General features: G+C 42.2%; 3 protein-coding genes and 1 non-coding gene across 4 annotated transcripts; 1 reads left to right on the forward strand and 3 right to left on the reverse strand.

Annotated features, from left to right (window-relative positions):
* Nucleotides 1–18,779: 18,779 nt before the first annotated feature.
* On the reverse strand, nucleotides 18,780–19,826 carry LOC124655153 (putative cyclin-dependent kinase F-2). Its single transcript, XM_047194105.1, has one exon. It carries the CDS (start codon nucleotides 19,824–19,826, stop codon nucleotides 18,780–18,782), a length of 1,047 nt encoding a protein of 348 aa, XP_047050061.1.
* Nucleotides 19,827–21,635: 1,809 nt separating this feature from the next.
* TRNAP-AGG lies at nucleotides 21,636–21,707 on the reverse strand. The gene has a single exon. It is a non-coding gene; the product is annotated as a tRNA-Pro (tRNA).
* A 121-nt stretch (nucleotides 21,708–21,828) lies between these two features.
* LOC124652766 (translation initiation factor eIF-2B subunit alpha-like) lies at nucleotides 21,829–25,905 on the forward strand. Its single transcript, XM_047191809.1, has 5 exons — nucleotides 21,829–22,182; nucleotides 23,869–24,021; nucleotides 24,102–24,243; nucleotides 24,633–24,874; nucleotides 25,632–25,905. Exons 1-5 carry the CDS (start codon nucleotides 21,829–21,831, stop codon nucleotides 25,836–25,838), a joined length of 1,098 nt encoding a protein of 365 aa, XP_047047765.1. The 3' UTR covers nucleotides 25,839–25,905.
* A 1,269-nt stretch (nucleotides 25,906–27,174) lies between these two features.
* On the reverse strand, nucleotides 27,175–30,682 carry LOC124658036 (DNA repair protein RAD51 homolog B-like). Its single transcript, XM_047196481.1, is given in 10 exon segments — nucleotides 27,175–27,298; nucleotides 27,394–27,515; nucleotides 27,714–27,779; nucleotides 27,782–27,845; nucleotides 28,449–28,562; nucleotides 28,694–28,788; nucleotides 29,016–29,107; nucleotides 29,200–29,310; nucleotides 29,422–29,566; nucleotides 30,584–30,682. Coding segments are annotated over 10 exon segments (1,032 nt in total).
* Between the last annotated feature and the right edge of the window lie 41,407 nt (nucleotides 30,683–72,089).

Here is a 72,089-nt window from a genome sequence, read left to right on the forward strand (position 1 = left end):
AGGAACCCATATGATGTATTATATGTTGGAATTTCGAAGATGAGGGGGGAAATATGTCCCACCGGGCGTGCCAGAATCTGATGACGGGAAAATGGCGGCGACAAAAATAACTAATGCGCGTCCACGTCATAGAGACAGATAGTATATAAATTTAAAGTTGCGCGAATATAAATGACAAATCAAGAATTGCGAGTACTTTATTTCCAGAACTCTTACATATGCATAAAAGAACTGTTAATTACATCTCCGAAGAGAAAACCCCTGATTAAGAATTCCAACATATCTATTACAAAGGATTGCATCTTATGACTATTACAAAATATAAAAGTAGAAAATCTAAGTCCTCCTCGCTGTCGTCGACGCCGCCGTGCTTGGGGAGCATTTAATCTTCTTTGAATTATCATATGATTTCATATTGTTTATTTGGCGACATATGTGTCATATTTTTACTTGCACTAATATTAGAAGTACAATGAATATGCATGCATCAGATACAATTTTATTTAATCGGCTTATATGGAATATATTGTTCAGTTATTTGTAAGGTCATTTGCCTCTTAGTTAGCCGACTAAAGTTGTATCTAACATTGTGTGTGCAGGTTTGGCCATAGAATACACACGGCACACTTTTTTATATGCATGAAGTGAGAGCTATATGCAGCTAGATTTCCATATTTGTTTAATACTACTGAATGTAGTACTAACTGAATTTGCATGTCGTAGCCTATTTTAGCATGGGCAGTATAAGCTAATGGTCATATATTAAATTAGCCTACATACGTTTTGTTTGATTGTTTGCCATGCCTACATGTTAAGGCATGTGCCAGGGGATTTCAATATGGGTTGCCGATTGATTTTGGAGGCAGATTTATGGCAACGTATGGATTTTCAGACCTGATCTGTTCGAGCGGTACAACTCGCGTAGAGGGTTTTCTATCATTTTGTTCTAGACTAGATCCATCTATTTCAGAGACTTAGCTAGCCAGACTGTGTGGTACATTTTAGATTGTACCAAGATTTAATATTTGGTAGTTTAATTTATTGGACGATATATGGGATTTTAAAGCTCTTTAGCTTGTGTCAATATGACCAAACTAAAGGCGTAATTTAGTAGTATTTTAATTTAAAGCACCTTGGCTTGTGTCAATGTGACCAAACCAAGAGCATGTTTCTTTTATTGTATATATGGTAGATTTATAGCACCTTGGTTTGTGTCAATGTGACCAAACCAAGAGCCAATATACATTTATTTTAGATGGTATTGATTTACAGCTACTTGGTTCATGTCAATGTGACCAAACCAATCACTTAATTTTACCAATATTTGATTTTTTAGCAACTTGTTTTGTGTCAATGTGACCAAAACAAGAGCATGATTTTAGTAACATTTGCATTTTGAGCGACTTGGTTTGTGTCAATGTAACCAAACCAAGAGGTATTTGTTTTAGTGATATGTATATTTTATAGCAACTTGGTTTGTGTCGATATGACCAAAACAAGAGGCGAATTTTATTATCATGTGGGTATGGATGATTATATTGATTTGAAGCAACTTGATTTGTGTCAATATGACCAAACTAAAGGCGTAATTTAGTAGTATGTATTTTTAGAGCAACTTGTTCTGTGTCAATGTGACCAAAACAAGAGCCAATTATTTCATGATTATATGGATTTAAAGCAACTTGGATTGTGTCAATGTGACCAAAACAAGAGCATGATTTTGGTAACATATGTATTTTGAGCAACTTGGTTTGTGTCAATGTAACCAAACCAAGAGCCATTTGTTTCATGATTATATGGATTTAAAGCAACTTGGATTGTGTCAATGTGACCAAACCAAGAGCAGCGATTTAGTAGTATGTGTTTTCAGAGCAACTTGTTTTGTGTCAATGTGACCAAAACAAGAGCCAATAGTTTTAGGATCATAGAAAGAATGCAATATGAGAGGTAGCAATTTAGGAAGAGAAATCCGTAGTTTGTGTCAATGTGACCAAACTAGAGATTAGGAGGAGAAACTCCATGGCGTGTGTCAATGTGACCAGCCAAGGAGCAAGAAAAGGATCATATTCTCACCTTCAAGTTGATATCCTCCGAGTCTTCTCCTTGCGTGTACAAGGGCAGCGGCCGGCCGGCGGCGGCGTACAGCAGCGGCTACGCGCGCGTATGTGGGCAAGCGTGTGCAGATGGAAGCGGATGCTATGGACGATGGATGGTTCCAGCGATGAGCGATTGAGCAGGGGGGGAATATGAAGGCTGTGCCGGGGTCGAGCGATGGATGCGTATCTGGTATTTATAGAGGTTGGGGGGTTCGTCGCTTGCCGCGAGGAGTTGCGTCGCTGCGTGCGATCGTGCAGATCGTGGGAGCGATCGCGGGAGGACGTGGCCAGGCAATTCTCGATGGAGTGTTTAACTGCTGCGTGACCTCTTCATGTATATGGGCCATGGGCTGAATGACTATTCATTATTATATTGTTAATCATGCACTGGTGCCGTCTAATCCATGCAACGATTGTGGAGATGCACGTATAGTTTGTTTATGGCCCAATAACTAGCTAGCTTGTTACGTGTTGGCTTACATGGCTATTGTAAATTGATTTCTACATATGTTCCAAAATTTCCTTTTTGGTGTAATACTTTGCATACATGATTCACTATTTATTTAATTCAACGCAACTATATTTTATAGCGTTGTCATGACAAAACGGATTTTTTATCACTCGTACGGTCGGACAGCTTAGAAATTCAGCGTCGCTCCGGGAGTTCGAATTTGGTTTAGAAATTCAGCGTCGCTCGCGGAGTTTTGAATTTAGGTTAATATTAAAATACCACCATCCATGGCAACATCACTTATATTGTGTTTTTTTTATATATAGGAAAAACCATATTTTGTTTAGAATTTACTTATTTAATTATTTAGTATGTCATATTTCATAACCATCGGCTACCTGTTATTACATAAGACAAAATCGGTGTCAACACTAATCCTTTGGGTTTGATTATCATGAACAACACAAGATTCTAAGATGGTGATTCTCTATTTAATTCCACCCAGAGATTTATCAAGTTTATCAGTGCTATCAAGTAATGCTCCCAAAGTAGTATCAATACTTGGAAGGTTTTGCTCTATGGTTTCCAACTTTCTCATGAAATCTTCAAGAGAGGTGATACGTCTCCAACGTATCGATAATTTCTTATGTTCCATGCCACATTATTGATGTTATCTACATGTTTTATGCACACTTTATGTCATATTCGTGCATTTTCTGGAACTAACCTATTAACAAGATGCCGAAGTGCCAGTTGCTTCGTTTTCTGCTGTTTTTGGTTTCAGAAATCCTAGTAAGGAAATATTCTCGGAATTGGACGAAATCAAAGCCCGGGGGCCTATTTTCTCACGAAGCTTCCGGAAGTCCGAAGGAGAGACGAAGAGGGGCCACGGAGGGGCCACACTATAGGGCGGCGCGGCCCCCCTTGGCCGCGCGGCCCTGTGGTGTGGGGCCCCCGTGCCGCCTCTTGACCTGCCCTTCCGCCTACAAATAGCCTCCGTGACGAAACCCCCGGTACCGAGAACCACGATACGGAAAACCTTCCAGAGACGCCGCCGCCGCCGATCCCATCTCGGGGGATCCAGGAGATCGCCTCCGGCACCCTGCCGGAGAGGGGAATCATCTCCCGGAGGACTCTACGCCGCCATGGTCGCCTCCGGTGTGATGTGTGAGTAGTCTACCCCTGGACTATGGGTCCATAGCAGTAGCTAGATGGTTGTCTTCTCCCCATTGTGCTATCATTGTCGGATCTTGTGAGCTGCCTAACATGATCAAGATCATCTATCTGTAATTCTATATGTTGCGTTTGTTGGGATCCGATGAATAGAGAATACTTGTTATGTTGATTATCGAAGTTATGCTTATGTGTTGTTTATGATCTTGCATGCTTTCCGTTACTAGTAGATGCTCTGGCCAAGTAGATGCTTGTAACTCCAAGAGGGAGTACTTATGCTCGATAGTGGGTTCATGCCTGCATTGACACCTGGACGAGTGACGAGAAAGTTCTAAGGTTGTGTTGTGCTTGTTGCCACTAGGGATAAAACATTGATGCTATGTCTAAGGATGTAGTTGTTGATTACATTACGCACCATACTTAATGCAATTGTCCGTTGCTTTGCAACTTAATACTGGAGGGGTTCGGATGATAACCTCGAAGGTGGACTTTTTAGGCATAGATGCAGTTGGATGGCGGTCTATGTACTTTGTCGTAATGCCCAATTAAATCTCACTATACTCATCATGATATGTATGTGCATTGTCATGCTCTCTTTATTTGTCAATTGCCCAACTGTAATTTGTTCACCCAACATGCTGTTCGTCTTATGGGAGAGACACCTCTAGTGAACTGTGGACCCCGGTCCAATTCTCTTTACTCGAAATACAATCTACTGCAATACTTGTTCTACTTGTTTTCTGCAAACAATCATCTTCCACACAATACGGTTAATCCTTTGTTACAGCAAGCCGGTGAGATTGACAACCTCACTGTTTCGTTGGGGCAAAGTACTTTGGTTGTGTTGTGCAGGTTCCACGTTGGCGCCGGAATCCCTGGTGTTGCGCCGCACTACATCCCGCCGCCATCAACCTTCAACGTGCTTCTTGGCTCCTCCTGGTTCGATAAACCTTGGTTTCTTTCTGAGGGAAAACTTGCTGCTGTGCGCATCATACCTTCCTCTTGGGGTTGCCCAACGAACGTGTGAAATACACGCCATCAAGCTCTTTTTCTGGCGCCGTTGCCGGGGACCTGAAGAAAAGTTACACCACAAAGATTTCTATCTCCCACGTCAACTGCACGCCAGCAGCTCTTTTTCTGGCGCCGTTGCCGGGGAGTTCAAGACACGCTGCAAGGGGAGTCTCCACTTCTCAATCTCTTTACTTTGTTTTTGTCTTGCTTAGTTTTATTTACTACTTTGTTTGCTGCACTAAATCAAAATACAAAAAAATTAGTTGCTAGTTTTACTTTACTTGCTATCTTGTTTGCTATATCGAAAACACAAAAAAATTAGTTTACTTGCATTTACTTTATCTAGTTTGCTTTATTTACTCGTTGCTAAAATGGCCAACGCTGAAAATACTAAGTTGTGTGACTTCACAACCACAAATAATAATGATTTCTTATGCACACCTATTGCTCCACCTGCTACTACAGCAGAATTCTTTGAGATTAAACCTCGCTTTCTTGAATCTTGTTATGAAAGATCAATTTTCCGGAATTAGTTCCGATGATGCTTGCTGCCCATCTTAATAATTTTGTTGAACTATGTGAAATGCAAAAATATAAAGATGTAGATGGTGATATTATTAAACTAAAATTGTTCCCTTTCTCATTAAGAGGAAGAGCTAAAGATTGGTTGCTATCTCTGCCTAAGAATAGTATTGATTCATGGACTAAATGCAAGGATGCTTTTATTGGTAGATATTATCCCCCTGCTAAAATTATATCTTTAAGGAGTAGCATAATGAATTTTAAACAATTAGATACTGAACATGTTGCTCAAGCTTGGGAAAGAATGAAATCTCTGGTTAAAAATTGCCCAACCCATGGATCGACTACTTGGATGATCATCCAAACCTTCTATGCAGGACTAAATTTTTCTTCACGGAATTTATTGGATTCAGCTGCTGGAGGTACCTTTATGTCCATCACTCTTGGTGAAGCAACAAAGCTTCTTGATAATATGATGATCAATTACTCTGAATGGCACACGGAAAGAGCTCCACAAGGTAAGAAGGTAAATTCGTCGAAGAAACCTCTTCCTTGAGTGATAAGATTGATGCTATTATGTCTATGCTTGTGAATGATAGGACTAATATTGATCCTAATAATGTTCCATTAGCTTCATTGGTTGCACAAGAAGAACATGTTGATGTAAACTTCATTAAAAATAATAATTTCAACAACAATGCTTACCGGAACAATTCTAGTAACAACTATAGGCCATATCCTTATAATAATGGCAACGGCTATGGTAATTCTTATGGAAATTCTTACAACAATAATAGGAATTCACCCCCTGGACTTGAAGCCATGCTTAAAGAATTTATTAGTACACAAACTGCTTTTAACAAATCTGTTGAAGAAAAGCTTGGGAAAATTGATATACTTGCTTCTAAAGTTGATAGTCTTGCTGCTGATGTTGATCTTTTGAAATCAAAAGTTTTGCCTAATGAGAATCATCATAATAAAATTACTACTACAGCAAATGCCATTCAAGTTAGAATTAATGAGAATATAAGATTAATGGCTGAACTGCGTGCTAGGTGGGATAGAGAAGAAAATGAAAAACTAGCTAAAGAAAAGAATATAGCTAAAGTTTGGACTATTACCACCACTAGTAATGCTAATGCTACACATGTTGCTGCACCTCCTACTCATACTAATAAAAGAATTGGTGTTAGCAATGTTTCCACTTCTAATGCAAAGCGCGAAAAACTGCTCGAAAGCTGCTAAAACTGCTGAAACTGCTCGTGATAAAGTCTGCTGAAATTTTTTCCAACATTGGGGATGATGATCCCATTGCTTTAGATTATAATGGTTTGAATTTTGATGATTGCCACATCTCTGAAGTTATAAAGTTCTTGCAAAAACTTGCTAAAAGCCCTAATGCTAGTGCTATAAATTTGGCTTTCACGCATCATATTACAAATGCTCTCATAAAAGCTAGAGAAGAGAAACTAGAGCGTGAAGCCTCTATTCCTAAAAAGTTAGAGGATGGTTGGGAGCCCATCATTAAGATGAAAGTTAAAGATTTTGATTGTAATGCTTTATGTGATCTTGGTGCAAGTATTTACGTTATGCCTAAGAAAATTTATAATATGCTTGACTTGCCACCGCTGAAAAATTGTTACTTGGATGTTAATCTTGCTGATCATTCTACAAAGAAACCTTTGGGTAAAGTTGATAATGTTCACATTACCGTTAACAATAACCTGGTTCCCGTTGATTTTATTGTCTTGGATATTGAATGCAATGCATCTTGTCCCATTATATTGGGAAGACCTTTTCTTCAAACTGTTGGTGCTATCATTGATATGAAGGAAGGTAATATAAAATATCAATTTCCTCTCAAGAAAGGTACGGAACACTTCCCTAGAAAGAGAATGAAGATACCTTTTGACTCTATTATGAGAACAAATTATGATGTTGATACTTCATCTCTTGATAATACTTGATACACACTTTCTGCGCCTAGCTGAAAGGCGTTAAAGAAAAGCGCTTATGGGAGACAACCCATGTTTTTACCTACAGTAATTTGTTTTTATTTTGTGTCTTGGAAGTTGTTTACTACTGTAGCAACCTCTCCTTATCTTAGTTTTGTGTTTTGTTGTGCCAAGTTAAGCCGTTGATAGAAAAGTAAGTACTAGATTTGGATTACTGCACGGTTCCAGATTTCTTTGCTGTCACGAATCTGGGTCTAATTCTCTGTAGGTAACTCAGAAAATTAAGCCAATTTACGTGAGTGATCCTCAGATATGTACGCAACTTTCATTCAATTTGAGCATTTTCATTTGAGCAAGTCTGGTGCCATTTTAAAATTCGTCAATACGAACTGTTCTGTTTTGACAGATTCTGCCTTTTATTTCGCATTGCCTCTTTTGCTATGTTGGATGAATTTCTTTGATCCACTAATGTCCAGTAGCATTATGCAATGTCCAGAAGTGTTAAGAATGATTGTGTCACCTCTGAATATGTCAATTTATATTGTGCACTAACCCTCTAATGAGTTGTTTCGAGTTTGGTGTGGAGGAAGTTTTCAAGGATCAAGAGAGGAGTATGATGCAACATGATCAAGGAGAGTGAAAGCTCTAAGCTTGGGGATGCACCCGGTGGTTCACCCCTGCATATATCAAGAAGACTCAAGCGTCTAAGCTTGGGGATGCCCAAGGCATCCCCTTCTTCATCGACAACATTATCGGGTTCCTCCCCTGAAACTATATTTTTATTCCATCACATCTTATGTGCTTTTTCTTGGAGCGTCGGTTTGTTTTTGTTTTTGTTTTGTTTGAATAAAATGGATCCTAGCATTCACTTTATGGGAGAGATACACGCTCCGCTGTAGCATATGGACAAATATGTCCTTGGTTTCTACTCATAGTATTCATGGCGAAGTTTCTCCTTCGTTAAATAGTTATATGGTTGGAATTGGAAAATGATACATGTAGTAATTGCTATAAATGTCTTGGGTAATGTGATACTTGGCAATTGTTGTGCTCATGTTTAAGCTCTTGCATCATATACTTTGCACCCATTAATGAAGAAATACATAGAGCATGCTAAAATTTGGTTTGCATATTTGGTTTCTCTAAGGTCTAGATAATTTCTAGTATTGAGTTTGAACAACAAGGAAGATGGTGTAGAGTCTTATAATGTTTTCAATATGTCTTTTATGTGAGTTTTGCTGCACCAGTTCATCCTTGTGTTTGTTTCAAATAAGCCTTGCTAGCCTAAACCATTGTATCGAGAGGGAATACTTCTCATGCATCCAAAATACTTGAGCCAACCACTATGCCATTTGTGTCCACCATACCTACCTACTACATGGTATTTTTCAGCCATTCCAAAGTATATTGCTTGAGTGCTACCTTTAAAATTCCATCATTCACCTTTGCAATATATAGCTCATGGGACAAATAGCTTAAAAACTATTGTGGTATTGAATATGTAATTATGCACTTTATCTCTTATTAAGTTGCTTGTTGTGCGATAACCATGTTTACTGGGGACGCCATCAACTTTTCATTGTTGAATTTCATGTGAGTTGCTATGCATGTTCGTCTTGTCTGAAGTAAGAGAGATCTACCACCATGTGGGTTAAGCATGCATATGTTAGAGAAGAACATCGGGCCGCTAACTTAAGCCATGTTCCATGGTGGAAGTTTCAGTTTTGGACATATATCCTCAATCTCAAATGAGAAAATTATTAATTGTTGCTACATGCTTATGCATAAAAGAGGAGTCCATTATCTGTTGTCTATGTTGTCCCGGTATGGATGTCTAAGTTGAAGAATAATCAATAGCGAGAAATCCAATGCGAGCTTTCTCCTTAGACCTTTGTACAGGCGGCATAGAGGTACCCCTTTGTGACACTTGGTAAAAACAATGCATGTGATGATCCAGGTAGTCCAAGCTAATTAGGACAAGGTGCGGGCACTATTAGTACACTATGCATGAGGCTTGCAACTTATAAGATATAATTTACATGATGCATATGCTTTATTACTACCGTTGACAAAATTGTTCCATGTTTTCAAAATCAAAGCTCTAGCACAAATATAGCAATCGATGCTTTTCCTCTATGAGGACCATTCTTTTACTTTCAATGTTGAGTCAGTTCACCTATTTCTCTCCACCTCAAGAAGCAAACACTTGTGTGAACTATGCATTGATTCCTACATACTTGCTTATTGCACTTATTATATTACTCTATGTTGACAATATCTATGAGATATACATGTTACAAGTTGAAAGCAACCGCTGAAACTTAATCTTCTTTTGTGTTGCTTCAATACCTTTACTTTGAATTATTGCTTTATGAGTTAACTCTTATGCAAGACTTATTGATGCTTGTCTTGAAGTGCTATTCATGAAAAGTCTTTGCTATATGATTCACTTGTTTACTCATGTCATACACATTGTTTTGATCGCTGCATTCACTACATATGCTTTACAAATAGTATGATCAAGATTATGATGGCATGTCACTCCAGAAATTATATGTGTTATCGTTTTACCTGCTCGGGACGAGCAGAACTAAGCTTGGGGATGCTGATACGTCTCCAACGTATCGATAATTTCTTATATTCCATGCCACATTATTGATGTTATCTACATGTTTTATGCACACTTTATGTCATATTCGTGCATTTTCTGGAACTAACCTATTAACAAGATGCCGAAGTGCCGATTCTTTGTTTTCTGCTGTTTTTGGTTTCAGAAATCCTAGTAAGGAAATATTCTCGGAATTGGACGAAATCAAAGCCCGGGGGCCTATTTTCTCACGAAGCTTCCGGAAGTCCGAAGGAGAGACGAAGAGGGGCCACGGAGGGGCCACACTATAGGGCGGCGCGGCCCCCCTTGGCCGCGCGGCCCCGTGGTGTGGGGCCCCGTGCCGCCTCTTGACCTGCCCTTCCGCCTACAAATAGCCTCCGTGACGAAACCCCCGATACCGAGAACCACGATACGGAAAACCTTCCGGAGACGCCGCCGCCGCCGATCCCATCTCGGGGGATCCAGGAGATCGCCTCCGGCACCCTGCCGGAGAGGGGAATCATCTCCCGGAGGACTCTACGCCGCCATGGTCGCCTCCGGTGTGATGTGTGAGTAGTCTACCCCTGGACTATGGGTCCATAGCAGTAGCTAGATGGTTGTCTTCTCCCCATTGTGCTATCATTGTCGGATCTTGTGAGCTGCCTAACATGATCAAGATCATCTATCTGTAATTCTATATGTTGCGTTTGTTGGGATCCGATGAATAGAGAATACTTGTTATGTTGATTATCGAAGTTATGCTTATGTGTTGTTTATGATCTTGCATGCTTTCCGTTACTAGTAGATGCTCGGCCAAGTAGATGCTTGTAACTCCAAGAGGGAGTACTTATGCTCGATAGTGGGTTCATGCCCGCATTGACACCGGGACGATGACGGAAAGTTCTAAGGTTGTGTTGTGCTTGTTGCCACTAGGGATAAAACATTGATGCTATGTCTAAGGATGTAGTTGTTGATTACATTACGCACCATACTTAATGCAATTGTCCGTTGCTTTGCAACTTAATACTGGAGGGGTTCGGATGATAACTCTGAAGGTGGACTTTTTAGGCATAGATGCGGTTGGATGGCGGTCTATGTACTTTGTCGTAATGCCCAATTAAATCTCACTATACTCATCATGATATGTATGTGCATTGTCATGCTCTCTTTATTTGTCAATTGCCCAAGCTGTAATTTGTTCACCCAACATGCTGTTCGTCTTATGGGAGAGACACCTCTAGTGAACTGTGGACCCCGGTCCAATTCTCTTTACTTGAAATACAATCTACTGCAATACTTGTTCTACTGTTTTCCGCAAACAATCATCTTCCACACAATACGGTTAATCCTTTGTTACAGACAAGCCGGTGAGATTGACAACCTCACTCGTTTCGTTGGGGCAAAGTACTTTGGTTGTGTTGTGCGGGTTCCACGTTGGCGCCGGAATCCCTGGTGTTGCGCCGCACTACATCCCGCCGCCATCAACCTTCAACGTGCTTCTTGGCTCCTCCTGGTTCGATAAACCTTGGTTTCTTTCTGAGGGAAAACTTGCTGCTGTGCGCATCATACCTTCCTCTTGGGGTTGCCCAACGAACGTGTGAAATACACGCCATCAAGAGGTTTCAATTTTAACTTCATTAACAGGTGGTATTCCAAATAAACTCTCAATAATGCAACTAGCTTCTAAGGCAGGAGTACCTAGGAAGTTACCTCCCGCGAGACAATCAAGAACATACCTATTCCAGCTAGAGATACCAACATAAAAATTCCTGAATAGGATAGTGGTGGAGTGTTTCTTAGTGCACCTATTATTGGCATCACTAATTCTATACCAAGCATCTTTTAAACATTCTCCCCCTTGTTGCTTAAACGAACGAACTTCAACTCCAGGATTACTCATTTTAGCAATAGTAAATAAAGCAAACTGGATAAAGTAAATGCAAATAACTAATTTTTTTTGTGTTTTTGATATAGCAAACAAGATAGCAAATAAAGTAAAACTAGCAAATATTTTTTTTTGTATTTTGATTTAGTGCAGCAAACAAAGTAGTAAATAAAATAAAGCAAGACAAAAACAAAGTAAAGAGATTGGATTGTGGAGACTCCCCTTGCAGCGTGTCTTGATCTCCCCGGCAACGGCGCCAGAAAAAGAGCGTGATACGCGTACAGCACGCGTCCGTTGGGAACCCCAAGAGGAAGGTGTGATGCGTACAGCGGCAAGTTTTCCCTCAGTAAGAAACCAAGGTTTATCGAACCAGTAGGAGCCAAGAAGCACGTTGAAGGTTGATGGCGGCGAGATGTAGTGCGGCGCAACACCAGAGATTCCGGCGCCAACGTGGAACCTGCACAACACAACCAAAGTACTTTGCCCCAACGAAACTGCGAGGTTGTCAATCTCACCGGCTTACTGTAACAAAGGATTAGATGTATAGTGTGGATGATGATTGTTTGCAGAAAACAGTAGAACAAGTATTGCAGTAGATTGTATTCGATTAAAAGAATGGACCGGGGTCCACAGTTCACTAGAGGTGTCTCTCCCATAAGATAAATAGCATGTTGGATGAACAAATTACAGTTGGGCAATTGAAAAATAGAGAGGGCATGACAATGCACATACATGATATGATGAGTATACTGAGATTTAATTGGGCATTACGACAAAGTACATAGACCGCTATCCCGCATGCATCTATGCCTAAAAAGTCCACCTTCAGGTTATCATCCGAACCCCTTCCAGTATTAAGTTGCAAACAACAGATAATTGCATTAAGTGTGGTGCGTAATGTAATCAATAACTACATCCTCGGACATAACATCAATGTTTTATCCCTAGTGGCAACAACACATCCACAACCTTAGAACTTTTTGTCACTGTCCCAGATTTAATGGAGGCATGAACCCACTATCGAGCATAAATACTCCCTCTTGGAGTTAAGAGTAAAAACTTGGCCGAGCCTCTACTAATAACGGAGAGCATGCAAGATCATAAACAACACATAGGTAATAGATTGATAATCAACATAACATAGTATTCTCTATCCATCGGATCCCAACAAACACAACATATAGCATTACAGATAGATGATCTTGATCATGTTAGGCAGCTCACAAGACCCGACAATGAAGCACAATTAGGAGAAGACGACCATCTAGCTACTGCTATGGACCCATAGTCCAGGGGTGAACTACTCACTCATCACTCCGGAGGCGACCATGGCGGTGAAGAGTCCTCCGGGAGATGATTCCCCTCTCCGGTAGGGTGCCGGAGGCGATCTCCCGAATCCCCGAGATGGGATTGGCGGCGGCGACGTCTCTGGAAGGTTTTCCGTATCGTGGCTCTCGGTACTGGGGGTTTCGCGATGAAGGCTTTAAGTAGGCGGAGGAGATAGGTCAGGGGGCCACACGAGGGCCCCACACAGTAGGTCGGCGCGGCCAAGGGCTGGGCCGTGCCGCCCTAGTGTGTCGCCAGCTCGTGGCCCCACTTTGTATCATCTTCGGTCTTCTGGAAGCTTCGTGTGAAAATAGGCCCATGGGCGTTGATTTCGTCCAATTCCGAGAATATTTCCTTACTAGGATTTCTGAAACCAAAAACAGCAGAAAACAACAACTGGCTCTTCGGCATCTCGTTAATAGGTTAGTGCCGGAAAATGCATAAATATGACATAAAGTATGCATGAAACATGTAGATATCATCAATAATGTGGTATGAAACATAAGAAATTATCGATACGTCGGAGACGTATCACTGGACATGAAGCTGGACATTAAGACATCCCATGGACGCGCGAGGGAGGAGAGGGAGGCATGCGCGAGGGAAGAAGATGAAGTCCAGGCCAGCTCCAGGCCCGCTCTGACCGGTCGCCACGCCGGCGCACCCGATCCGAGGCCCGGTCTAACCGGGCGCCACGCCGGGTCAGCCCGGCGCCGACCGGATCCCTGACCGGTGCACACCGGGCAACATCCAGGGGCTTGGGAGCCCTTGCCCGGTTGCCACTCGGTGCCAGGCCCGGTTCCGACCGGCCTGCCCGGTTCCAGACCCGGCCGACCGCCCCCCTGACCGGCCGTGTCCGAGTCTGTCTCGACCAGATCCCGATCTGGGTCGGTTTTCTATGTGTTTTCTCGAACCCTGGTCGTCCTGAACCCCTATATAAGTGCCCAGGACGCCACCAAATTAGGTTTAGACCACGTTTAAGATAAACCCTAGTTCATAGTTGATTGCTTTGCAACTCTATCGAATTCATACACCATATTGCATCGATTTGGTGTTTGCTACTGAAAGTCTTGTGTGATCTGCTGTTCCATTGGGAATTAGACGATTGCAACTTACCGCTTCGGGGTCGGCAGCTACGTGCGCAAGTGTGTGGAGTTGCGAATATCTTGCACGGTTAAGAGCTGTTGTATTAGCGACAGGGATTGATCGAGAGACTTCGTCGGCGTCATACAAGTTATCTCCACCTCCTCATCGTGTTATCTCCGCTGTGTTCATCGTGTGTTCATCACCACCACCGTCGCTTACTGAGAAGATCTGGCGACCCCTTATCATCTGATCTCTCTCAGTACCATTGATGTTGATGGGTACAAACACTCCAGTTCTCGTGGAGTTCTAAAGGTATCAAAAGGTTCTCTCGTTCACATGATTGGTGATATGAATTTTGCAAAATTATATGTTCTTAGAGGTAGCACTTTGTCTGGTATTGCTGCTGCTGTTATTTCTAATGAACCTGGTAAAACTAATCTGTGGCATATGCGTCTTGGACATATGAGTGAACATGACATGGCAGAATTGCACAGGAGAGACGTACTAGATGGATGCAATTTGAGTAAGTTTGAGATCTATGAGCACTGCATTTTTGGTAAGCATAAAAGAGTTAAATTCAATGCTTCCGTTCATACCACCAAAGGGATTTTAGATTATGTGCATGCTGATGTGTGGGGACCTTCCCGCAAGACTTCTCTTGGTGGTACAAATTACATGCTTACTATCATAGATGATTACTCCAGAAAAGTGTGGCTTTTTTCTGAAACATAAATCTGATATGTTTGATGCTTTTAGAAAGTGGAAAGTTATGGTAGATAAGCAAACAAAAAAGAAAGTTAAATTTCATCGTACTGACAATGGCATGGAGTTTTGTTCTACTATTTTCAATGATTATTGCAGCGACGAAGGCATTGTCAGGCACCACGCCGTCCCGTATACTCCTCAGCAGAATGGTGTGGCGAAGAGGATGAACAGAACCATCATCTCCAAGGCTCGCTGCATGTTGTCCAATGCTGGTATGCGTAGACATTTCTGGGCTGAAGCAGCCTCCACTGCTTGTTACTTGATAAACAGGTCATCTTGCATTCCGCTTGATAAGAAAACTCCTATTGAGGTATGGTCTGCTTATGCTCATGTTGATAATGGAAAGCTAGAGCCCAGGGCTGTTAAGTGTGTATTTCTTGGTTATGGTTCAGGAGTTAAGGCATATAAGTTATGAAATCCTGAAACTAAGAAAGTTTTGCATAGCAGGAATGTTATCTTTAATGAGGTTATCATGTTTTACAAGAGTTTATCTACAGAGGTTACTGATGCTGTTGATTTTTTTGATAATTCTGATGATGAGCAACAGAGGATCAGCGTGCAGGTGGAGCACATGGAGGAGAAAGAAAATGATGTTGCTGAAATTGATAACATTGTTGTTCAGCACTCACCACCTGTTTTGCAGCAAATAAATAGTTTCATTGCTGCTGATAGACCGAGGCGTAACAAAGGTCCACGTCCTCGTTTGATTGAAGAATGTAATCTTGTTCATCATGCTTTGAGTTGTGCTGAACAGGTGGAGCATGGTACTGAGCATGCTACATATGCTGAGGCCGTTGCATCCGTTGACCGTGTGAAGTGGATTTCCGCTATGCAAGAGGAGATGCAATCGCTTGACAAGAATGGCACATGGGATGTTGTGCCCTTGCCTAAACAAAAGAAGGTTATCCGCTGTAAGTGGATATTTAAAAGAAAGGAATGTTTGTCTCCTAATGAGCCTCCGAGGTATAAGGCAAGGTTAGTAGCAAAATGTTTCAGCCAAATTCCAGGTATTGATTATAATGATGTATCTCTCTGGTTGTGAAGCATAGTTCCATTCGTGCATTCTTTGGTATTGTGGCTATGCATGATCTTGAGCTTGAGCAGCTAGATGTAAAGATTGCTTTTCTGCATGGTGAACTTGAGGAGGAGATATACATGGACCAACCTGAAGGTTTTGTTGTGCCTGGTAAGGAGGATCTTGTTTGCAAGTTGAAGAGGTCCCTTTATGGTTTGAAACACTCTCCAAGATAGTGGTATAAAAGGTTTGATACGTTTATGATTGCACATAATCTCAGTATGATAGTTGTGTTTATATCAAGTTTATTAATGGATCACCAATATACTTGTTGTTATATGTTGATGATATGTTGATTGCTGCCAAGATCAAGAAAGAGATCACTACTTTAAAGTCGCAATTAAGTAGTGAGTTTGAGATGAAGGATCTTGGTGCTGCTAAGAAAATACTAGGTATGGAAATTACAAGAGACAGAAAATCTATTGTGTTATTTCTTGTCAGCAAAATTACATTCAGAAAGTTCTTCATCGTTTTAATATGCATGATGCAAAGTATGTTAGTACACCTATTGCTCCTCACTTTAAGTTGTCAGCATTGCAATGTCCTAGTACTGATGGAGATATTGAGTACATGTCACGAGTTCCATATTTTAGTGTTGTTGGTTCCTTGATGTATGCCATGGTCTGTTCTCGCCCTGATTTGTCATATGCTATGAGTTTGGTCAGTTGATACATGGCTAATCCTGGTAAAGAACATTGGAAAGTTGTTCAGTGGATTTTTAGGTACCTTCGTGGCATATCCAAAGCTTGCTTGAAGTTTGGCAAGACCGGTGAGGGACTCGTGAGCTATGTGGATTCAGATTTTGCTGCCGATTTGGATAAGAGAAGATCCCTCACATGTTATGTGTTCACTGTTGGTGGATGTGATGTGAGTTGGAAGGCAACGTTACAACCTATGTGTTTCCCAATCTACGATCGAAGCAGAATATATAGCAATTAATGAAGCTTGCAAAGAATCTGTTTGGTTAAAAGGTTTGTATGATGAGCTTTGTGGAGATTCTTGCATTAACTTGTTTTCTGACAGTCAAAGTGCAATATATCTTACTAAACATCAAATGTTCCATGAGAGGACAAAGCACATTGATATCAAGTACCATTATGTTCGCGATATTGTTGCTCAAGGTAAACTGAAGGTATGCAAGATAAGTACTCATGATAATCCTGCTAATATGATGACAAAGCCAGTGGACTTGATTTTCCACGGAGATTAGTGTCCTATAAGGATTTGAACTTCGGGATATATCATTTCTTCTATGTACCACTTTAGTTTTGTATTTTTTATTATTATATTACACAATGTTGCTTCTAGATTGCTTAAATTAAGTATTTAATTATTAGAGCGAATCTTTTTCCATATAATTAGATGGTATCACATAGTTGCATTTCCCTAAAATCAACAAAAGGGTTAAATAATATTGTCCAATTCTCCCACGCCCTCCCCTGTTGGAAGTCTGAACTCTTTGTTACAAGTACTTCGTGCTCTGTTAAGCTGTGTTTAGGTCATTAGGTGTACAAATAATGTTGTCTATTACCATAAGCAGGTCACTCATATGATAGTACAACGTGCTTATCTCCGGATTTTTCAGGGTACTGGTGTTAACCTTTTGGCTTTTGTTTGAAGACTTTGTTGAACCTGAACATAATAATTGGTTGTGTGCACCATGAGGTGCAAAAGCCAGGAGAGTTGCTATTCTATCTATTACATAAAAATAATAATTTATCATAGCTGATGCTCACGGAAAATTAATACTGGTGGAGTATAATCACAATGTCGTGAATACACTGGACATGTGTAGCTATTCGGTTGTTACCATCTTGGATGGGTATTCATGGACCGTCACAAATTCTAATATCCAACTAGCAAAAAGTATGCATCCCTGTGGATGCAACCTCCTTCAGTTTCTTATATTGGGCTCTAGCTTCGGCTTATTTTGTTACCGAAGACCACAATACATCTTATTTGCTGGCAATGTGTTTGTATAGAAACTCTTTATTTGCAAGAGATACTTGGTTAGAATTTATGCGGGCTTCCCACATTTTTTAATTCCTTCCTTTTGACTAACATAGTTATTATTAAATATATTTTCGACAAAGGGTCTGTTTCATGAGAAATGGAAGAGGGAAGATAAATGAATCTATCACACTAGCATACACATGTTAGAAAAAACTACTCAACAGTACCTATAATTAACCATTTCCAACTTTCAAATCCAAGTGGCCATTCTTATACTGGAGCCTTCGAATTTGTATATCTTATAAGACTTGTTTCCCCTTGCTACCACCAAGATTTGAACCAATTGAGTGGAACTGTATTCCAGTGGTAAGATAAAAGTTAACAAATATAGAAATATGTATTTCTTTAATAAAAATGATATATGCAATAATCTCACTCTATTACCATTCGTATGAAATTTTTGAACACATCTTTGATCTCTCTTCTTCGTAGACATTTTCTACAATCAACTTTTGCGAAATACCCTTGTGAAACAATAACTTTATCAAACAATATTTATGTATAGTCAGTTAATTTCTTGTGTCTCCCCTTCCATGATTCAACAGACTCGGAAGTGATCTGAAGCCACATTATTCATATTTTGCATCAACCTCTGGCTATAACTACCCGATGGTAGGATGAACAAAAGGGAACTGGTAAATGCAGCCATGAACCAATCAATCAATATCTGAATATCATAAAGTAAACTAGTACATATATTGATTGTATCACCTGCGTACACAGAGTTTACATGTAGGGATCCAGAGCCTCTATCTATTCTCAAACTAAGAACCCTAGCTAGGAGCGCGACAATCTAACAAAAGCAGCCCCGAACCCACGCCGTCACCGACAGTTCTACTGGAACCAAGGCTTGTCGAGCGCCTCCGCTGCGGTAAGCCGCTTCGCCGGGTTGCTCTCCAGGAGCCCGCTGAGCACCTCGAAGCCGGCGGACGACAGCCTCCAAAAGGGGAACCGGCGCCGAAGAGGATCCCCGAGTAGCTTCGTCTTCGATCCTGCCGCTATCCTCCCTAGTTTTGACTTGTTTTGTCTGGGCAGCTTCGACTTCCACTCTGCCGCTATCCCCGAGTACCCAGCCCAGTCCTTGATCTCCTTACACTTAGGGTCGACGACGCGGAACACTTTGCTCATGATCTTTTCTTCCGAGTCGTCGGGGCCGAAGGTGGGCATGCCGGTGCCCGAGAGGAGGTCGGCCATTAAGCATCCGAGCCCCCACGTGTCCACGCGCTCGTCGTACTCGCACGAGTGCAGGAGGAGCTCCGGCGCGCTGTACGCTGTCGCAATTGTCACCTCCGGCTGCTTCGGGCCGTGCTCTTTCTTCCGGGAGATCCCGAAGCCTCCGATCTTGTAGACGATGTCATCCTCCTTGAGCTCGCCGTCTTGGATCGCCCCCTTCTTGTTCTTGGGCCTCCTCTCCATCTTGTCCTCCGTGCCGTCGTCGAGGATGACGTTCTCGGGCCTGATGTCCAGGTGCATGATGCCCGTGCCGTGCACGGAGTTGACCCCCTCCATGAGCTCCTTCATGATCCGGCACACCTCGGCCTCGGAGAACCGACGACGACGATGGGCACGGCGCTGCATGTAGCCGCGTAGGTTGAGGCGGCCGGCGTACTCCATGATGAGGAAGGAGTCGTCGGAATTGACCTTGGGGACGACTTTGTCCAGGAGCTTCAAGACGGAGGGGATGCCGGCGCACATCCTCAGACACCTGCACTCCCGCCATACCTCTTGAAGGCCGGAAAAGATTAAGTCGTCGCCGCCGGTGGTCCCGGTCCCGCTGAGCCGCTTCACGGCGACGATCCGCTTCTCCTTGGTGTCCCACGCCTTGAACACCTCGCCGTTCATGCCCGCGCCGAGCCTCGCCAGCGGCTCGTAGCGCGCCATGTAGCCAGGCCAGACAGCCTGATTCCGGTGGCCGCCGCCGCTCCTACTCGTGGAAGCAGCCATCGCACTCGCAGTACGAGACGATTCGATTCGCGCTGGTTCAGTCGCCGTGGAAGGAATAAGCGCAACGAGTTGAGCACTTGAGCTAGTTTACTGCCCTTATGTAGGCGCCCGGAAAACGTAGACTGCACGCCTAGATACCCGGCCTGGACACCAACTTCTGCTCCGACTCGGAGTCAAAACCGATCACATTCGTAACACCCAGAACTGTCATGTACACACACGTCCGGATCGAAAACATGGACTGCACGCGTGCCCGGAGTCCAGCTCGTACTCCAACTCCGAGACTAAACTGATGAGACCCCCCAGAAACTATTTCATGGTTTTTTTTTCTGACAGGATTCACAACAATTATGCAAAGTTAATTAATGTCAAAAAAAAAAATGCAGAGTTTGCCTAAAACACAACTTTGTTTGAACTCAGTCTAGTAATGCCTGAGGAGTGAGGAGTGCTCCGGTGCTTTCCGACTCTTTTTTGCACGCTTCGCGAGTGAAATGCATCCATTGTCCTTGAACTTATCGGCCATGTCCAAAACGATCCTCGAACTCAGAAAATGCACCAATATAGTCCCTAAACTAGCTCTATGTGTCTGCATACGGTCCAAAACTATAATTGCCGTGTATTTTGCTGATGTGTCGGGCTAGTTCCTGTTTTCAAGTTCGAGCTTTGCTCGAGCTTGGTTGGTATAACTGTTTAGCCCAAGTGGCTGTTAGCGCCAACAAGTGTTTTTCTTTGTTGTTCAGGAGATTGTTGAAGTTCATGCTACAAGATGAAATTTGTCTCAAGGTGGAGTTTGTTGTATTGTGATCCAAATTCATATACTAAAGGGATGCTAACTTCTGACGAGCGGAGCAAGGCCCATCGCCGGTAGGCTTGGGCCGAAGCGTAGCGGATCGTTGGCACCGCCTATATATACATCTTGTAAGCCGTCGGCTAGGGTTCATCAGATTATAAGATATCCCACGGTGTTTGTAAACACTCCCCGATATAGTGAAGTTTTGCTGGCTGGCGCTCGTGGTTTTTTTTCCCTTCTGTGTTGGAAGGGGTTTTCCACGTTAAATCTCGTGTCTCCGCTGCGTTTTCCTTTATCGTTCTTCGTTATTTGCTTGTCGCTTTTATAACATAATTTCTGTGGTTGGAAGGTTACGAGGGCAGTGACACCCTAGCCCATCGAGGATCAAACAACTGGTTTAACACTTTGGTGTCTCATAAAGGCGGAATATTCTTTAGTGGGAGGTGATATTTCCATCAAAATCGAGACGCGTGCGGTGACTTTGTCAATCTCAAAACCCGGCGGATCGATTTCTTAGACTCAATATCTCAAATTTGAATATGAATATGTTTTTTTCACATTATCAACCGGAGAAAAAAAAAACTATCACCAATCACGCATGTGTAAGAAATTTCAGTGCAAATATAGAAAGCATCCTCACTTATTGCTTTCCACCAATCATAAGTTTTTTTAAAAAATATATTTAGTTGCAGAAAGGTTACCAAGTTGAACCATCGGTTAGAAAGAAGGGAAAAAAAACAATGGTGACACACTAAACTAAATCTTTGCGAAACCAAGCAGGAAATCAAAAACATAAAAGTTGCTTTCCACCAATCATAAGTTTTTTTTAAAAATATATTTAGTTGCAGAAAGGTTACCAAGTTGAACCATCGGTTAGAAAGAAGGAAAAAAAAACAATGGTGACACACTAAACTAAATCTTTGCGAAACCAAGCAGGAAATCAAAAACATAAAAGTGGGGCATTCCGAGAATTGAACTCGGGACCTCTCGCACCCTAAGCGAGAATCATACCACTAGACCAAATGCCCTTGGATGCTATAATTCTTGTTCCACCTTCTTTGTTCGACACCTCAGATTCTCGTTAAACTGTGGAATGGTAGCAGCCGCATCGGTCTTTTACGCCTTGCATCGGTCAGTCCTCCCATGGCCATGGAGCTGGACGCCGCCCAAAACCCTAACCCTAACCCCGACCCTCCCATCTCCGCCTACTACCAGACGCGCGCCGACCACCACGCCGTCGTCTCCAGCGACTGGCTCGCCCACGCCGCCGCTGCCGCCTCCTCCGTCACCGATGCCGATGCCGACGCCGAGGCCGCCCCTCCCCCGTCCCCGGGGGGAAACGGCGGCGGCGTGATCGAGGAGTTCAACATCTGGCGCCGCAAGCCGGAGGCCGCGGAGGCGGTGGCCGCCATCATGGCGCTCACGGCCGTCATCCGCTCCAGCAGAGCCACCACCATGATGGAGCTCGAGATCGAGCTCAAGAAGGCTTCCGACAAGCTCAAGGTCCCTGAAACCCTGCTTGACTGCTTGTCTACATCATACATACGGCTTACTATGTGCTTGTTCTGTTCTTGTATGCTACAGTATTATATTGCAATTGACATGATTTCTCTCCCTGTCTTGGCCTTCTTGATGCTATACTGCTATTTGCTAAGTACTACTTGTAACACCGCTGTCCATAAATTGGTTTCACCCGATCAATTATTGCTTACTTTGGGCTTCTGTCGTCAAGTTAGGATGGTATTATATTTACGGGATCGGCATTTGCGACAGACCTGACCTTTAGCTCTCTGGGCACTGCTGTTCTGGCGACATAAGTCATGTTTCCAATCTGCATTCTACAATCTTGCCCGGAGCAAATCCACGGCCGGATGCTTCCGGACTCCTCTTGCCTACCTAGGGTTTCCAAGGAACCCTAGGAAGCAAGCTTCTCAATGAATACAAGGGGGAATGAGATTTGGCTTGGTAGAACGGTAGATCGGGTCCTCCTCTAATGATTCCCCGGAGGATTTGAGTTTGGGTGGAGGAGGAGGGAGATCCGAGGCTTTTGGTGTTTCTAGCAATGGAGTAAGAGAGAGAGAGCTCAAGAACAGCTTGTAGTGTAGTGCCTAACTGTTCGAGAGGTAGGAGAAGACCTATTTATAGTGTTCTTCGAAATACGGCCGTTGGTCACTTGCCACATCGGCGGATTCTTCGAGAAACCCGGTCAACCGGATTTGGCGCCGGACAGGCCGGTCCACAGCCGGTCGGAGCCGGGCCACGAGCCGGGCCTGCCGGTTTCCAACCGGAGCCGGGACCGGGTCTTGACCGGGCAGGCTTCGAGCTTCTTGGATGGCGCCGGATGTCACGAGCGCAGAGTCCGGTTGCTCGGCCGGGCCGCTCGGTCGCGGTGCCGGTCGAGCCGGGCCATGGACCGGAGCAGCCGGTCCGAAGCCGGGCTGGTGACCGGACGCAGGCCCGGAGGGCTCGCCTTCTTTGCGGAACTTGCCCGGATGGCACCGGTTCGGGTCCGGTTGGTGACCGGGCTGTCCGGTGCCGGGGCCGGTCCGGCCGGATCCGTGACCGGCCGAGCTGCGAAAAACTAGCTGATTTTTCGTCGAATTGGGGGGTCTCCCGTTGCCTTTTGTTCCATTGCTACACCATCATACCTCTTTGGCTAATACACGAAAGTCATCTTGTAGGCATGTATTAGTCCAAATACTCTAGCACGGTGTCATAGATACCAAAATAATGGATAAGGGTAAAATACCCTTACACGCACGCCCGGCCATTAAAAGTTGACCGTCATCGTCCCTGCCATCGCCCACACCACCGACACCTCCGCTCACACCTGCACCACCGCATGCCGCCGCATCACCATGGTGAAGCATTCTACAGGGGTTAAAGTATTACTCTAAATTGCTTGAAATAACATCTTATATTATGGGACGGAGGGAGTGCCTATCTAGCTATTTTTGCTTTCTGCGGTGGCCTTGGAAATAAAAGGCCCTTCTGCAATGGCCTAAGATTGATTATCTATGTATATGTTTAGTGGCATGCACAAGACTCCACCCATCATATGCTCATCGCAAGTTGACGCAGTTTAATGATTCGTTGATTAAGTTGCTTCTGGCTTTTCAACGTTTCTTCGTGACCCCTTATGTGGTGTTGACTAAATGAATTCACATTCAAACATGTCTACATTTTCAGTCCTGGGATGCTACTTCCATTTCTCTCAGTGCTGCTTGTGATTTGTTCATGCGGTTCGTGACAAGAACCTCACACTTGGAGCATGAGAAGTTTGATGCAGCAAAATCACGCCTAATCGAGCGAGGGGAAAAGTTTGGAGAGATATCGTTAAAGGTTACCTTTAGTTTATTATCTAGTGCTCTTTTAGGACGGTTTATGCTTTGAACTAATTTGGTCACACAATATTTGTCTAGGCTCGCAAGACAATTGCAATGCTCAGCCAGGATTTCATCTTAGATGGATGTACTATGCTTGTACATGGATATTCCAGAGTGGTATTGGAAATTTTGAAGCTAGCCGCCTCAAATCGCAAACTCTTCCGGGTACTGTGCACAGGTACTTTCCCTTGGTCCTTTTCGTTTTCAGTGATCGAATGCACTAGCAGTCTCTCAGGGTCAGAAATGCAATATGACCTCTTTCGTGCACAAAAAATAGGTGCAGTTGAGGGCCGGGGGACTATATCATAATTCTTGCATAAAAGTACATCCTTATTGGTGCTGACTGGACATATTGTATCAGATAGTTATTTAGTTATGAATGGCCGTTTTTCCTTGGCAATTAGATTTTGTGTGGGAACTGCAGTTTCCATGTTACTTTGCCCCCCTCATGATTAATAACCATGATACAAAAATGGGGCAACTTATGTTCATGTGTTAGTACTTGCAAACAACACACTGTTAAGTGCCATTTCTCATGTTTGTATGTTATTTTGTATTCACCTGCAGAGGGCAGACCAGACAGAACTGGCCTACGCATGTCAAATGAAATTGCAGCATTAGGCATCCCTGTTAAGGTCCTAATTGATTCAGCTGTTGCATACTCCATGGATGAAGTTGACATGATATTCGTTGGTGCTGATGGGGTTGTTGAAAGTGGAGGAATTATTAATATGATGGGGACTTACCAGATAGCTCTTGTAGCTCATAGCATGAATAAGCCTCTATATGTGGCTGCTGAAAGTTATAAGGTACTCCCTGCTATGACAGCTCATGTTCTCCGCTGCATGCTTTTCCCATGTTACTTGCTCTAATAGAAATAAATGAAAGAAAACTGTTGAATACTTAGGAATATCTAGTAAAAACTGTTGTATATTTAAGGATAGCAAAGCACTTTTATCTCACATGGAGAGTCACTTGTTATGGTGTTGCCGTTTACTTTACTGTTTGCGACTATTTTTTTTCATTGATTTATTAAATTGATCCAGGAGAAAGAAATAGGAGCAGTTTGATATCGAAGTGAATATCCTTAACAACTTCCACTGATTTTTTCTATGCATCATTACATTGATCATTAGCCCATTCAGAAAAAATAAATTAGGAGCAGCTTGATATCAAAGTTAATATTGTTACAAACTTCCACTGGTATCCACAGTAAGTATTTGTACAGTTTATGGAATTTAGTATTCTGATGCATCCGTCGTAAATTGCAACCAAATACTTGCACAAAATCATTCATAACTGTTGCAGCATGACTTATTTCATTGTCCATTATATCCTAGCAGGAGGAATCCACTGCTCATCTCTCTTAACTTGTCGCATATTATGTTCAGTTGATGGCTTCATAGTAGATTGGTTCCAGATTGTAGACAAATGTATACATATGATGGTGTATCTTATTAGGCATCCTAGCATATACCTGTCCATTATTGTTCTGTCTACATCATGACTACTTTGCAAAATGTTGAGTCTTCGGTAACATAGCTTGCATATGTTATACTTTTGTAGTTTGCTCGTCTATATCCCCTGGACCAGAAGGACATGACACCTGCTCACCGACCAATAGATTTTGGAGTACCGGTACCAGCTGGTGTGGAAATCGAGACATCTGCAAGAGACTACACTCCTCCCCAGTATCTCACACTTCTTTTGACTGATCTTGGTGTCCTGACACCATCTGTTGTGAGCGATGAGCTCATCCAACTGTACCTATGATCACTGCTAAGATGTATGTTGTCCAGATGAGATGTAATGTACTGCGGTTGATTTGGGGGTTTTCACTCTATGTTGTCTTTTTCCTACTGCTGAAATGTTTGGAAAAAATCTTAAAAAGCGTAGGTTAAAGGATGATCCAGTTTTGTCCAGCATCTTCTGAGAGTTGAACAATAATTTTGGTGTTGACAGTCTCAAGTGACATCTTGCAAATTTGCAATGTTCACTCTACTCCTGCATTGAATGAGTTTGAATTGATAGTGCAATTTTGATTTTACCCAAGTGTCTTTTACATTGTGGCATCTGAGCATTTTTTTATGGCATCTGAGCATTTATGTATTTGTATTTTCTGGCATTCGATTGCTAATGAAACAAGTGAATAGTGCTGTCTTGCGCTGCAAAACAATAGATGGCAAACACAATGCAATGGTTATTGAAAACTGCTACAAGCCCAGTAAAATAAAGAAGAAAAACTGATACAGCTAATCCTAGAATGCTATGTATAGTATTTACTATCTCTATTTTAATTGATAAGATTGAAGTGACAGCATAATATTTCATTGATGGTGGACTTTATGTATTCATGATTCTGAAAAAGATGATCCATGCGTCCATGTCAAATGTACAAGATTCTAGGGCGGATGCCTATCAGTATCTTCCAAATACTCTCTTACTTTCAAAAATGCTTGTCCTTTTAAAATATGTGCTGGTTATACTTTTTATGCTTAACTGTCAAGTAAAAAGAGAAGTATCAGTATTGAGATCAGATATCTACCGCAAGATGTACTTTATAATGTACTTATTTTTGTTTTCAGCAACATAATGTCAAAGGAACTGATGCTGAAATATGAAATATCACAGAGAAGACCATATCAACGTCCGAAAAGATAATCATTTTGAAACAGAGAATAATTACATTTTCTTATCACTCAACCATCGCCACACAGATCTTGATCAGGATAGCACATGCTCAAACCTATGGCAAGATTAAACGAGATATTAAAAATTAAAATAAATTACATAAGCTGAGGAAACGACCAAGCATCATTGAAATCTGAATAGCAGCTATGGTGACAATGAATTTGGTTAACTGCTTGCTGCAAGTGGTGCGCTAGATTGGCAATGAAGAATAGGCTGAGAAAACAAGCAAACTTTGAGTGGTTGGCTGTACAACATTTCCATCCAGGGGAGCCCTATGGAGGTTGCTTTACAGAAGGGCCTTCATCAGCACAAGCTTGGCATCTGTAACTGAAGATAGCAGGCTGGAGATAGATATGAAGCATCGGCACCGTGGGCAGTCCGATACATTATGTATCCCTCCGACAAGCAAAGAGCAGTCTCAATCTTTGACATCCGTGACGCCTTCGGGTGATATCTGAAACCTCGCTTCAGCTTCAGCCAGGCAGGGAGAGCTTACCACTTTACAGATTCGCTCCTCCGCCCTTCCCTTACGGAGATAAAGCCTGACACAGCTCCAGATGTTAAGCAATTTGCAAGGAATTGAACAGAATCGGTGCTAGGGAGATGTCAGGCACTCAGGTTACTCCAGACAACACACCTTGTTGTGGAAGCATGAGCCATGATGTTCCCGCCAATGGGTTTGATCTGTGGCCCAGCAAACATCGCACTGCCATCCACTTGGGCCACCACTTGATTGGAGATTACCACTGCCACCCCAAACTAGAGCAAGCAAAACAACTGAAATGAGCAACTATCCATGGGACCAATATCAACTCAGTCACATAAAAGAGTACCATCTTGAAGAACAAACTAGAAGTTTCTTCAGCAATTGGGCTCTTATATTCTTTATACAACCAAATGTGAGAAGTAATAAAGGGTCATGATTCATCAGCAAATAATGGAAAAGTGCTAATGTACCTCATCCGCTAACTTCTGAAGGCTCCTGAGGAACTTGGCAAGATGCATCTGCCTTGCTGATAGCTCTCACCTCTACCAGAGAAATCAGTCCTGTAAAGGGCTGTGGCACTATCTATAACCATAAGTGCGAACCTGCAGCAATAGAGTTCCAGTTAAGTATTGGGGGAATAGTTTCAATGTAAGAACTGAAAAATAACCAAAAGGCGTAAGCAAGACTAAAAACCAGGAATTTATACACAAAATGGTAAGGCCTTAGACTCACTCCACTAGGATCTTATTCTATTTCAAGCAAATGTGATAAGAGTAAATCTCAAAAGAAAAAAAAAATCTCATATGGTGACATAAACTAAAATACTTCGTTAAGAAAAATAATATCACCACAGCAATTTAGCATTATCCGAAGCAACAGATATGAGGATAACATGGACTCCAACATCTGAGTTCCCAAGTCATCAGAATGCGATCCTTCAAGGCAGCTACCCATTTCCAGTGCTCCACTGGAAGCATAAACAATATACGTACATTTATTTCCTACTTGGTGATGAAAGTTGCTTGGTAGTAAACTAAGTAACTGGTGACCAACCTAAAAATCATCAACACTTTATTTTAACCGCCCATTTTGAAACTCCAAACAACATGAAGGCAAAAGGCGTATGCCCTTAGCAGTTCTCAACTTCTCAGTACTAAATCATATACTTCAGAGAATGGATGCAAAGTTTTAAAGGATGAAATCACCTTGTCTCCACCATCATGGAAGCTGCTTCCAGCAAAAGTCTTGACTGATGATCAGTATTATATGCTCTGGCATAAGCTACATTCTCCAGTACATCAGCACCATTCAAGCCAAACCTGAAATCATAAATCATCTTATTTGGCAGTTCAATCATACCTACGTAGTAGAAAAATAAATAATATTTTTCCAACGAAACAAATAATAAATTTAACTGGTAAAGAAAGTAAAAAAATAATCAGCATATTACCTGTCTGCTATCTGAAGGAGTCTTTGTGGCCTGAATGTGCCTTCCGCGTCAATATAGAGAGCCTTCCCTTCGCCACCACCTTGGTCCAGTGGGAGCTGAATAAACCACTATCATATTTTCAATCTTGAAAAAAATAAACAGCAGATGTTTAAAGGGATATAACAAATTGACAGTATCTCCTATGCAGTCAGAAATTGGTTGTTAAGAAAACACGCAGCTTGTCTTCCCATATTGTGAAAAAAATATCAGATAAATTTTGGGAAATTATGCTAGTATTAAGGTCACGGGATCATAACTTGAAACTGGTATTTTAACACAATACCTGACATGTGACACAGAGAGTGTGGCACAACTGAGTCTTCCCAGATCTGAATTCGCCATAAAGCTCCGTGATAGACCCTGTCTCTATTCCTCCTGTTAAAATTTGATACAATATTTTATTACTTCGATCATATCAAGGTTTCGTTGTGGCAGATATGAAATGATAGAGGGCAGAAACACATTACCCTCCAATATTCTATCAAGTTCTCTTGATCCAGTTGTAACTTGGATAATCTCGAGCCTCTGCGCATGAAGCTGGGTCGCGCTAGTAAATCCCAGTGGCACCAACTTCGAAGCTGTCAGATGTTTATCAACATTAAGGACTTTGCATATGGGAATTTCGTTTGTACAGGAAGCAATGCAAAATATTTTATTAATTTCTCTAATGGAGGCAAACAATTACTTGCCTGCTTCAATTATCTTATCAACTTTGGCTTCACTAATCCCTTTAATTTGCAAAAGATCTTTCCTCGGACAGTAAGCTACAGATTCCACTGTGCAATGACCAGCGTCTTTGAGCTTTTTCACATCGAGTGCAGCTATTCCAGACGCCTTCACAGAAAATTTCAAAATAAGTTTAGTTTAGGTTGACATAAACATCCAGAGACATTTAGGAAAACAGATCGGGCCCTCAGCAGCCTAAAGAAGAGCATTCTACAAAGGAAGGTAGCCATGCAACAACATGGCCAAATCATGAATAAATCCCACTACAAATTCCAGATACCTAGTACAGAAAAATAACTTTATAGAGCTAAGGAAGATAGGAACTAGGAAGAATGACAAAAATTGGGATACAATTTGACAACAGCTATGGCTGATTGGCTGCTGCAGATGGTGCCTTAGGATGTAGATGAATTATTTACAAAAAAGGTTTATTTTGCCTATGACTTAACAGCATTGGAACATCAAACAATCGAACCGTATAGGCCTTACTTCCAGAAAACAATGTGTGCATCAGTGAATCTGTAACACATAATTTTAGTTGCCAGGTATCATAAAGGTTCGAAACCGGTGTATCTTCAGATTTTTCAGACTTGGAGAACCGGTAGTGCAGATATGCAATCCAAGTTATCTCCTGATCCTTGGAAAATAAAGAAAGGTCACGCATCAGAAAGGGTGACAGCAGATATCTCAGGAATGCATCTTTAAGGATGCAATTTCAGTGAATAGGGCTTCTGGTCACCTCCATCCATTTCTTACATGTGGAATTCCCGAGGAAACAGTAATCGGGAATTAGGGGGCTCAGGGTCAATAACTCTACAAGAAAGGGGACTCCGAAATAGGGATATACCCACCTCAATGCCGACTAAATCTGCGAATTCTGAGGGCAAGAACCTAGGGTTTTCGGCCAAGAAGCCATCAAATCAAGCGCAGAAGAAAAGTAGGGGGACAATAAACATAAGCAATTGCAGCATTCAGTCGCATCCCCGGTTCCACGACATGGGAAAAAAGAGCGGGTCGCCGAAGAAAAGCCCCGTTATTGACGCCATCGGCAGGGGAGGAGGAGCGGCTGTGTCGATTGGGAGTGGGAGAGGGAGGGGGGAGAGATGAGTGTCCGGTAAATCGCACCTGGAGCTGCTCGATGGGGAAAGGCCCGACCTCCCCGGCCTCCTCCTCGTCAGCGGGAGCCGCCGCGGCCGCCTTCTGGTGCGCCGCCGACGACGACATGGGGCCCGCTTTGGGAGACGCTGAGGAGCTGAGGTTTGAACAGGTAGGCGGGGTTTTAGGCGCCAAAGTTTTATAATTGGGCGGCTTCCTTTCCTTCTCGTGGAAGACACCGCCAAAATTCCTCCTGGTTTGTTGTACACGTGCATAGGATGCAAAACATAAACAAATAATCGAGTAAATTGCACATTCCATCTGTTTTTCTTTCTTGTTTTGCACAAGGAAACTCTGTTTAACAACTGGCTGTAGCTACAACCGGTTCTCACGGTCTCTCCGCACCCGCGTTGGCTCATTGACCCGCGTCCTCTTATCGTCGTCCAACAAAAAACGTGAACCTTGTCTGCTGTCTACCCCCTCGCCCCGATCCGGCGACAAGTCATCGGCGAGAAGTATGCCGCTGAAGCCGCCTCCCCAGCTCCTCCTTCCCATCCTCGTAATGGTCTCCTCCCCTGTCCTCTTCCTCGTCGTCCTCCGTCGGTGTCATCCTACTCATCCAGCGTGCCTCTAGCGGCGGGGACGAAGAAGGTGCCACGGAGGAGAAGTACAAGTCGCGAGAGCTAGCAGGCCATTGCTGCTGCATCCCTGATGTCTAAGCACCCCAGCCATGGATTTTTATGGAGGTAGATGTAATCCCCAGTCAATCTGCGTGTTTGAGCTGAGGGAAGATGGGGGGTCGAGGAGAATGCATCCAGGGCCATCTAATCCGGTGACATTGAGGCTCTGATAAGTCTGATTCGCTGACGTGCTCAACGATGACGAGCTCGCTGATTCTGGAGGTATGTGCTTTTTAAAATGTTACATAAGGGCATGAGCAATGGAGGCAGCTGTCCAACTAGGCTTGGATAAAACTTTTGACATATGCATGCCATGTTATGGTCCCATTAATATGTCTTTCTCTCAAAAGCTGATTTGGTTTTTCTCTTTCTCTCTCACATTTTCCACTTTATGGCTGAAGAGGTTGCCTCCTGATGAAGAGGTTGCCTCCTCACCCGAACCTACTTTGGACCATCCGAACCTAGTTAAAGGTGTGAGGCAACACCCCTAGGACTATGCATTGGGCATGCCCTAAGTTGTTGCATTTTGACACATGCTGGGTTTTCATTTTTGTTGTCTATGTATAGACAAAGTGATAGAATTATATGTGGATACTATGATACAAATAGGTTGTACCAATGTTACATACGATATTTCTGTAATGTTGGATAATTTAAGGAAAAGTTGTTGGATATACTGCAGAAGAAGTGTTTGAAAACGATGTAACATTTTCGAAAATGTTAGATACGAAAATAAAAATGTTACATTCGGGATTATTTTGTATCATTGGCAGTTTTTTTTTTGCACCATAATTTCGCGATTTTTTGAAAAATTGTGGGAAAAATGTTGGGAACAAGTGTTACATACTCTAAACAAATGATACATACAAAGCATTTTTTTACCATGATCAACCGCGCGGGAATCGCTCACTTAAACAGACACTAGTAGGAAAACGCTTATAGGTGGAGCTTAGTTCTGTGGCGCACCACAAAAAATGCGTCACGGAAAGTTATTTTGTGGCGCACCAGGCACGATGCGCCACAGAAATAGCTTAATTTTGTGACGCACCATGGATCCATGCGCCACAGAAATTTGGTGGAGCCAGCCCCAATCATTGGTTTCACTATTTCTGTGGCGCACATGATCACGTGCGCCACAGAATTTCTGTGGCGCACTGGTCCTGGTGCGCCACTGAATTAAGACTTTCTGTGGCGCACGTGGGATGGTGCGCCACAGAAACTACACATTTCTGTGGCGCACATGAGTTCCATACCCCACAGAACTTTTTTTTGGCTCCCCACGCAACTCCACCCCCCCCCCTTGGATCGCCTTTTTACCTCTTTAAAAAATAAAAAAAAATAAATTCCTTCAAGATGCCCATGTATTATGTCATCTTTTACCACTGAGAATTAACAAACAATAATTTAGATTTTTTTGCAAAATTGCGTGGGAAAATCATCAAACTGGATTTCTGGTTGCATACGAACTCGAAAAAAAACGCATAATATATCAAAATTTCCGGTTGGACAATTTTTAGAATCTCCAAATTCCAAAAGAGTAAAAAGTTACGGGCAGTTAAAGATTTTTTGCTGCAAAATACAAAAAAAAAAATCTGTGGCGCACCAAGTGCCCATGCGCCACAGAATTAACGTTCAAAATTTAAAATTTCTGGCGCCCACTTCTTCTTCTCTCCTCCATTTCTCTCCTTCTCCCCTTCTCCACTTCTCCCCTTCTCCCCTTCTCCACTTCTCCCCTTCTCCACTTCTCCTCTTCTCCTCCTCTCCTCTCCTCTTCTCTTCCTCTCCTCCACTTCTCCACTTCTCCTCTCCTCCACCGGCGACCAACTCCGGCGACCACCTCCTCCACAACAACCACCTTCTCCTCCTCCTCCGGCGACAAAAACAACAACCACCACCACCACCTCCTCCACAACAACCACCTTCTCCTCTTCCTCCGGCGACAACAACAACAACCACCACCACCACCTCCTCCTCCTCTACCACCACCACCACCTCCTCCTCCTCCTCCTCCACCTCCTCCTATTCCACCACCACCTCCTCCTCCGGCCGGCCTCATCCTCCACCCACCCACCCACCCCATCCACCCCACCCACGCAACCAACCACCCACCTCCGGCGACCTTCCAGAAAAATAAAAATAAAATCGGCGGCCCCAGATCTAGATCTAGATCTGGCCGCCACTTTTTTTGAAATTTTAAAAAAAAATCTGTGGCGCACCGGCGGTGGTGCGCCACAGAAATAAGACTTTTTGTTTCTGTGGCGCACCACCGGCCGGTGCGCCACAGAAATAAGATTTTCTGTGGCGCATGGGCAGGTGTAACACCCCAAATTTCAATAAAAAGAAAGTTAGAGAAATCCAGAAACCAAAATTTCAAACCAACAAAAATTTTTCTTTTTGCATATAGTACCATGCATAGGACTTGTGCATTTGAGTGATATGCCATGATGATTGCTTTTACTTGTATTTGCTATGCTCTAAAAACCCTAGAGTGATCATGTGAAGATCACCAACCAAATAAATCAAAGAGGAAGAAATTCCATAAATTGCAAAACCCTAAAAACCCTAACATAGGCTCTATGGCATTTTTATAAATCTTGACCCTAGACCTATTTGGTCTTCACCATTAGTTGGATAATGTTATTAAACACTTATTACAACTTTTGGAACCAAGGTTGCATAATTCAAATGAAATTCAAACACAATTCCCACTCACATATGATAATGGCTAAATCTGCCAAATTTAGTCTGGTCACCACTTTGAGCCCCTGCAAATCAATTTTCCCAAACCAATTCTTGCTAACTCTTTGCACCATTTCAAATACAACATCAAGGTGAACAACTTTGATGAAGATCACCCTGCCAAATTCATCTTGGATCAATAGCTATGCTCATCCAAAGTTGCAACATTTTAACAAGTGGAACAATCTCACACTTGTCAATTTTTGAAATTCTTGAATTCTACTTTTTCCACCACCACCTCAAATCACCTCTGGTCATTTACAACTAATATCAACACTCACATTTCAAAAACTTTCACCTTTTGAATTATTTCAAATTTGGAGAATTATGCAAATTGCAAAATATGGCACTATTTGACACTATCTGAAATAGTGTTCTATACACACCAAACCTACACTACACTACCCCAAATGGTTCCCCTGCCCCCTTTCACCCTGAATGGCAACATTGAAACCCTAGGGAGAGAGAGAGAGAACAAGCAAGACATGGCCATGCCGGCCCATGCCGGCCATGTTCTTCTCCCCCTCTCTCCATTGCTTCTCTACACTGGCCCTGGTGCCCACACTCGCCACCGCACACTCCTACCTCACCCTAGCCAAGCAACGGTCGAGCCCGACGCTGACCATCGCCGGAGATCGCGCGCCAAGATCAGCCCTGGATGCCGCTCGCGTCGCGCATGGACGCCACTGGCCACGCGCCGCGCAGCCACTCCGCTCACGCCCTGGCCCCGCTTGCAACGCTTTGAGCACCGCAGTGACACCGCGACGCCGCCAGACACGCACCCAGCCTAGACCCGTGACCGCCGGCGCCGGAGACGACGACTGGTTCCCGTACGTGCCGCGACCGTCGTGGAAGCAACGCGACCCAACCGAGTCTCCCCCGACCAAGCTATCGCTGCCGTTAGACTCGCCTGGACACACAGAGCACTGCCGCCACCTCGCCTAGCTCGCTAGCTCGCCGGAGACGCCGCGAGCATGTCGACCACCACCCTGCCCCGCAACCCTCACTCGCTTCTATAAATACCACGTTCCCTGGAAGCAACTGAGCACACCACCTCACTCCCCACCCTTCACCACTTCGCCTCGCACCGTTAGCCACCTCGATCGTCGCCGGAGCAAGGCCAATTGCAAGATCGGAGCCGCGGAAGCCCTGGAGAAATCGCCATTTATCCAGGCCGCCTCGAGCTCCGCCACTGCTACCAGCTGCTTCACCGTCGTCCACATCTACCTCGCGCACACTACCATACCTTGCTGGAGCCGCGGTGAGCTCTCCCACCCCCTACTGCCGCCGCCGCATCGTCGGGTTCTCGTCGGTGACGACGATGAACCACGGCCGTCGATCTGCGATCTAATCCTACGTCCCACGTTGAAACATACCGTTTCGGGTTTTAAAAGAGGCTGACAGGCGGACCCCACCCTGTCAGGCAGCCCACGCGGGCACAGACGCGTGGTGGGCTGGCCGTGGGCCTGTTTAAATGATTTGGCCCAATAGCTTTTCCCGCCGGCCCTTTTAATTCAAACCTAGTTTAATTAATTCAAATGAATTTGAATACTGCCTCCACTTTGAAATTCAACCATTTCAAATTGGCTAAACCAAATCTATTGAATTTTATATTGTTAGAAAGCCACTGAAATTCTCTACAACATACCACTGGTCTCATGGTCATTTTCTTTGTAGAATTAATGTGACAAAAATAACAAGACAGGGACTTTTCCCTATTCAAATAATTCTTAAAAATCAACCAAAATAGATATTAAGTCAATTCCAACTCTAATAGCTCACATTTGACTTACACTAATTGTTTATGCAATAAAATGGTGTGGTCACTTTGCATGATCATGCCATGGTTTATTGAATGGATATTTTGACTAGTTTAACTAGTTGATATTGTCCAAAACTATTAAAGTTAATTTGGGTGAAGTCTTACACTTCACTTAAACTTGTCTCACATGGATTCATGGGATGTTTGGACCCCTGGTCCCAAACTCTCTTATATGAATTACTTGAGATTTAAATCAAAGGTAGTGTTATTTAAATGGTATGAGGTGATCCACCTCATTTAAACCATTTTCCCAAATGATGATGATGAACATTTGACTTAGGTCAATATGAGTTCATCCATGATTGTTGGGGAAATTAAATCTTAAGAAGATTTCAATGAGAGGAAATTATTTCTCAAGAACCCTATGGAAACTATCACTTACCTATGAAATGCAAAGAAGTGAATTCTTTTTAAACCCCACAACCCATGCACCCTAGTTTATTTATTTTGTGTGCATAGAGTAGTATGTGTGTTTATTTGTGATGTGTGGAATAGCCCTTGAATTAGTGAGTAATTATACTCGTATTCAAATTTAGACGGTAGCACCGGAGAGTACGCCGAAGAAGAAGGTTGCTACCAAGAGGAGGAGGAGGAACAGTTTGAGAACTACCAAGGCAAGCTACTACCAATGCAAGCTATTATTCTTGCAAAGTGCAAAGCCCCTTGGGGCAAGGCACCATGTTCTTACCTTTTCTTATATGAACCCATCCCAAGTTTTTACTTTACAAGTTGTTACTTGTTTTCTAAATGAGTTACTTTTATAGTTAACTTTGGTCAAAGTACAAGTTGAGTCCTAGAGTAGTGAGTTAGTCTTCCCAAAGCAAAGCAAGTTAGCACCCCTCGTGAATTAGAGCTAGTGCTAAAGAATTAAAACTTGACTACTCTAGATGGGAACCATGTGAATTTTGAAAGGATTTTTAAACCTTGGAATGAAGATGCATTCCATTGAATGATTTTTGAAGGTGAATATGACCAAGAGAAGATGGTGATTTTTGATAAAACATGATGTTGGTTTGAATGCGATACCTTTCCAATTATCAAGTACCCCCACAATACCTGATTATGGGTAGGGCTTAACTGAAAGTTTATGCGTCTTAGTATGGGTTCCCTCTAAACAAGCGTCATCGGGGTTATGCCGAAAGCTGCCTCTACCACAAAAGAAACGATACGATATGATGCGAAATGAGGTGAATGTCCGGCCCAAGCCCTGTGCAGTTCCCAGGCTGACTGTCTGTCTTCACTGGGAGGCCAAGCTCATGGGGAGAGGTGCTCATACTAGGATTTGTAAGTGAAAGGTTATGGTTGATGATCCGCGTACGATGATTCGGGGAAATCCCGACGGATGAAATCAAATGTTGTGGCACAAGTGTGCAACCTCTGCAGAGTGTAAACCTATTCGAATAGCCGCGTCCACGGTTACAGACGGTTGGAAAGGCCATACAGTTTCCGATGTCATATCTTTGAAAATGATGTTGAAAAGGATGATGGTGAAATGACTTGTGGTGGATTGAATTGAAATCACCACTTGAATGGTGGGAATGACACTAATGTTCCCACTTGAGTTAGTTAGCACTTGAACAAGCTTTTCTCAAAACTTTGTGAACTAAAACTAGCTTTATGCAAATAAACTAGAGCTTAGCAAACCATACTAGAATGTCTAGCACTTACTTTAGTATTGGTTTGCGAGTACTCAACGTACTCACGGCTTTGTCCCTGGCTATTCCAATGGCCAGAGTATGAAGATGAACAAGGAGATTGAAAGTGCATGGAGCCCCCATGTGTGGTTTTGGTAATTAATGACAATCCCTATGGACTAATGTTTGCATTGAGTTATATTTGTAGGAGTTGTCCATAGGCAATTCTTGAACCATATGTTGGCTTCAAGGTTGCAATAAGAAGAAACCGATGAAGGATATCAAGTGTCAAGTATGTCTTGAAGATGAAGATGAAGTGAGCCCTCAAGTTACTTCAAGACATCAACATGATGAAGAATGAAGAAATGAAGTGCAAGTTCAAGATGAGCCATCTCGAAGAGATCCTTTGCTTGAGTCTTGCCATCCATATGGTGATCATGGATATGTGAAGATGCGCCGAAGAAGAAGCTCTCCCATGGTGGATTATGGGGGAGCAATCCACAAGACTTCGTCAAGCAAGCACAAGCAAGAAAGGCATTCCATCTTGTTGAGGTCAAGATCGTCGTCATCAAGCTCAAGTGGAATGCGCAAGTATAAGGTTTGCTCTTGATAGGGTTTGTTTCTCACCGGTCTCATAGTGTAGTTGGAGACCGGTTTATAGTTTAGTTGCCGTACTATCAAGAGGGCTCTCGAGTGAGTAACTCGATCGTATCGTTCGGAGAGAGCTCAAACCTTTGCATCCTTGCATCATCTTTCTTGGTTGTTATTTGGATCTTATCCATGTGATGTTTTAGAGCTTGTGGTTATTCTCATGACAAGCTCTAGTTCATCGAAAACGGATTCTGCATGAATTACTTGTTGCGTTTTCGAGTTTGGTGATTTTCTCAGTTTCTCATGTTGAGGTGTTGCACCTCTAAAAATAATAGAAAATCACCCCCAGCTAGTTTCCATATTTCCAACAAAATTGGTTTCGTCTTAATCCGAGTTTCCAAACTCTAGATATTTGCATTTCCATATTTGGGTTTAAAAGAAAAAGAAAAGAAGAAAAGAAGAGAGAAGCCGGAGGCTTGGGCGGTACCGCCGGCCTGGCCACGGCCGGAGGCTCCGGCCATGGTACCGCCCAAGGTACCGGTGGCGGCGGGGCGGCTCAGTATACTAGCCAGGGGGGTTGGAGCCCCGGCGGTACCTCGGCCGGTACCCCGGCCGGAGGCTCCGGCCTCCCCTCCTGGCCCGCGCGCCCCAAGCCTCTCCTGGCCTGCGCTGCTCGACCATGGCCGGTAGTACCGGCCCAACCTGGCCGGTACCTCCGGCATCCCCCTCCCGCGCGCGCTGCTGCCTCCAACGGGCAGAAAATTGGAGCCTCCTTTTATGCCCCCTCTCTCTCTTGTTTTATAAAGGCTTGCTTCTTCTTCTTCCTCCTCTCCTCTCAAGCTTTGCTCCACCATTGTTTGTTCATACTTGAGCTTGAGATCTTTCTCCCCAACCAATGTTTCTTGCATCTATTTGAGAGAAAGTTTGAGGGGATCTAGATCCACACTTTGACCAAACCAAATCACCTCTTTGTGAGTGAATCTTTGGGATCTAGATCTTGGAGAATTTTGTGTTCTCCTCTTTGTTCTTCCTCTCTTATTCCCCCAATAGCTTTTGTAGCTTTGTTGGAATTTGAGAGAGAAGGACTTGAGCATCTTTGTGGTGTTCTTGCCATTGCATTTGGTGCATCGGTTTGAGTTCTCCACGGTGATTCGTGGAGGTGAAAGCAAGAAGGTTGTTACTCTTGGGTTCTTGGAACCCTAGACGGATTCTAGGCCTTTGTGGCGGTTTGTTGGGAGCCTCCAATTAAGTTGTGGATGTGTGCCCCAATCTTTGTGTAAGGCCCGGTTTCCGCCTCGAAGGAAATCCCTTAGTGGAACCGTGACCTAGGCCTTTGTGGCGAGGGTCACCGAAGATTTAGGTGAGGCGCCTTCGTGGCGTTCGGTGTGCGGTGTGAGTACCGCATCTTGGGGTGAGGCCTTTGTGGCGTTGGTGTGCATCGAGCAACCACACCTCAAGGTGAGCCTCTTGTGGCGTTCGGGAGCACTAAGCAACCGCACCTCTCCACCGGAGATTAGCACTCGCAAGAGTGTGAACTCCGGGATAAATCATCGTCTCCCGCGTGCCTCGGTTATCTCTATACCCGAGCTCTTTACTTATGCACTTTACCTTGTGATAGCCATCGTGCTTGAAGTTATATATATCTTGCTATCACATACTTGCTTGTATTGCTTAGCATAAGTTGTTGGTGCACATAGGTGAACTCTTGCTTAGAATAAGTTGTTGGTGCACATAGGTGAACCATAGTATATAGGCTTTGGGCTTGACAAAGTAAACGCTAGTTTTATTCCGCATCTGTTAAGCCCATCTCGTAAAAGTTTTAAATCGCCTATTCACCCCCCCCTCTAGGCGACATCCGTATCCTTTCAGAGATGACCAGCAGGACGCCTACGACAAATAAGCGCCTTCCGACGTCAAGCGTTGGCCTGTGGACTAGAGAGTCCTTGTATCTTACGCTTCCGCTATGTTGAACTATGAACTTGTGTTTGTTCGTTGATCAATAGATCAACTATTCGTGTAATATGGATCATGTGATTCCAATTTGTAAGACTTATGGTTTGTAATGAATGATGACTGTGATACTTAACTATTATGCCTCGCAACAACAATATTCCTGGGATTGCGATGTATGACATAATAGGCATTCGGACTTAAAAATCCGGGTGTTGACAGCAGGTGCGCCACAGAATCCTTATTTTTGTAGCGAGAATTCTGTGGCGCACCACCCATGCGCCACAGAATGTTTTTTTGGTGCGCCACTGATGAGGCTTTTCCTACTAGTGAGATCGGACGGCCCGAAAGGCGGCTGATGGGAGGCTTTTTGAAGCCGGATTATCCCTAGCGCTTGACTTTGCACAAACCCCTAGTCAGATTATTTTTGCACATTTTTCACCCATCATTGGTCTAATCGGTTACAACTTCCACTAGTATGTTAACTAATAAGAGTAATTCCAATAGTATAGTCAACTGCTGGGTATAACAAGATGCCATGTCATTTGTAGTTACCATATAGCTAACATGTATAATAGTAGGCTATAAGGCTGGTCATAGTGGTAAGTATCATGTAGTAGTATCATGCATATGATACTTGTGTATGATACTATCTCTATAGTGGTTAGTATCATGAAGTAGTATCATAGTCATGCTATATTTATTGCTTTTTAGAATCTCAATGCAAATTTGTACACAAGATTTGTTTGGCATTAACTTTTCTCGTGACATGCGCTATGATACAGTATCTACCTATGTTACTCTAATCTCCTCTCTCCTCTTTAATTAGCTGCCACATCAGTATTTTTGTGGGACCAATGTGCGTGATACTAGTTATGATACTAGCACTATGGCTAGCCTAAGAATAAAGTACTTTACTAACATATGGCCCACCTCTCACTCTCACAAAGTGCATAGGAGCACGTGCAAGAGCTGGCTATTGCATAGTAGTCCACCTCCTTTTTCTCTCCTCTTCTCTCTCCTCCAACTCATCTAAAATATATTATTTAATATCTTATAGTCAGCTGACTGGACTCTATTGTACTTGCTCTAAATTTAGTAGAAGGTGGGCTCCAAATGTCAACGCTCTAATTTATGTACAAAGATTTTGTAACGCTTAAAAAATTAGAGAAAAATTATGAATTTTTTGTGTGGGTGCAATACACTTATTTTTATAAGATACATCAATGAGTACTAAAAGAGTTTGGTATGATATTTGCAAAATAGATACTTGTGACACACTAAGCAAACCATAAGGAAATATAAGTAAGTCCAAAAATTATGAAAAATTATGAGTGATTTTTAGGGTGTAATCAACCAAAAAAATTAACCATGTACTCTCTCCATTCTTAAATAGGAGGCCTACAAAATTTAGATAAAACAGTTCAATGTTTTCCAAGTTGAATCAAGAATTTATACCAAAATATGAACATATGTAATAACAAATCAATACCAATAGATTCATCATAAGATATATTTTATAATATACTTATTTAGTATTATAGTCGTTGATATTTCATTCAATATATTTGATCAACATTGACATTTTAACTAAGGTTATACGCCACCTCCTATTGGACAGAGGGAGTAGCAGTTAGAATAAATATTATTGGATGGACAATTTGTTATGTGAAGAAATTTAGAGTTAACTACTGGATGGACAATTTATGTCAGGAAATAGGTAAATTACACTGTATAAAGCATTCACAAAATAAAATGTTCGATGGTCAATTATTTTAGTAAAATTTAATTAATTTGGTTAGTGAGCTGGTTATTTACTTACAAAAATAAACCACCAAACATTATTGAGTAAACATTGATGTTTCTTATAAAATGGGTCGATTACATCCTAGAGTGCATCCAAAAAATGCAATTTTTCGATTAAGCATTCTACATCTTTGGACTTTGTGTATAAATTAGATTACTGACATTTGAGGCCTACCTGTTAGTTTTGCTATTGATTGGACTAATTTGTTGATTAGATGATCAAATGGTGAAAGTTGCAATAGATTACGCCGGCAACGGATGAAATATATAAAGAAAAGAAAAGAAAAGACGTTCAACTTGTGGCTTGTGCAAAAGAGAGATGATAAATGGTGGAATGTGCAATTTCCAGAACACTCCCTTTGGTTCTATTCGATCATGTGTCCTTACTTTTATCAATGTATTATAAACTACAAAACACATAAGTTATACAGTTAGATAATAGAATAATTGAAATTTTGAGTGATGTATCATTTGTATTTCAACAACACGGATAGTTAGCTAGAGAGTTTGAGTATTTCTTTCTCTCGGTGCAACATATGGGTTTCTTTTTTCTAGTAAGGCCTAATTAGTGTAATCAACTGAGAATCACACAACCTTAGAACAAATTAATCGCGCAAAACATAATTTGCACAGTCGTCCTCAAACAGGTCCTTGACGGTACGGACCTCGGCCGACCCAGGTTGCGGATGATCCGCCGGATATCCTTGATGAAGTGGCTGGTCCATCATCACGACACCCTTCCCGAGCTTCTCCGACCACGGTGGCGATGGTGGCAGCATCGAGCTCGCAGCTCTTTCAGTGGCGATGTACGAGGTGATCCCGACGAAGGCTGCGACTAGGGAGAAGAAGGAGGCACCGGCGAATACCCCGGCGACGAGGACGGTACATTGGTAGTAAGAGGCGATGTCCTCCTTCGGTCGCCGCTCTCCGCTCTCGTTCCTGACAGCGCCTACGAGAAACGCGCACGTCGACAGGATGGCCATAAACCTGCAGCCCTCCAAGTGCAGCATGGCAAAGGAACGTTATAAATCTGCGTTGAAACTTAAAACTGGACAGATCGTCCTAGCGTAAGTTACCATGAGAGTACGAAAGCGAAGCCAGCGCCCGTTCGCCTCCGCCTCCGGCATCCATCCCAGCAGCCGGTGGCGGCGGTGAGGATGATCTGTCCTGTCAGTAGCGAGGCGGTCGCCGCGATCCCGCAGTCGAACGCCGGCGTCCTCCGGTAGACGCAGTTCACCCCGTCGTAGCTGACAAAAGACTGCACCACCACCAGCGCGCGTCAATACACGGATGGCTGAGGAAAGGAGAAATTACATTTCGAAAAATATACACGAATCACTGAGACGTCTACTTGCCCTGGATTTGGTTGCCTCGCCGATGATTCCCAGCACAGCTGCCGCGAGAGCCAGGGCGCCCACCGTGACACAGATCACAACCACGTGTTTCTCCGCCATGCCGGGATCTCATCTCAGGACGGCGACATGAATAACAACATGCCAATATGTACTGTCACGGTCTGCCTTGTTCCAGGGTTTGGTTCTATCAATCCGTCTCTTGGTATAAACGTAAATCTGCTAGAAACAAATCGCCGCCTGGTTTAGTGTAGTTAATTTGTCCTGTCAAGGATTTGGGGATATATCAAATCAACACGTACCCTTTCGTTCCTGAGGGAGAGACGGGCGGCTAGGATTTCCCTGTCTTGGCGCCGCCATTGAGGCGTGGTGTTCTTGCACTTTGTCGGACGGAGGCCTTCGCTTTTTGTTGTTTTAGTCATTCTTTTTAAGGTTTGTGTCATATTCAACAACACGTTGCCATGGACACTTCATGAAGATGGAATAAAGACATCCTGTTTACTCCCCGTTTTGGTTATGCGTTCAGCATCGTTGGAAGGTGAGTGGAGGTTTGTTCCGGCAGATATCCCTGGTTTTGGTTCTTGTTCTTTCCGATCTACGCTTCACTTCTCGTGTGTTGGTCATTTTGGGTCTTAGCACGAGGACTTCCCGTTTTTCTACTAGCTACTACTAGGAAATAGGCTATAGGTCCAGTGTACCAAATAGATGTTTCGTCGGCGGCAAAATATCGCTAGGGTACCACCTACTTGGTGCGTCGGAGATACCCAAATGCTACCAACGCACCTCTAATTTGTTCATCGGGGGTCTGACAAATCCATTCAACTAGTTCACATGTGATTCCATCCCCATGATCTAGTCATACGTTGCGCAGCTTTATGGATGTAATCTCACAGAGTGAGTACGTTAATTTTTGGGTACAGTAAAAGTTCTCCAGAGTGAGCCCAGATTATCTATTTATCACATGGATGAACAAATCCCGCTCTTGACACATACGCCTCAACCTACTCTTTCGGAATACTCGAGAACACCTTTATGATCACTCTATCATGGAATGATGTTTGATGTAATCAGAGCAGCTTCTGGTGATAGCGATTAGATATGATCTCACGGTTTAAGGAATTAGGTCTCTACGCTTTCATAAGCATCGCAACGTTGACCGCAGTGACATGACCACGTTACAAGACTTATATGTTTGGTAAGTACATCATATCATTCACCTAATAATATGACTCCATTGTCAATGACGTGTGTGTCCATGTTGTTTATCGCTCTACAATCTACGCACATACGCCATGTACAATCTTTCTTAGGAACTAAAATAACAGGAACAACACAAGGATTAAGGCTTATGCGGATATAACCTTTGTAGAGTAGCGCTTGTACTTGCTTCTGTATCTCCTTCGTCTCTTCGGGGTCCGTCCTATATGGCGCCCTATTGGGCAGCGAAGCTCTGGGAATCAAGTCAATTTGATGCTCAATACCACGCAATGGTGGCAGTCCTGCGGGTACCTCCTCCGGAAACACGTCGCGGAATTCCTGCAAAACATTAGAAACACTAAGAGGAAGAGGTGTCATGTCGTTAGAAACCAAAATCGTACCCCTGTACAGTAGCTCAAGAGGCATGGTTGTAGGATCCTCACTAAATTCTCTCATGTCTTCTTTGGTGGCTAATAAAACTAAGGAATTCACTCGCTCACTTTTCGTTATATCACTCACGACATTACAATTCTCTCGCCTATCTATAGGTGCATCTTCCAAGTTGACTTCAACTTTCTAACGAGATTCATTGACAATTTATTGTGGTGACATAGGCTGCAAGTTGATTTTCTTGCCCTTGAACTCCAAGCGATATGTATTGGCACGGCCATTGTGTTGCACAGAACGGTCATAGAGCCAAGGTCGACCCAATAATAGGTGACACACCGTCATAGGAACCACATCAAAATCAATGGAATCCTTATACGGTCCAATCTCAAATTCAACACGCATCATGTGGTTTACCTTCATCTCACCATTGTCGCTCAACCACTGGATATAGTATGGATGCGGGTGCGGTAGATACTTCAACTTCAGCTTCGTACACAACTCCTTGCTTGCTAAATTGCGACAACTCCCGCCATCAATAATAACCTTGCAAGCCTTGTCAGGACCAACTAAAGCCTTTGTTTGAAACAAATTGCAGCGCTGAGTAGATGTACTAGGCAACACATTAAGAGCACGCTGAGACACAACAATAGTGCGAGCATCAGACGGATATGCATCTTCACCATCAGTGTCATAGTCATCATCTTCTGGAGCATTGGGATCAACATCATCTCCAGTCTCATACTCATTATCCTCATTAACTATCATGACTTTGCGGTTAGGACAATCTCTTTTGAAGTGACCCTTGCCACCACATGTATGGCAATTCATATCGTGGTTGCGCGTAGTAGGCATGCTAGAACCACTCGTGCTTGCAGCAGATTCGGGCTTCTTTGTGTTGGACACATTGGAGACCGGCTTGCTAGACGGAGTAGAGTAAGGTGCAGAGCGCGTAGATGGCACCGGCGCCGTAGATGGGGGCGCCCGAGGCGTGAAGCGCCCAGCTCCCGTAGCACGACCTTTAACCTTTGCTTCTTCAGTCAACTGTGATTCAGCTTCTCTTGCATGATGTAGCAACTCATTCATAGTGTTATAACTGTAATGACGAACAATGCCTTTGATATCATACTTCAAACCATTGAGAAAACGCTGCATTGTCATCTCAAGTGACTCACGGACACGGCCACGCTGCATAAGCATCTCCATCTCCATGTAATATTATTCAACAGTCTTCACACCTTGTCTCAATAGGGTCAACTTATCATATATAGACCACAAATAATTAGTGGGCACAAAACGATCGTGCATTGCCGCCTTCATAGCATGCCATGTGATAATAGGCAGCTCACCATCTTCTTCGCGAGCACGAACAAGTCCATCCCACCAACGCAAAGCATATCCATCAAATTCAGAAGAAGCAAGCTTGATCTTCCTATCTTCAGTGTAATTATGTAAGCGCCATAACTTCTCAATCTTCAGCTCCCGAGAGAGGTATTCTTCAACATCAGCTCCACCTTCAAACTTGGGTATGGAGAACTTGGGCTTACCCAATCCATCTTCTTCCTCAAACCCACGACCTGGACGTCGGAGTTCAGCAAAACCATGACCGCGATTACCACGCCCAGCACCACGATTAGCATTAGGTGCTTCATCTTCTGCTTCGTCGTCTTCTTCTTGTTGCTGTTGTTTTGTCAGATTTTCAACAGCCTGTTGCAAACCTTGAAGACTGCGCTGGATATCCGCCATTTGATCTGTCATTGTAGTGACGGTCGCACTAGTAGCATCCAGCTTCTGGGAGATCCCTTGGACCGTACCCCTAAGCTCATCATCCTGAATGCGGAATTCACTTCGCATCTCATTACGAAGAGCTTCATATTCCCTCCATGTCATTATATCAGCGGAATTCTTGTTTTCCTGGTTAACAATTTTGGCATCACTAGCAGACATGGTTAGTAGGTTAGTGCACTAAAGCAAAAATATATATGGTGGTACTCTCACAACTCATTCAAAACTGATAAGAAAAAAGAAATCTTACCGCTCCAAAGTGAATTATTATTGCTTACCACTTGTAGTAACAACTAGTGCACGAATGTAGCGAAGCGAATATCAAGGGTATAAGAACAAATCACACGGCAAAGCAGGATATATGTGGGGCTGTAGGTAGGCTACCTATTTGCACCAATAACAAGCTCTAGCGTTGACCGTAGATAACCAATGATACTCACACAAGGCGATAAATGGGGCAATGCAGCTATATGGATGAAAGGTTGCAATGCACTCGAGAGACACTAGCAAAGCTCAACGAAACAGGCACAAGATTGCTCAACTACAGGTGCAGAAAAGTAAACTAGGCCTTCACTTGATCTTACTAGCACTTCACACTTTTTCTGTTTTGATTTTCTTTTTGTAACACACACAGCTATGGAGCTCTTTTTGCTTCGTTTCTATTTTCTGTTTTTATTTTATTTTATGACTCAACTCCTTGATAACACGGCCAACAGATAATGCAAAGCACCAAAACCCTAATGAGCAGCCTGTCGAGCGGTAAAACTAGTCTCTTCTGGGGGAAGTTCCTAGTCACGTATATCGAAAGACTGTAGCTATAGTTTGGACAAACACACTGTATGCTATGTGGACTCGGAGTAACAAAAATTTACTCTAGATGAAAGCGGAAACACAAACCCTAACAATACTAGATGAAAGAAAAAGATACACAAAAACAACTACGAAAAGCAACTAAAACTCGAAATTAGTGCAATCTAAGGCTATGGCAAACCCTAACCCCAATATTTTTGGCTTTTTCTGGATAGGAAACACTCACAACTCAACTATGGGGTGGATTGTGGATGGCTTACCGAGGAAACGCTGAGCTCTGATACCAAGATGATAAGGGGTGGCCCGATCTTCTCAGTAAGCGAGGTGGGTGGTGATGAACACACAATGAACACAACGGAGATAACTTGAAGATAACTTGTATGACGCAACGATATTTCTCGATTGGTCCCTGTCGCCAATGCAACAGCTCTCAACCCTGCAAGATATTCGCAACTCCACACACTTGCGCACGTAGCCGCCGACCACGAAGCGGTAAGTTGCAACCTCCTAATTCCCAATGGAACAACGGATCACGCAAGACTTTCAGATCTACACCAAATCAAAGCAATATGGTGTAGGGATTCAATAGTTTTGCATAGCAAACAACTAAGAACTAGGGTTTATCTTAAACGTGGTCTAAAACTAGTTTGGGGACGTCCTGGGCACTTATATAGGGGTTCAGGACGACCTCAGGTCGACCCAGAATAGATCTGGTCGAGACAGGCTCGGACACGGCCGACCTGGGGGCCGGTCGACCGGGCCTGGGACCGGCCGGTCCGGTTTGGACCGGGCCAGGGACCGGATGGCGACCGGACAGAGCGTCCAGGCTTACTGGATACGCCCCGGCTGGCACAAGCGTGGGACCCGGTTTGGACCAGGCTGATCCGGCGTGGGAGCCAGCCGACCGGGGCTGGGACCGGGTAGCCCGGCGCCACGGCCGATCTGACCGGGCGTGGCGCCGGCCTGAAGATCTCCTCCTCTCACACATGCCTCCCGCTCCTCCCTCGCGCGTCCATGGGATGTCTTCATGTTCAGCTCCATGTCCAGCTTCACGTCCAGCTTCTTGTCCAGCTGCTCCTCTCCTCCTCGTGCGACGCTTGGTTCCTCTTCATACCTGATCATACATAAGTAATACGACTTAGGCAGTATAAAGTTCTCATCGATCAAAGTATCACTTAGGAACAAGTTCACCTGTTGTTTAAGTAGCTTCGCACGAGCTCGTGTCATTGATCCAATCCTACCTTCATTGGACTTGAGCTTCACAGCAGCATCATCTTCATCTTGTAATGACGGAGGTAGTAGTTTGGTAGGGATGTCCTCATCAGTTCATCCCCATCCCCATGAATCCCCCTTCGAATCAAGGTCAAATCGTGTGAAAGTGCAAGTATCCCCCATGTGTGTGTTTGGTAAATAATGGCAGTACCTATGGACTAATGTTTCCATTGAGCCGTTCTTGCAAGATTTGACCATAGACAATGATTGAGACATATTTTGGGTTCAAGGTTGAAATAACAAGATCAAGTGTTGACAAGGGTGTTATTCAAGGAGCGATCTGAAGATTGGCCAGGAGACAGTTGAGCCAATGACAACTATCTTTTCAAGAAGATGGAGTGAGCTCTAATGTGTATCTTTAAGAGACCAACATAACGAAGAAAGAAGAAATAGTGTTCAAGTTGAAGATGAACTATCTCAGCTTGCCACCCATATGGTGTTCATGGATACATGAAGTATTATGAAGAAGAATCTCTCCCATAGTGGATTATGGGGGAGTAATCCAAAGGAATTCATCAATCAAGGACAATCAAGAAAGGTGTTTCATCTTGTTGCGGTCAAGATCATCATAATCTATCTCAACACACAAGGTTAAGTTTTGTTCTTGGTAGGGTTTCTTTCTTACCGATCTTGTGGAGTTAGTTCGGAGACCGGTTTATAGGATAGTTGCCATAGTATCAAGAGGGCTCTCGAATGAGTAACTTGATCATGTTGTTCAGAGAGAGCTCACACCTTTTCATCCTTGGCACCATCTTTATTATTTGTTTCTTGTATCTGATCAATGTTATTATTTAGAGCTTATGGTTATTCTCATGACAAGCTCCCGTTAACCGAAAATAGATTTTGCACGGGAAACATGTTGTGTTTTCCATGTTGGAGGTTTTACCGGTTAGTCTTTTATAGAGAGGTCAAACATTTTCTCATTTTGTGTTACCCTCCATTTTTGGACTATGATGGTTCTCTGCATTATATTGTATAGCTTGTTACTAGCTTTGAAATGATCCCAAGATGATTAAATTTGGAGTTCGGGTGTTCAAGTTATGGTTGTTTTTGTTTTGTTGTTTCTACCAGTTTTGTGGAGAGATATAAATAGTTCCCGTCTTCCCCAAAATCTGGTTGGTTCTTCCACTTCGTCTCTCCTTCATTGTTATCTTTGAGAGGATTGTCTTATCACTTGATTCCCTCCAAGAATGTTGTTCCAATTTGCGGAAAAGAGAGCGGAGATCTGATACGTCTCCAACGTATCTATAATTTCTTATGTTCCATGCTAGTTTTATGACAATACTCACATGTTTACTCACACTTTATATCATTTTGATGCATTTTCCGGCACTAACCTATTAACAAGATGCCGAAGCGCTAGTTCCTGTTTTCTGCTGTTTTTGGTTTCAGAAATCTTACACAGGAAATATTCTCGGAATTGGATGAAACAAAAGGCCACGTTCTTATTTTTCCAGGGGCTTCACGGAGTCCGAAAGAGAGACGAAGGGGGGCCACGAGGTGCCCACACCCTAGGGGGGCGCGGGCCCAGCCCTGGCCGCGCCGCCAGGTGGGGACCCCACCTCGGGGCTCCTCCGACACCACCCTTCCGCCTATATATTCTTTCAGTCGCGAAAACCCTAAAACAACCAGTCATATTCCACGAAGAGTTCCGTAGCCGCCGCCATCGCGAAGAAAAGTTTCGGGGGACAGAAGTCTCTGTTCCGGCACACCGCCGGGACGGGGAATTGCCCCCGGAGTCATCTCCATCGACACCACCGCCATCTTCATCGCCGTTGCTGTCTCCCATGATGAGGAAGGAGTAGTTCTCCCCCGAGGCCGGTAGCTATGTGGTTCATCTCTCTCCCATGGTGTGATCTTTATGTGATCATGAGATTTGTATCACTATTAATCTATGTGCTACTCTAGTGATGTTATTAAAGTAGTCTATTCCTCCTCCATGATGTAAAGTTGACAGTGTGTGCATCATGTAGTACTTGGCGTAGGTTATGATTGTAATCTCTTGTAGATTATGAAGTTAACTATTACTATGATAGTATTGATGTGATCTATTCCCCCTTTCATAGCTATTGTTGATAGTGTGTATGCTATGTTGGTACTCGGTCTAAATTGCAACGGTCTATTATGCACTCTATAGGTTACTTTAATATGAACTCCGGATTCACTCTCCACGGTGTGACGGTGACAGTGTGCGCATCGTGTGTGATTCCTTTATGAAGTTGTGGAGCTTGTTTACTCCGGCTTGAGGGTGCTCTTGTAGCCCTACACAATGAATGGTGTTTGTTATCCAACAAGAGAGTGTTTGAGAGTAGCACAAGTGAGGAGAAGTTATTTATTTATCATGTGATCATTGTTGAGAGTGTCCACTAGTGAAAGTATAATCCCTAGGCCTTGTTTCTAAGCATTGAAACACCGTTCCCAACAGTTCTGCTACATGTTTGCTTGCTCCCATTTTTATTTCAGATTGCAATTACTACCTACAATCATCCATCTTACTTGTATTTCTATATCTCTTCGCTGAACAAGTGCACCTATACATCTGACAAGTGTATTAGGTGTGTTGGGGACACAAGAGACTTCTTGTATCTTAATTGCAGGGTTGCTTGAGAGGGATATCTCTGACCTCTACCTCCCTGAGTTCGATAAACCTTGGGTGATTCACTTAAGGGAAACTTGCTGTTGTTCTACAAACCTCTGCTCTTGGAGGCCCAACACTGTCTACAAGAATAGAAGCACACGTAGACATCAAGCTATTTTCTGGCACCGTTGTTGGGGAGGTAAGGTAAAAGGTATTCACATCCTCCGACTTCTAAGCTATTTCCTAGCACTGTTGCCGATGTGTGAGTGCTCGAAGCTATCTCCTTTAGATTCTGCAATTTTATCTTTTTGTCTCTTGTTTTTATTTTCACTAGTTAGGCTTAATGGAAAACAACAAAAAAATTAGAGATCTTTATGAACTTTATCTTGAATTAGGACATGAGGTGTTTGAAGAGAGAATTAAAAAACCCATGGAACTTTGTTTGTAAAATAGTTGTAGCAATGTTATTAGCATGAACTCTTTGAATACTATTATTGCTAATGCTATGGAAGAATTTAAGCTTGGGGAAGCTGGTTGTGATATTTTTAGTCCCCCAAGTTTTGAGGAGAAAAATTTATTTGATGATACTTGATACGTCTCCGACGTATCGAAAATTTCTTATGTTCCATGCCACATTATTGATGATATCTACATGTTTTGTTCACACTTTATGTCATTATTATGCGTTTTCCGGAACTAACCTATTGACGAGATGCCGAAAGGCCAGTTGTTGTTTTCTGCTGTTTTTGGTTCCCAGAAAGGCTGTTCGGGCAATATTCTCGGAATTGGACGAAATCAACGCCAAACCTCCTATTTTTCCCGGAAGGCTCCAGAACACCGAAGGAGAGTCGGAGGAGAGCCAGGGGCCCCACACCATAGGGCCGTGCGGGCCAGACCCTGGCCGCACCGGCCTAGGGTGAGGCCACCCTGTCAGCCCTCCTGCGCCGCCTCTTCGCCTATAAAACCCCTTTCGACCTAAAAACGCAGTACCAATTGACGAAACTCCAGAAAGACTCCAGGGGCGCCGCCACATCGCGAAACTCCAATTCGGGGGACGAAGTCTCGTTCCGGCACCCTGCCGGGACGGGGAATTGCCCCGGAGCCATCTCCACCGCCGTCTCCACCGCCATCTTCACCGCCATCGCTGCCTCCATGATGAGGAGGGAGTAATTCACCCCGGGGCTGAGGGCTCCGCTGTAGCTATGTGGTTCATCTCTCTCTTTATGTGATCTAGTTGAATATCATCTATGTGCTACTCTAGTGATGTTATTAAAGTAGTCTATTCCTCCTCCATGATGTAATGTTGGCAGTGTGTGCATCATGAAGTACTTGGTTTATGCTATGATTGTGATCTCTTGTAGATTATGAAGTTAACTATTACTATGATGGTATTGATGCGATCTATTCCTCCTTTCATAGTGTGATGGTAGAAGTGTGCATGCTATGTTAGTACTTGGTTTGGTTGTGTTGATCTATCTTGCACTCTAAGGTTATTTAAATATGAACATTGAATATTGTGGAGCTTGTTAACTCCGGCATTGAGGGTTCGTGTAATCCTACACAATGGTGTTCATCATCCAACAAGAGGGTGTAGAGTAGTCCTATTATGTGATCATTGTTGAGAGTGTCCACTAGTGAAAGCGGGATCCCTGGGCCTTGCTTCCAAGCATCGAATCTCCGTTTGTTTACTGTTTTGTTGAATGTTTACTCGCTGCCATATTTTATTCAGATTGCTATTACCACTCACACTCATTCATATTACTTGTATCTCACTATCTCTTCGCCGAACTAGTGCACCTATTGTATTAGGTGTGTTGGGGACACAAGAGACTTCTTGCTTTGTGGCTGCAGGGTTGCTTGAGAGGGATATCTTTGACCTCTTCCTCCCTGAGATCAATAAACCTTGGGTGATCCACTTAAGGGAAACTTGCTGCTGTTCTACAAACCTCTGCTCTTGGAGGCCCAACACTGTCTACAAGAATAGAAGCTCCCGTAGACATCAAGCACTTTTCACGGCGCCGTTGCCGGGGAGGAAAGGTAAAAGGCACTCATACTCCGGTTCCAGGTAACAGTACTTTTCTGGCACCATTGTGTGTGTGCTCGAAGCTATTTCCTTTAGATCCTGCAATTGCATCTTTTTGTTTCTTGTTTTACACTAGTTAGGCATAATGGAATATAACTATGAGCTTCTTAATTTATTTCCTAAGCTAAGACATGAATTGTGTGATGCGAAAATTAAAGAACCTATGGAACCTCATTTGCATGCTAGTAGCAATATTATTGGTATGAACGCAATCACTGCTAGTGCTATGAATAAGTCTAAGCTTGGGGAAGCTAATTTCGTGATCTTTTGGCTTCCCATCTTTAGGGGAGAAAATTTGTTCTGATAATGCTTTATCTCCCATATGCGATAACTCTAATGATGCTTCTGATATTTTGAATCCACCTGCTGAAAGTATTCCATATAAAATACCTATGAAAATTATTGAACGCGTTATGGATAACCGCTATAAAGGGGATGGAACTATCCATCCTGGAGATCATTTACTGTTTTTGCATGAATTATGCGGGTTATTCAAGTGTGCAGGTATCTCTATGGATGAAGTGAAGAAGAAGCTATTCTCTATTTCGCTGTCTGGTAAAGCGGCGCATTGGTATAAATTGTTGGAGAATAGTCATTCTCTTGGTTGGGAGGAAATTGTACCTCTCTTTTATTCTAAATTTTATCCTCCTCATGAAGTGCATATTGATAGGAATTATATTTATAACTTTTATCCTCGTGATGGAGAGAGTATTTCTCAAGCGTGGGGGAGATTGAAGTCACTTATGCTCAAATGTCCCATTCATGAGCTCCCCCGTAATGTTATTGTTAATAATTTTTATGCGAGGCTTTCAGGACAACACAAGGACTATCTGGATGCCTGTTCGGAGGGATCTTTCACAAGCAAGGAGGTTGAAGCTAGGTGGAATCTTCTTGATCGGATTGAGGAGAACGCTGAAGGATGGCAGAACGACAAAGGTAAAGAGTCAGGTATAAATTATGATTATGAATGCATTGAAGCTTTTATGGATACCGATAAATTTCGAAATATGAGTGCTACTTATGGTCTTGACTCTCAAGTTGCTGCAAATCTTTATAAAGCCTTTGCTTCTCATTTTGAATTGCCTAAAAAGAATTTTGATAAGTATCATGAACCTTTTAAAGAGGCTTGCATGAAGAATGAAATTGTTGTTAATTATTGCAATAAGCATGCTCAAACTCCTAAGAATGCTATTTCTTATAAGCATGTTAATTTTTGTGGAATACATAGACCTTGTGGAATTAATCAAATCAAAGATGAATATTGTATCCATCATTCTAATGAAAAAACTAGAAAGTGGTTTAGGGCTTTAGATGATCTTGGTAAAAAAGTTTGTGCCCTCTATCCTTTTATTTGTGAAGTTTGCCATGAAGTGGGTCATTTAATTTTCAATGCTCCTCCAATGATAATTTGAACCCAATGAGTGCTGCAAATTTGTATTGTGATGATGAAATTACTCCTAATCAGCATGATGAACTTACTTTATTTTTGGGGTGTGAAGAACTGTCGAGAAAAATCTCTTTGTTACATATGAGTGATCTTGATATTGATGATGTCCTGCATGGGTGTTTTTCTTATTGCATTGATAATAGCCATACAAATACTTACATACAAAATATTTTAGAAGATGACACCTTGCCAAAATATGATAGGACCGTTGTGTGTTTTCAACTAATTAATGAAAAGGAGGGATCCTGCCAAGTTTCTTCTATTGTTTCTGAAAGTAAATCAGGTTATGCGGACAAGCCACCCTTCAAGCCTCTTCCTCCTAAAAAAGGGAACGAGGAGAAGGAAGAGAAGAAGAAGAAGAAAAAGGGAACGAAGAAGAAGAAGGAGAATAAAAAGAAAGAGGTAACGGCGTATCCCCGCGTGAATGAGATAACGCTAGGTAACCGTAAGTATGTTGCTCCTAATGATTATTGTGATAATGAATCTGAATACGATGATCTTCCTATGCCCTTTACATACATTAGTAATTATGATTTGAATGAGCACACTACTTTTGATATTGCAAATCTCTGGGAAACTAATTCTGAAAATGATGATGATAATAATTGCCATAGTGTCAGTGCTATCCATGCTTCCTCCCATAATGATATAGAAAGCTCTAAGCTTGGGGAAGAGGTGTTTGAAAATCCTTTAGCTACTGGTCATTATGTTCTTGATACATCTCCTTCTAATAACAATGATGGTGTGGACACGGATAAACCGACTGTGAAAGATAACTATTCTATTTCTTATGATGACACTCGTGCCTCCGACCTTTGATGATTATTATAAAGAATGCTATGATATAGGTTATAACTATCCTTATGAAACTTGTCATAGTCATGATTGGATTACCAAAAACAATTCTTTTAATATGCAACTTGTTTACCATGTTCAAATTCTTGATAATAATCTTGCTCCAATTATTATTAATGAGAATAACTCTTCTTATGCCAAAATTAATGATACTTCTATGCATATGAACCATGATAAGAATGTTTTAAGTGATGGGTATATTGTGGATTTCATCAATGATGCTACTGAAAGTTATTATGAGAGAGGGAAATATGGTTATATGCACCCTAATAATATTAAGTTTCCCCTCTTTATGTTGAGAATCTTGAAGTTACTCGTGTTTTATCCTCTTATGCTTGTCACTTTGTTCTTCATGAATTCATTCGTGTACAAGACTCCTCTTCATAGGAAGCATGTTAGACTTAAATGTGTTTTGGATTTGCTTCTTGATGCTCTCTTTTTGCTCCAAATACTATTTCCTGCGAGTGCAACATTAAAACTGCTTGAGCCCATCTTAATGGCTATAAAGAAAGAACTTCTTGGGAGATAACCCATGTGTTATTTTGCTACAGTACTTTATTTTATATTTGTGTCTTGGAAGTTGTTTACTACTGTAGCAACTTCTCCTTATCTTAGTTTTGTGTTTTGTTGTGCCAAGTAAAGTCGTTCATAGTAAAGTTCATACTAGATTTGGATTACTGCGCAGAAACAGATTTCTTTGCTGTCACGAATCTGGGCAAAATTCTCTGTAGGTAACTCAGAAAATTATGCCAATTTACGTGAGTGATCCTCAGATATATACGCAACTTTCATTCAATTTGAGCATTTTCATTTGAGCAAGTCTGGTGCCTCGATAAAATTCGTCAATACGAACTGTTCTGTTTTGACAGATTCTGCCTTTTATTTCGCATTGCCAGTTTTGCTATGTTCGATGGATATTTCGATTCCATTGACTTTCAGTAGCTTTGTGCAATGTCCAGAAGTGTTAAGAATAATTGTGTCACCTCTGAACATGTGAATTTTGATTATGCACTAACCCTCTAATGAGTTTGTTTCGAGTTTGGTGTGGAGGAAGTTTTCAAGGGTCAAGAGAGGAGGATGATATACTACGATCAAGAAGAGTGAAAAGTCTAAGCTTGGGGATGCCCCGGTGGTTCACCCCTGCATATTTCAAGAAGACTCAAGCATCTAAGCTTGGGGATGCCCAAGGCATCCCCTTCTTCATCGACAAATTATCAGGTTCCTTCTCTTGAAACTATATTTTTATTCCATCACATCTTATGTACTTTACTTGGAGCGTCGGTTTGTTTTTGTTTTTTTTGTTTTTGTTTGAATAAATGCTTGTGTGGGAGAGAGACACGCTCCGCTGGTTCATATGAACACATGTGTTCTTAGCTTTTAGTGTTCATGGCGAAGTTTCTTCTTCGTTAAATTGTTATATGGTTGGAATTGGAAAATGCTACATGTAGTAATTGGTATGATGTCTTGAATAACTTGATACTTGGCAATTGTTGTGCTCTTGTTTAAGCTCTTGCATCATATACTTTGCACCTATTAGTGAAGAAATACATAGAGCTTGTTAAAATTTGGTTTGCATGAGTGGTTTCTCTAGAGTCTAGATATTTTCTAGTGAGGTGTTTGAACAACAAGGAAGACGATGTATAGTCTTATAATGCTTGTAATATGTCTTTTATGTAAGTTTTGATGTACTAGTTCGTGCTTGTGTTTGCTTCAAACAACCTTGATAGCCTAAAACCTTGTATCGAGAGGGAATACTTTTCATGCATCCAAATCCTTGAGCCAAACAACACTATGCCATTTGTGTCCACCATACCTACCTACTACATGGTACTTCCTGCCATTCCAAAGTAAATTGCTTGAGTGCTACCTTTAAACAATTCAAAATTTATCACCTCTGATTTGTGTCAATGTTTTATAGCTCATGAGGAAGTATGTGGTGTTTATCTTTCAATCTTGTTGGGCAACTTTCACCAATGGACTAGTGGCTTCATCCGCTTATCCAATAATCTTGCAAAAAGAGCTGGCAATGGGATTCCCAGTCCCAAATTAATTAACAAAAATAGACACTCCTCCATGGTATGTGATTGTTGGACGGCACATGAAGGATTCGGTTAGCCATGGCTTGTGTAAGCAAAGGTTGGGAGGAGTGTCATCATAATAAAACTAAAATAAAAAGGCACTCCTTCATGGTATGAGATTGTTGGCAGGCACCCGAGGATTCGGTTAGCCATGGTTTGTGAAAGAAAGGTTGGAAGGAGTGCCACACAAAAATAAAATAAAATGGGAGCCCCTCTTTGAAGGTTTGTCTGGCAAGGGGGTTAGAGTGCCCACTACCATTCGTTGACAACAACAAACACCTCTCAAAATTTTACTTTTATGCTCTCTATATGTTTTCAAAACCAAAGCTCTAGCACAAATATAGCAATCGATGCTTCCCTCGTTGAAGGGCCTTTCTTTTACTTTTATGTTGAGTCAGTTCACCTATTTCTCTCCATCCTCAAGAAGCAAACACTTGTGTGAACTGTGCATTGATTCCTACATACTTGCATATTGCACTTGTTATATTACTCTATGTTGACAATATCCATGAGATATACATGTTACAAGTTGAAAGCAACCGCTGAAACTTAATCTTCCATTGTGTTGTTTCAATGCCTTTACTTTGAATTATTGCTTTATGAGTTAACTCTTATGCAAGACTTATTGATGCTTGTCTTGAATGTACTATTCATGAAAAGTCTTTGCTATATGATTCATTTGTTTACTCATGTCATTTACATTGTTTGGATCGCTGCATTCATTACATGTGTTTACAATAGTATGATCAAGGTTATGATGGCATGTCACTCCAGAAATTATCTTTGTTATCGTTTACCTGCTCGGGACGAGCAGGAACTAAGCTTGGGGATGCTGATACGTCTCCGACGTATCGATAATTTCTTATGTTCCATGCCACATTATTGATGATATCTACATGTTTTGTTCACACTTTATGTCATTATTATGCGTTTTCCGGAACTAACCTATTGACGAGATGCCGAAAGGCCAGTTGTTGTTTTCTCGCTGTTTTTGGTTCCAGAAAGGCTGTTCGGGCAATATTCTCGGAATTGGACGAAATCAACGCCAAACCTCCTATTTTTCCCGGAAGGCTCCAGAACACCGAAGGAGAGTCGGAGGAGAGCCAGGGGGCCCCACACCATAGGGCCGCGTGGGCCAGACACTGGCCGCGCCGGCCTAGGGTGAGGCCACCCTGTCAGCCCTCCTACGCTGCCTCTTCGCCTATAAAACCCCTTTCGACCTAAAAACGCAGTACCAATTGACGAAACTCCAGAAAGACTCCAGGGGCGCCGCCACATCGCGAAACTCCAATTCGGGGGACAGAAGTATCTGTTCCGGCACCCTGCCGGGACGGGGAATTGCCCCCGGAGCCATCTCCACCGCCGTCTCCACCGCCATCTTCACCGCCATCGCTGCCTCCATGATGAGGAGGGAGTAATTCACCCCCGGGGCTGAGGGCTCCGCTGTAGCTATGTGGTTCATCTCTCTCTTTATGTGATGTAGTTGAATATCATCTATGTGCTACTCTAGTGATGTTATTAAAGTAGTCTATTCCTCCTCCATGATGTAATGTTGGCAGTGTGTGCATCATGAAGTACTTGGTTTATGCTATGATTGTGATCTCTTGTAGATTATGAAGTTAACTATTACTATGATGGTATTGATGCGATCTGTTCCTCCTTTCATAGTGTGATGGTAGAAGTGTGCATGCTATGTTAGTACTTGGTTTGGTTGTGTTGATCTATCTTGCACTCTAAGGTTATTTAAATATGAACATTGAATATTGTGGAGCTTGTTAACTCCGGCATTGAGGGTTCGTGTAATCCTACACAATGGTGTTCATCATCCAACAAGAGGGTGTAGAGTAGTCCTATTATGTGATCATTGTTGAGAGTGTCCACTAGTGAAAGCAGGATCCCTGGGCCTTGCTTCCAAGCATCGAATCTCCGTTTGTTTACTGTTTTGTTGAATGTTTACTCGCTGCCATATTTTATTCAGATTGCTATTACCACTCACACTCATTCATATTACTTGTATCTCACTATCTCTTCGCCGAACTAGTGCACCTATTGTATTAGGTGTGATGGGGACACAAGAGACTTCTTGCTTTGTGGCTGCAGGGTTGCTTGAGAGGGATATCTTTGACCTCTTCCTCCCTGAGATCGATAAACCTTGGGTGATCCACTTAAGGGAAACTTGCTGTTGTTCTACAAACCTCTGCTCTTGGAGGCCCAACACTGTCTACAAGAATAGAAGCTCCCGTAGACATCAATACTTTGCCTCCCATTTATGATGATTATAATGATAGTGGTATTTTGGTGCCACCTACTATGGAGGATAAAGTTTATTATGATTATACCATGCCTGCAATTTATGATAATTACAGTGATGGTTGTGATAGTTTTACTCCCACTATTACTAATAAAATTGAGTATGCTTATGTGGAGAGTAATGATACTTTTATGCATGTGAATAAGAATGCTTTATGTGATAGTTATATTGTTGAGTTTGTTCATGATGCTACTGAAAGTTATTATGAGAGAGGGAAACGTGGTTATATGCATCTTAATAATATTAAGTTTCCCCTCTTTATGTTGAGAATCTTGAAGTTGCACTTGTGTTGCATTTCTATGCTTGTTGCATTATGCTTACATGACTTGTTTATTTACAAGATTCCTTTTCATAGGAAGTGGGTTAGACTTAAAAGTGTTTCTTATTTGCTTTTGATGCTCTCTTTTGCTTCAACTCTTATTTCTTGTGCGAGCATCATTAAAATTACTGAGCCCATCTTAATGGCTATAAAAAAAGCATTTCTTGGGAGATAACCCATGTTTTTATTTTACTACTGTTTTGTTGTGTCTTGGAAGTTGTTATTACTGTAGCAACCTCTCCTTATCATGTTGTTGTGCCAAGTAAAGTCTTTGATAGTAAAGTTGATACTAGATTTGGATTTCTGCGCAGAAACAGATTTTTACCTGTCACGAATTTGAGTTGATCTCTCTGTAGAAAACTCGTAAAATCCTGAAAAAATTCACGCGTGATCCTCAGATATGTACGCAACTTTCGTTCAATTTGAGCTTTTTCATCTGAGCCTGTTAAGTGCCTCGAAAAAATTCGTCTTTACGGACTGTTCTGTTTTGACAGATTCTGCCTTTTATTTCGCATTGCCTCTTTTACTGTGTTGATTGGATTTGTTTGTTCCATTAACTTTCAGTAGCCTTGGGTAATGTCCAGAAGTGTTAAGAATGATTGTGTCCTCTCTGAACATGTGAATTTTTGATTATGCACTAATCCTCTAATGAGATTGTTTTGAGTCTGGTGTGGAGGAAGTTTTCAAGGGTCAAGAGAGGAGGATGATATGATATGATCAAGAAGAGTGAAAAGTCTAAGCTTGGGGATGCCCCCGTGGTTCATCCCTGCATATTTCAAGAAGAATCAAGTATCTAAGCTTGGGGATGCCCGAGGCATCCCCTTCTTCATTAACAACTTATCAGGTCACCTCTAGTGAAACTATATTTTTATTCTGTCACATCTTATGTGCTTTACTTGGAGCGTCTGTGTGCTTTTATTTCTGTTTGTGTTTGAATAAATTCGGATCCTATCATGCTTGTGTGGGAGAGGGACACGCTCCGCTTTTTCATATGAACACTGGTGTTCTTAGCTTTACTTCAATGTTCATGGCGAAGTTGAAAGCCGCTTCGTTGATTGCTATTTGGTTGGAAACTGAAAATGCTTCATGTGGTAATTGGTATATTGTCTTGAATAATTTGATACTTGGCAATTGTTTTGAGCTCTCAAGTAGATCATGTTTAAGCTTTTGCATCATGTAGTTTAAACCTATTAGTGGAGAACTACTGTAGAGCTTGTTGAAATTTGGTTTGCATGATTGGTCTCTCTAAAATTCTAGATATTTTCTGGTAAAAGTGTTTGAGCAACAAGGAAGACAGTGTAGAGTCTTATAATGCTTGCAATATGTTCTTATGTAAGTTTTGCTGTACCGGTTCATACTTGTGTTTGCTTCAAACAACCTTGCTAGCCAAAGCCTTGTACCGAGAGAGAATGTTTCTCGTGCATCCAAAACCTTGAGCCAAAACTCATGCCATTTGTGTCCACCATAACTACCTACTATGTGGTATTTTCTCGCCATTCCAAAGTAAATTGCTTGCGTGCTACCTTTAAAATTTCATTCCTTGTCTTTGCAATACATAGCTCATGGGAAAGTAGCCTAAAAACTATTGTGGTAATGAATATGTCGCTTATGTATCTTAGTTCTTATAAGTTGCTTGTTGAGCGGTAACCATGTTTCTGGGGACGCCATCAACCTGTTACACCTTTGTTGAATATCATGTGAGTTGCTATGCATGTTCGTCTTGTCTGAAGTAAGGGAGATTTCTCATGATTAAATGGTTTGAGTATGCATATTGTTAGAGAAGAACATTGGGCCGCCAACCAAAGCCATGCATCATGGTGGAAGTTTCAGCTTGGACATTAATCCTCAATCTCTTATGAGAATATTATCTGTTGTTGAATGCTTAAAGCATTAAAGAGGAGTCCATTATCTGTTTTCTATGTTGTCCCGGTATGGATGTCCTTAAGTTGAGATCTATCAAAATTGAGAAATCGAAGGCAATCTATTGATACGTCTCCGACGTATCGATAATTTCTTATGTTCCATGCCACATTATTGATGATATCTACATGTTTTATGCACACTTTATGTCATATTCGTGCATTTTCTGAAACTAACCTATTAACGAGATGCCGAAGTGCCAGTTCCTGTTTTCTGCTGTTTTTGGTTTCAGAAATCCTAGTAAAGAAATATTATCGGAATCGGACGAAATCAACGCCCAGGTTCCTATTTTGCCCGGAAGCATCCAGAACACCCGAGAACCGCCAGAGAGGAGGCACAGGCCCACCAAACCCTAGGCCGGCGCGGCCAAGGGGGCCCTCGCGCCCCCCTATAGTGTCGGCGCCCCTTCGACCTTCTGACGCCGCCTCTTCGCCTATTTAAGGGCCCTCGACCTAAAACCTCGAGACGAAAAAGCCACGGTACGAGAAACCTTCCAGAGCCGCCGCCATCGCGAAGCCAAGATCTGGGGGACAGGAGTCTCTGCTCCGGCACGCCGCCGGGACGGGGAAGTGCCCCCGGAAGGCTTCTCCATCGACACCACCGCCATCTTCATCACCGCTGCTGTCTCTCATGAGGAGGGAGTAGTTCTCCATCGAGGCTCGGGGCTGTACCGGTAGCTATGTGGTTCATCTCTCTCCTATGTACTTCAATACAATAATCTCATGAGTTGCCTTACATGATTGAGATTCATATGATGATGCTTGTAATCTAGATGTCGTTATGCTAGTCAAGTGAATTTTACTTATGTGATCTCCGGAGACTCCTTGTCCCACGTGTGTAAAGGTGACAGTGTGTGCACCGTGTGGGTCTCTTAGGCTATATTTCACAGAATACTTATTCACCGTTATGAATGGCATAGTGAAGTGCTTATTTATATCTCTTTATGATTGCAATGTGTTTTGTATCACAATTTATCTATGTGCTACTCTAGTGATGTTATTAAAGTAGTTTTATTCCTCCTGCACGGTGTAATGGTGACAGTGTGTGCATCCGTGTTAGTACTTGGCGTAGGCTATGATTATGATCTCTTGTAGATTATGAAGTTAACTATTGCTATGATGGTATTGATGTGATCTATTCCTCCTACATAGCGTGAAGGTGACAGTGTGCATGCTATGTTAGTACTTGGTTTAGTCGTGTTGATCTTTCATGCACTCTAAGGTTATTTAAATATGAACATTGAATTGTGGAGCTTGTTAACTCCGGCATTGAGGGTTCGTGTAATCCTACGCAATGGTGTTCATCATCCAACAAAAGAGTGTAGAGTATGCATTTATCTATTCTGTTATGTGATCAATGTTGAGAGTGTCCACTAGTGAAAGTATGATCCCTAGGCCTTGTTCCTAAATATCGCTATCGCTGCTTGTTTACTCGTTTTACTCGTGTTACTACTGCTGCGTTACTACCGCTTGTTTACTGACCTGGGCAAAGCACTTTTCTGGTGCCGTTGCTACTACTTATTCATACCACCTGTATTTTACTATCTCTTCGCCGAACTAGTGCACCTATTAGGTGTGTTGGGGACACAAGAGACTTCTTGCTTTGTGGTTGCAGGGTTGCATGAGAGGGATATCTTTGACCTCTTCCTCCCTGAGTTCGATAAACCTTGGGTGATCCACTTAAGGGAAACTTGCTGCTGTTCTACAAACCTCTGCTCTTGGAGGCCCAACACTGTCTACAAGAATAGAAGCACCCGTAGACATCAAGCTATTTTCTAGCGCCGTTGCCGGGGAGGAAAGGTAAAAGGTACTCACACTCCGGATCTCGGCTACTAAGCTATTTTCCGGCGCCGTTGTAAGTACTCAAAGCTATTTCCTTTAGATCCTGCAATTGCATCTTTTTGTTTCTTGTTTACACTAGTTAGGCATAATGGAAAACAACAAAAATATGAGAGATCTTTATGAACTTTATCTTGAATTAGGACATGATGTGTTTGAAGAGAGAATTAAAAAACCCATGGAACTTTATATGCATGCTAATGGGAATGTTATTAATATGAATGCTTTGAACACTATTGTTGCTAATGCTATGGAAAATTCTAAGCTTGGGGAAGTTGGTTTTGATGAGCATGATCTTTTTAGTCCCCCAAGCATTGAGGAGGAAATCTACTTTGATGATACTTTGCCTCCTATTTATGATGATTATAATGATAGTAGTCTTTTGGTGCCGCCTGTTATGGAGGATAAATTTGATTATGATTACAATATGCCTCTTATATTTGATGATGAGAATAATAATGATAGCTACTTTGTTGAATTTGCTCCCACTATTACTAATAAAATTGACTATGCTTATGTGGAGAGTAATAATTTTATGCATGAGACTCATGATAAGAATGCTTTATGTGATAGTTATATTGTTGAGTTTTCTCATGTTGCTACTGAAAGTTATTATGAGAGAGGAAAATATGGTTGTAAAAATTTTCATGTTACTAAAACACCTCTCTATGTGCTGAAATTTTTCAAGCTACACTTGTTTTATCTTCCGATGCTTGTTACTTTGCTTTTCATGAACTTGTTTATTTACAAGATTCCTATGCATAGGAAGCATGTTAGACTTAAATGTGTTTTGAATTTGCCTCTTGATGCTCTCTTTTGCTTCAAATACAATTTCTTGCGAGTGCATCATTAAAACTGCTGAGCCCATCTTAATGGCTATAAAGAAAGAACTTCCTGGGAGATAACCCATGTGTTTATTTTGCTACAGTACTTTGTTTTATATTTGTGTCTTGGAAGTTGTTTACTACTGTAGCAACCTCTCCTTATTTTAGTTTTGTGTTTTGTTGTGCCAAGTAAAGTCGTTGATAGTAAGGTTCATACTAGATTTGGATTACTGCGCAGAAACAGATTTCTTTGCTGTCACGAATCTGGGCAAAATTCTCTATAGGTAACTCAGAAAATTATGCCAATTTACGTGAGTGATCCTCAGATATGTACGCAACTTTCATTCAATTTGAGCATTTTCATTTGAGCAAGTCTGGTGCCTCGATAAAATTCGTCAATACGAACTGTTCTGTTTTTGACAGATTCTGCCTTTTATTTCGCATTGCCAGCTTTTGTTATGTTCGATGGATATTTCGATTCCGTTGACTTTCAGTAGCTTTGTGCAATGTCCAGAAGTGTTAAGAATGATTATGTCACCTCTGAACATGTATATTTTGATTGTGCACTAACCCTCTAATGAGTTGTTCTAAGTTTGGTGTGGAGGAAGTTTTCAAGGATCAAGAGAGGGAGATGATACAACATGATCAAGGAGAGTGAAAGCTCTAAGCTTGGGGATGCGCTGGTGGTTCATCCCTGCATATTTCAAGAAGACTCAAGCATCTAAGCTTGGGGATGCCCAAGGCATCCCCTTCTTCATCGACAAATTATCAGGTTCCTCCCTTGAAACTATATTTTTATTCGGTCACATCTTATGTACTTTACTTGGAGCGTCTGTATGTTTCTTGTTTTTGTTTTTGTTTGAATAAATGCTTGTGTGGGAGAGAGACACGCTCCGCTGGTTCATATGAACACATGTGTTCTTAGCTTTTAGTGTTCATGGCGAAGTTTCTTCTTCGTTAAATTGTTATATGGTTGGAATTGGAAAATGCTACATGTAGTAATTGGTATGATGTCTTGAATAACTTGATACTTGGCAATTGTTGTGCTCTTGTTTAAGCTCTTGCATCATATACTTTGCACCTATTAGTGAAGAAATACATAGAGCTTGTTAAAATTTGGTTTGCATGAGTGGTTTCTCTAGAGTCTAGATATTTTCTAGTAAGGTGTTTGAACAACAAGGAAGACGATGTATAGTCTTATAATGCTTGTAATATGTCCTTTATGTGAGTTTTGCTGTACTAGTTCATACTTGTGTTTGTTTCAAATAACCTTGCTAGCCTAAGCCTTGTATCGAGAGGGAATACTTCTCATGCATCCAAAATCCTTGAGCCAACCACTATGCCATTTGTGTCCACCATACCTACCTACTACATGGTATTTCTCCGCCATTCCAAAGTAAATTGCTTGAGTGCTACCTTTAAACAATTCAAAATTTATTACCTCTGATTTGTGTTAATGTTTTATAGCTCATGAGGAAGTATGTGGTGTTTATCTTTCAATCTTGTTGGGCAACTTTCACCAATGGACTAGTGGCTTCATCCGCTTATCCAATAATCTTGCAAAAAGAGCTGGCAATGGGATTCCCAGTCCCAAATTAATTAACAAAAATAGACACTCCTCCATGGTATGTGATTGTTGGACGGCACCCGAAGGATTCGGTTAGCCATGGCTTGTGTAAGCAAAGGTTGGGAGGAGTGTCATCATAATAAAACTAAAATAAAAAGGCACTCCTTCATGGTATGAGATTGTTGGCAGGCACCCGAGGATTCGGTTAGCCATGGTTTGTGAAAGAAAGGTTGGAAGGAGTGCCACCCAAAAATAAAATAAAATGGGAGCCGCTCTTTGAAGGTTTGCCTGGCAAGGGGGTTAGAGTACCCGCTACTATTCGTTGACAACAACATACACCTCTCAAAACTTTATTTTTATGCTCTCTTTATGTTTTCAAAATAGAAGCTCTAGCACAAATATAGCAATCGATGCTTTCCTCTTTGAAGGACCATTCTTTTACTTTTATTGTTGAGTCAGTTCACCTATTTCTATCCATCTCAAGAAGCAAACACTTGTGTGAACTGTGCATTGATTCCTACATATTTGCATATTGCATTTGTTATATTGCTTTGCATTGACAACTATCCATGAGATATACATGTTACAAGTTGAAAGCAACCGCTGAAACTTAATCTTCCATTGTGTTGCTTCAATACCTTTACTAAGAATTTATTGCTTTATGAGTAACTCTTATGCAAGACTTATTGATGCTTGTCTTGAAGTACTATTCATGAAAAGTCTTTGCTATATGATTCATTTGTTTACTCATGTCATTTACATTGTTTGGATCGCTGCATTCATTACATGTGTTTACAATAGTATGATCAAGGTTATGATGGCATGTCACTCCAGAAATTATCTTTGTTTATCGTTTACCTGCTCGGGACGAGCAGAAACTAAGCTTGGGGATGCTGATACGTCTCCAACGTATCGATAATTTCTTATGTTCCATGCCACATTATTGATGATATCTACATGTTTTATGCACACTTTATGTCATATTCGTGCATTTTCTGGAACTAACCTATTAACGAGATGCCGAAGTGCCAGTTCCTGTTTTCTGCTGTTTTTGGTTTCAGAAATCCTAGTAAAGAAATATTATCGGAATCGGACGAAATCAATGCCCAGGTTCCTATTTTGCCCGGAAGCATCCAGAACACCCGAGAACCGCCAGAGAGGGGGCACAGGCCCACCAAACCCTAGGCCGGCGCGGCCAAGGGGGCCCCCGCGCCCCCCTATAGTGTCGGCGCCCCTTCGACCTTCTGACGCCGCCTCTTCGCCTATTTAAGGGCCCTCGACCTAAAACCTCGAGACGAAAAAGCCACGGTACGAGAAACCTTCCAGAGCCGCCGCCATCGCGAAGCCAAGATCTGGGGGACAGGAGTCTCTGCTCCGGCACGCCGCCGGGACGGGGAAGTGCCCCCGGAAGGCTTCTCCATCGACACCACCGCCATCTTCATCACCACTGCTGTCTCCCATGAGGAGGGAGTAGTTCTCCATCGAGGCTCGGGGTTGTACCGGTAGCTATGTGGTTCATCTCTCTCCTATGTACTTCAATACAATAATCTCATGAGCTGCCTTACATGATTGAGATTCATATGATGATGCTTGTAATCTAGATGTCGTTATGCTAGTCAAGTGAATTTTACTTATGTGATCTCCGGAGACTCCTTGTCCCACGTGTGTAAAGGTGACGAGTGTGTGCACCGTGTGGGTCTCTTAGGCTATATTTCACGGAATACTTATTCACCGTTATGAATGGCATAGTGAAGTGCTTATTTATATCTCTTTATGATTGCAATGTGTTTTGTATCACAATTTATCTATGTGCTACTCTAGTGATGTTATTAAAGTAGTTTTATTCCTCCTGCACGGTGTAATGGTAACAGTGTGTGCATCCGTGTTAGTACTTGGCGTAGGCTATGATTATGATCTCTTGTAGATTATGAAGTTAACTATTGCTATGATGGTATTGATGTGATCTATTCCTCCTACATAGTGTGAAGGTGACAGTGTGCATGCTATGTTAGTACTTGGTTTAGTCGTGTTGATCTTTCATGCACTCTAAGGTTATTTAAATATGAACATTGAATTGTGGAGCTTGTTAACTCCGGCATTGAGGGTTCGTGTAATCCTACGCAATGGTGTTCATCATCCAACAAAAGAGTGTAGAGTATGATCCCTAGGCCTTGTTCCTAAATACTGCTATCGCTGCTTGTTTACTGTTTTACTGTGTTACTACTGCTGCGTTACTACTGCTTGTTTACTGACCTGGGCAAAGCACTTTTCTGGTGCCGTTGCTACTACTTATTCATACCACCTGTATTTTACTATCTCTTCGCCGAACTAGTGCACCTATTAGGTGTGTTGGGGACACAAGAGACTTCTTGCTTTGTGGTTGCGGGGTTGCATGAGAGGGATATCTTTGACCTCTTCCTCCCTGAGTTCGATAAACCTTGGGTGATCCACTTAAGGGAAACTTGCTGCTGTTCTACAAACCTCTGCTCTTCGAGGCCCAACACTGTCTACAAGAATAGAAGCACCCGTAGACATCATCTATCTCCTTGGACCTTTGTACAGGTGGCCTAGAGGTACCCCTTTGTGACACTTGGTTGAAACATATGTAATGCAATGATAATCCATGGAAGTACGAGCTAATTAGGACAAGGTGCGGGCACTATTGGTATTCGATGCATGAGGCTTGCAACTTATAAGAGCTTTTATGCATAACACATATGAATTATTACTACCGTTGACAAAATTGTTTCCATGTTTTCAAAATAAAAAGCTCTAGCACATGAGTAATCCATGCTTCCCTCTGCGAAGGGCCTTCCTTTTACTTTATGTTGAGTCAGTTTACCTACTTCTTTCTATCTTAGAAGCAAACACTTGTGTCAAATGTGTGCATTGATTCTTACATGTTTACTTATTGCACTTGTTATATTACTTTATGTTGACAACTATCCATGAGATATACATGTTACAATTTGAAAGCAATTGCTGAAACTTAATCATCCTTTGTGTTGCTTCAAAACCTTCTATTAAGAATCTATTGCTTTATGAGTTAACTCTTATGCAAGACTTGTTGATGCTTGTCTTGAAAGTACTATTCATGAAAAGTCTTTGCTATATGATTCAGTTGTTTAATCATCATCTTTACCATTGCTTTGAATCCCACTTCATTCATCTCATATGCTTTACAAAAGTGTTGATCAAGATTATGATAGTAGCATGTCACTTCGGAAATTATCCTTGTTATCGTTTACCTACTCGAGGGCGGGTAGGAACTAAGCTTGGGGATGCTTGATACGTCTCCAACGTATCTATAATTTCTTATGTTCCATGCTAGTTTTATGACAATACTCACATGTTTTACTCACACTTTATATCATTTTGATGCATTTTCCGGCACTAACCTATTAACAAGATGCTGAAGTGCCAGTTCTTGTTTTCTGATGTTTTTGGTTTCAGAAATCTTACACAGGAAATATTCTCGGAATTGGACGAAACAAAAGGCCACGTTCTTATTTTTCCAGGGGCTTCACTGTCAACACCCGGATTTTTAAGTCCGAATGCCTATTATGTCATACATCGCAATCCCAGGAATATTGTTGTTGCTAGGCATAATAGTTAAGTATCACAGTCATCATTCATTACAAACCATAAGTCTTACAAATTGGAATCACATGATCCATATTACACGAATAGTTGATCTATTGATCAATGAACAAACACAAGTTCATAGTTCAACATAGAGGAAGCGTAAGATACAAGGACTCTCTAATCCACAGGCCAACGCTTGACGTCGGAAGGCGCTTAGTTGTCGTAGGCGTCCTGCTGGTCATCTCCTTGTTCATCTTCATACTCTGGCCATTTGAATAGCCAGGGACAAAGCCGTGAGTACGTTGAGTACTCGCAAACTAATACTAATGTAAGTGCTAGACATTCTAGTATGGTTTGCTAAGCTCTAGTTTATTTGCATAAAGCTAGTTTTATTTCACAAAGTTTTGAGAAAAAGCTTACTCAAGTGCTAACTAACTCAAGTGGGAACATTAATGTCATTCCCACCTTTCAAGTGGTGATTTCAATTCAATCCACCACAAGTCATTTCACCTTCCTCCTTTTCAACATCATTTTCAAAGATATGACATCGGAAACTGTATGGCCTTTCCAACCGTCCGTAACCGTGGACGCGGCTATTCGAATAGGTTTACACTCTGCAGAGGTTGCACACTTGTGCCACAACATTTGATTTCATCCGTCGGGATTTCCCCGAATCATCGTAACACAGTACGCGGATCATCAACCATAACCTTTCACTTACAAATCCTAGTATGAGCACCTCTCCCCATGAGCTTGGCCTCCCGGTGAAGACAGGACGGTCAGCTCGGGAACCGCACGGGGCTTGGGCCGGACATTCACCTCATTTCGCATCATATCGTATCGTTTCTTTTGTGGTAGAGGCAGCTTTCGGCATAACCCCGATGACGCTTGTTTAGAGGGAACCCATACTAAGACGCATAAACTTCCGGTTAAGCCCTACCCATAATCGGGTATTGTGGGGGTACTTGATAATTGGAAAGGTATCGCATTCAAACCAACATCATGTTTTATCAAAAATCACCATCTTCTCTTGGTCATATTCACCTTCAAAAATCATTCAATGGAATGCATCTTCATTCCAAGGTTTAAAAATCCTTTCAAAATTCACATGGTTCCCATCTAGAGTAGTCAAGTTTTAATTCTTTAGCACTAGCTCTAATTCATGAGGGGTGCTAACTTGCTTTGCTTTGGGAAGACTAACTCACTACTCTAGGACTCAACTTGTACTTTGACCAAAGTTAACTATAAAAGTAACTCATTTAGAAAACAAGTAACAACTTGTAAAGTAAAAACTTGGGATGGGTTCATATAAGAAAAGGTAAGAACATGGTGCCTTGCCCCAAGGGGCTTTGCACTTTGCAAGAATAATAGCTTGCATTGGTAGTAGCTTGCCTTGGTAGTTCTCAAACTGTTCCTCCTCCTCCTCTTGGTAGCAACCTTCTTCTTCGGCGTACTCTCCGGTGCTACCGTCTAAATTTGAATACGAGTATAATTACTCACTAATTCAATGGCTATTCCACACATCACAAATAAACACACATACTACTCTATGCACACAAAATAAATAAACTAGGGTGCATGGGTTGTGGGGTTTAAAAAGAATTCACTTCTTTGCATTTCATATGTAAGTGATAGTTTCCATAGGGTTCTTGAGAAATAATTTCCTCTCATTGAAATCTTCTTAAGATTTAATTTCTCCAACAATCATGGATGAACTCATATTGACCTAAGTCAAATGTTCATCATCATCATTTGGGAAAATGGTTTAAATGAGGTGGATCACCTCATACCATTTAAATAACACTACCTTTGATTTAAATCTCAAGTAATTCATATAAGAGAGTTTCGGACCAGGGGTCGAAACATCCCATGAATCCATGTGAGACAAGTTTAAGTGAAGTGTAAGACTTCACACAAATTAACTTTAATAGTTTTGGACAATATCAACTAGTTAAACTAGTCAAAATATCCATTCATTAAACCATGGCATGATCATGCAAAGTGACCACACCATTTTATTGCATAAACAATTAGTGTAAGTCAAATGTGAGCTATTAGAGTTGGAATTAACTTAATATCTATTTTGATTGATTTTTAAGAATTATT

The sequence above is a fragment of the Lolium rigidum genome, chromosome 5 (assembly GCF_022539505.1).
Source record: "Lolium rigidum isolate FL_2022 chromosome 5, APGP_CSIRO_Lrig_0.1, whole genome shotgun sequence".
NCBI classification, from domain to species: domain Eukaryota; kingdom Viridiplantae; phylum Streptophyta; class Magnoliopsida; order Poales; family Poaceae; genus Lolium; species Lolium rigidum.

Bases quoted from the DNA above. Each gene is read 5' to 3' on its own strand.
- LOC124652766 (XM_047191809.1), top strand. From the start codon at position 21,829: ATGGAGCTGGACGCCGCCCAAAACCCTAACCCTAACCCCGACCCTCCC. The intron at 24,022-24,101 runs GTTACCTTTAGT...ATATTTGTCTAG, and splicing joins TTGGAGAGATATCGTTAAAG to GCTCGCAAGACAATTGCAAT. The intron at 24,244-24,632 runs GTACTTTCCCTT...ATTCACCTGCAG, and splicing joins CTTCCGGGTACTGTGCACAG to AGGGCAGACCAGACAGAACT.
- LOC124655153 (XM_047194105.1), bottom strand. From the start codon at position 19,826: ATGGCGCGCTACGAGCCGCTGGCGAGGCTCGGCGCGGGCATGAACGGC.